Source organism: Coregonus clupeaformis, chromosome 28 (assembly GCF_020615455.1).
Source record: "Coregonus clupeaformis isolate EN_2021a chromosome 28, ASM2061545v1, whole genome shotgun sequence".
Taxonomy (NCBI): domain Eukaryota; kingdom Metazoa; phylum Chordata; class Actinopteri; order Salmoniformes; family Salmonidae; genus Coregonus; species Coregonus clupeaformis.
The window spans coordinates 24,835,934-24,908,022 of record NC_059219.1 but is presented as its reverse complement, the minus strand read 5'-3'; the positions used below and the strand labels follow the sequence as shown (position 1 = coordinate 24,908,022).

The following is a 72,089-nucleotide window of genomic DNA, read 5'->3' as shown; positions in this document are numbered from 1 at the left end:
TTTAGTCAGCCACCAATTGTGCAAGTTCTCCCACTTAAAAAGATGAGAGAGGCCTGTAATTTTCATCATAGGTACACGTCAACTATGACAGACAAATTGAGAAAAGAAAATCCAGAAAATCACATTGTAGGATTTTTAATGAATTTATTTGCAAATTATGGTGGAAAATAAGTATTTGGTCACCTACAAACAAGCAAGATTTCTGGCTCTCACAGACCTGTATCTTCTTCTTTAAGAGGCTCCTCTGTCCTCCACTCGTTACCTGTATTAATGGCACCTGTTTGAACTTGTTATCAGTATAAAAGACACCTGTCCACAACCTCAAACAGTCACACTCCAAACTCCACTATAGCCAAGACCAAAGAGCTGTCAAAGGACACCAGAAACAAAATTGTAGACCTGCACCAGGCTGGGAAGACTGAATCTGCAATAGGTAAGCAGCTTGGTTTGAAGAAATCAACTGTGGGAGCAATTATTAGGAAATGGAAGACATACAAGACCACTGATAATCTCCCTCGATCTGGGGCTCACGCAAGATCTCACCCCGTGGGGTCAAAATGATCACAAGAACGGTGAGCAAAAATCCCAGAACCACACGGGGGACCTAGTGAATGACCTGCAGAGAGCTGGGACCAAAGTAACAAAGCCTACCATCAGTAACACACTACGCCGCCAGGGACTCAAATCCTGCAGTGCTAGACGTGTCCCCCTGCTTAAGCCAGTACATGTCCAGGCCCGTCCTGAAGTTTGCTAGAGTGCATCCAGAAGAGGATTGGGAGAATGTCATATGGTCAGATGAAACCAAAATATAACTTTTTGGTAAAAACTCAACTCGTCGTGTTTGGAGGACAAAGAATGCTGAGTTGCATCCAAAGAACACCATACCTACTGTGAAGCATGGGAGTGAAAACATCATACTTTGGGGCTGTTTTTCTGCAAAGGGACCAGGACGACTGATCCGTGTAAAGGAAAGAATGAATGGGGCCATGTATCGTGAGATTTTGAGTGAAAATCTCCTTCCATCAGCAAGGGCATTGAAGATGAAACGTGGCTGGGTCTTTCAGCATGACAATGATCCCAAACACACCGCCCGGGCAACGAAGGAGTGGCTTCGTAAGAAGCATTTCAAGGTCCTGGAGTCTCCAGATCTCAACCCCATAGAAAATCTTTGGAGGGGAGTTGAAAGTCCATGTTGCCCAGCGACAGCCCCAAAACATCACTGCTCTAGAGGAGATCTGCATGGAGGAATGGGCCAAAATACCAGCAACAGTGTGTGAAAACCTTGTGAAGACTTACAGAAAACGTTTGACCTGTGTCATTGCCAACAAAGGGTATATAACAAAGTATTGAGAAACTTTTGTTATTGACCAAATACTTATTTTCCACCATAATTTGCAAATAAATTCATTAAAATCCTACAATGTGATTTTCTGGATTTTTTTTCCTAATTTTGTCTGTCATAGTTGACGTGTACCTATGATGAAAATTACAGGCCTCTCTCATCTTTTTTAAGTGGGAGAACTTGCACAATTGGTGGCTGACTAAATACTTTTTTCCCCACTGTAAAACTGTGAAGGACCTCGGCGTTACTCTTGACCCTGATCTCTCTTTTGACGAACATATCAAGACTGTTTCAAGGACAGCTTTTTTCCATCTACGTAACATTGCAAAAATCAGAAATTTTCTGTCCAAAAATGATGCAGAAAAATTAATCCATGCATTTGTTACTTCTAGGTTAGACTACTGCAATGCTCTACTTTCCGGCTACCCGGATAAAGCACTAAATAAACTTCAGTTAGTGCTAAATACGGCTGCTAGAATCCTGACTAGAACCAAGAAATTTGATCATATTACTCCAGTGCTAGCTTCCCTACACTGGCTTCCTGTTAAGGCAAGGGCTGATTTCAAGGTTTTACTGTTAACCTATAAAGCGTTACATGGGCTTGCTCCTACCTATCTTTCCGAGTTGGTCCTGCCGTACATACCAATACGTACGCTACGGTCACAAGACGTAGGCCTCCTAATTGTCCCTAGAATTTCTAAGCAAACAGCGGGAGGCAGGGCTTTCTCCTATAGATCTCCATTTTTATGGAACAGTTTGCCTACCCATGTGAGAGAGCGCAGACTCGGTCTCAACCTTTAAGTCTTTACTGAAGACTTATCTCTTCAGTAGGTCATATGATTGAGTGTAGTCTGGCCCAGGAGTGTGAAGGTGAACGGAAAGGCTCTGGAGCAACGAACAGCCCTTGCTGTCTCTGCCAGGCCGGTTCCCCTCTCTCCACTGGGGTTCTCTGCCTCTAACCCTGTTACAGGGGCTGAGTCACTGGCTTGCTGGTGCTCTTTCATGCCGTCCCTAGGAGGGGTGCGTCACTTGAGTGGGTTGAGTTACTGACGTGATCTTCCTGTCTGGGTTGGCGCCCCCCTTGGTTTGTGCTGTGGTGGAGACCTCTGTGGGCTATACTCGGCCTTGTCTCAGGATTGTAAGTTGGTGGTTGAGGATATCCCTCTGGTGGTGCGGGGGCTGTGCTTTGGCAGAGTGGGTGGGGTTATATCCTTCCTGTTTGGCCCTGTCCGGGGTTTCTTCGGATGGGGCCACAGTGTCTCCGGACCGCTCCTGTCTCAGCCTCCAGTATTTATGCTGCAGTAGTTTATGTGTCGGGGGGCTGGGGTTAGTTGGTTATACCTGGAGTACTTCTCCTGTCTTATCCAGTGTCCTGTGTGAATTTAAGTATGCTCTCTCTAATTCTCTCGTTCTCTCTTTCTCTCTGAGAACCTGAGCCCTAGGACCATACGTCAGGACTACCGGGCATGCTGACACCTTGCTGTCCCCAGTCCGCCTGGCCTTGCTGCTATTCCAGTTTCAACTGTTCTGCCTGCGGTTACGAAACCCCTACCTGTCCCAGACCTGCTGTTTTCAACTCTTAATGATCGGCTATGAAAAGCCAACTGAGATTTATTCCTGATTATTATTTGACCATGCTTGTCACTTATGAACATTTTTGAACATCTTGGCATGGTTCTGTTATAATCTCCACCCGGCACAGCCAGAAGAGGACTGGCCACCCCTCATAGCCTGGTTCCTCTCTAGGTTTCTTCCTAGGTTTTGGCCTTTCTAGGGAGTTTTTCCTAGCCACCGTGCTTCTACACCTGCATTACTAGCTGTTTGGGGTTTTAGGCTGGGTTTCTGTACAGCACTTCGAGATATTAGCTGATGTAAGAAGGGCTATATAAAATAAAATTGATTGATTGATTGAACTCATCCCAAGCCATCTCAATTGGGTTGAGGTCGGGTGATTGTGGAGGCCAGGTCATCTGATGCAGCACTCCATCACATTCCTTCTTGGTCAAATAGCCCTTACACAGCCTGGAGGTGTGTTGGATCATTGTCCTGTTGAAAAACAAATGATAGTCCCACTAAGCGCAAACCAGATGGGATGGCGTATCGCTGCAGAATGCTGTGGTAGCCATGCTGGTTAAGTGTGCCTTGATTTCTAAATAAATCACAGACAGTGTCACCAGCAAAGCACTCCCACACCATCACACCTCCTCCTCCATGCTTCACAGTGGGAACCACACATGCAGAGATCATCCATTCACCTATTCTGCGTCTCACAAAGACACGCCGGTCTAATGTCCATTGCTCGTGTTTCTTGGCCCAAGTAAGTCTCTCCTTGTTATTGGTGTCCTTTAGTAGTGGTTTCTTTGCAGCAATTCGACCATGAAGGCCTGATTCACACAGTCTTCTCTGAACAGTTGATGTTGAGATGTGTCTGTTCCTTGAACTCTGTGAAGCGTTTATTTGGGCTGCAATTTCTGAGGCTAGTAACTCTAATGAACTTATCCTCTGCAGCAGAGGTAACTCTGGGTATTCCTTTCCTGTGGCGGTTCTCATGAGAGCCAGTTTCATCATAGCGCTTGATGGTTTTTGCGACTGCACTTGAAGAAACTTTCAAAGTTCTTGAAATGTTCCGTATTGACTGACCTTCATGTCTTTAAGTAATGATGGTAACGTTTCTCTTTGCTTATTTGAGCTGTTCTTGCCATAGTATAATATGGTATTTTACCAAATAGGGCTATCTTCTGTATACTACCCCTAACTTGTCACAACCCAACTGATTGGCTCAAATGCATTAAGAAGGAAAGAAATTCCACAAATGTACTTTTAACAAGGCACACCTGTTCATTGAAATGCATTCCAGGTGATTACCTCATGAAGCTGGTTGAGAGAATGCCAAGAGTGTGCAAAGCTGTCATCAAGGCAAAGGGTGGCTACTTTGAAGAATCTCAAATATAACATATATTTTCTTTTACACTTTTCTTGGTTACTGTATATAGCCTCCCTACTGTTATTTTATTTTACTGCTGCTCTTTAATTATTTGCTATTTTTTACTTATCTATTTTTTACTTACTTTTTTATTTTCTTAACTGCATTTTTGGTTAAGGGCTTGTAAGTAAGCATTTCACTGTAAGGTCTACACCTGTTGTATTCGGCGCATGTGGCAAATACAATTTGATTTGATTTGTTTACATGATTCCATATATTTCATAGTTTTGATTCTACAATGTAGAAAATAGTAAAAATAAAGAAAAACCCTAGAATGAGTGGGTGTGTCCAAACTTTTGAATGCTTGTACATAATACAGACAGACAGAGTTAGGGCTAGATTCTATCAAATACGCACTAGCCAACACCCGCTGTCAAATCCACAAGCAGCTCCAGGCATTATACCTAAAGCGGACATTGCCATTGGCTGCACAGAGTCACATTAATAGAAATCCCTTGCAGCCTTGTTTACAAGTTCAACTACTGGAATGTGAGATGTAATCTTCACCTCGGCTAGGCTGATAGAAATCATTATTATGTTTAATGATTTTCAATTTGAGTGTCATTATTTCTATATAGCTACACTTTCTCCTTCTGAACTTCTAACGCGAGTGGGACAGTGTGGCTTCGTGACAATGATCACAAGAGCAGCTGCTCACCGATTTGACAGCTCTAACACAGTTACACCTTCGACACTGCCAAAACACCAGCTATGCGGGTGTGGACTATCGCAGGTTAACACTTGATCTGCTTGAATCTAGGACTTAGACACTGATTTAACACAGGCAGACAAAGAACAGACATCCAGACATCTTTGTGATCAAGCAGAGTGAGTTCTTTCCTCAGCTGTAAGGGCCAGGTGTGTGTGACTGTGATTGGGGCTGAGAGGCAGCAGTTCTGGGGCGTAGAACGTAATAACGTGGCTGTGATTAAGAGGCAGAGACTGGGGCACACAGGAAGCTGCCTGCTCGTTCAGATAAACATCCTCTGACACGATAGCCCTGTATACCTTGTTTGTGTGTGTGACTCCCAGAGATGACCCACAGCTGCTTGTTTTGGAGAGTAGCAGCCACACACACACACACACTGTCTCCCCTGCCTCAGGTCACTTAGTGCGCTGACTCATACACACAGTCCCAATGCCAGACCCCGCCTGCCTGGACCTCTCACACAACAGTAAACCACACAAACTCACACACACAGACTCACACACACATGCGGGAAAGGAAACACAAATACACGCTAGTCTGCCTCCCTCACAGCAGCTCTCTAAAGGTTGGCTAGTTTTGAAACGTGACTGTTTGCGCATCAGGTGTTAATGTGTTTGTTTGGTTAGCAGGCGGCATACAGCCATGTGTGTGGAGAGAGTAGAATGTGTTTAAGTGTATGTCTTTTGAGAGTGGGTGGCTGAGGGTGGGTGGAGTTAAGGAATGGAGGAAATGTGTGTAGGCGCGTATTTCTGGGTGAGTGTATTCACATCTGTCCGGGTATGTGTGTCAGTCCAGGAGTGTGTGTCTGGGCCAGGTGTGTTGCAGGGAGGTCAAACCCCGGTCCAGGTAATTTGCCACAGATGAAACCCTACACCATTCCAGGGGACCCGCATAACCAAACGTTTCAAAGCTGCAGGAAATCTATTAGCACCTGGTGGGACTCTCTCCCCCCTCTCTCCTCCCTGTCACCCTCCCCCAATCTCACCTCTCCGCGCCCCACCCCAGTTAATAAAGCCACACAAGACCACCACAGTCCCGCTGTGCCACTAAAAGGGCCTTGCGCCAAGGGCAGGGGTGGATGGGGGTCTATGGTGGGCAGGGGGGAAGGGGGGGCTAGGCTAATTTATTAAGGCTTGTCCCCCTACACACGTGGAGCCATTTAGCTGTGAATGAGGTGCCAGACAGCCTTGCAGCTGCTGCCACACCAACTAAGAGTGTTTTTCAGCCCAGTGATGGTCGCCCAACTTAGCCGAAGCACTGTTGGTAGAAGTTGCCCATAACTGCTGGTCCAGAGTCAGATGTTTGTGTTCACTGTAGTGGTTAGGGTTTGGGAGATCTGATCCTATATCTGCTATTAGAGGTAAAGTCTTGGATCTTCACCCAGACTTTCTGCTGCCCCCAGAGAAAGGGATGCTCACCCTCGTTTAGTCAGCCAGCATGTGTGCAACACCCTGGGTTTTGCAACTCAAGTGACCACCAGCTACAAATGTGTCTGTCTCATGCTTTGACCTTTGACAACTTCCAGACAAACCAAAACAGTGACGCGTGTGAATTACCATGGCAGTTTACTTTAGCTTACTTCAGCTTCAGCGTGCTAAATCAATTAGCCTTTAGCCTTGACGTAGGCCCTAACGCCACAACGCAGGCTGTCTGTATCTATCCATCCTCTGTTTTTCGTCCTTCTAACTACATTACCTAAGTCAACTGGATTTGGAGCAGGCGGTCGCCTGCCTGTGTCCAGTTTTCAAGTTAATTGGATTTATGTGCAGGAATGTTTTTCGAAGCCACACTTGTGAAATACCTCCACATCTGCTCCCCATTAGCTAGTGGACAAAACACACCAGACTAAGGAGAGGAGAGGTGAGCCCCGAACACCTTGATTCGCTGGGTTAAGACTCTGAGATTGTGATTTTATTATGGGGAGGTTAGGGGAAAGACTTGGTTTCTGCTCAGTGAGCAAAGCTGTATCGCTTTCTGTCTGTAAGCTCTCTCTCCTCCTGTCTGTCTAGTGCTCTCTAGCTGTGCCATGTGAACAGTGGTCCCTCCTTCTAAAACTCTCCATCTCCCTGCCACTCTTCCTCTGTGTGTTCCATTGGTTTCAACTCATTGAGCACAAAGCTTTATCGCTCTCGCTCTCTCTCACTCTCACTGTTCTCCCTTTCTAGCTCTCTAACACATTCTCATCAGTCCTTTTGCCCTTTTGCTGTCTCCCTACATTTCTGTACCTCTATCTCTAGAATATATTCTCTCTCCCCTCCCCTACCTGCCTTTCTACCTGTCACTATTTTCCTCAGTCAATACTACTTTCTATTTTAAGTCAACACTACTTCCTATTTTAAGTCAATACTACTTCCTATTTTAAGTCAATACTACTTTCTATTTTAAGTCAACACTACTTTCTATTTTAAGTCAACACTACTTTCTGTTTAACCTTTGGTATCCTCACCGCTAAAGCTGTTTATGTTGTCCAGCTACTTTGCATGCTTCACTGGACCCAGAGAGGGAAAACTAACATGTGGGTCGTCCAACCCCCGTGACCTCTCATCTGTCACTGGCGAGGGGGAACAGGACCCACCTAATTGGGGCAAAGTGTTGGGGGTGGAGGGGGTTGGTGGGGGTGGAGGGGGGTTGTTATTCTAGCATCAGGGGGTCAGAGGTGAAAAAGAGGAGATCACACAGGCCAATTAGCCCCCCTCTGGGGTGTGAGGAGAGGAATGGGGTGAGGGGGGTGGGATGGGGTGGGTGGGATGGGGTAAGGGGAGTGGGATATGGTGGGGGAAGGGGAGGTGTAAAGGGGTGGGACAGGTATGGCTATATTACCCAGGTGGCCTAGAGGGGTGTGTGTGTGTGTTTAAAAATATATATATTTTACCTTTATTTAACCAGGTAAGCCAGTTGAAAACAAGTTCTCATTTACAACTGCGACCTGGCCAAGATAAAGCAAAGCAGTGCGATAAAAACAACAACACAGAGTTACATATGGGGTAAAACAAAACATAAAGTCAAACATACAACAGAAAATATATATACAGTGTGTGCAAATGTAGCAAGTTATGGAGGTAAGGCAATAAATAGGCCACAGTGCAAAATAATTACAATCAGTATTAACACTGGGATGATAGAGGTCCTCTGTAGCTCAGCTGGTAGAGCACGGCACTTGTAACGCCAAGGTAGTGGGTTTGATCCCCGGGACCACCCATACACAAAAAAAATTATGCACGCATGACTGTAAGTCGCTTTGGATAAAAGTGTCTGCTAAATGACATAATATTATTATAGATGTGTAAAAGATGATGTGCAAATAGAGATACTGGGGTGCAATTGAGAAAAATAAATAACAATATGGGGATGAGGTAGTTGAGTGGGCTAATTTCAGAAGGGCTGTATACAGGTGCAGTGATTGGTAAGGTGCTCTGACAACTGATGCTTAAAGTTAGTGAGGGAGATAAGAGTCTCCAGCTTCAGAGATCTTTGCAGTTTGTTCCAGTCATTGGCAGTAGAGAACTGGAAGGAATGGCGGCCAAAGGAGGTGTTGGCTTTGGGGATGACCAGTGAGATATACCTGCTGGAGCGCATACTACGGGTGGGTGTTGCTATGGTGACCAATGAGCTAAGATAAAGCGGAGATTTGCCTAGCAGTGATTTATAGATGGCCTGGAGCCAGTGGGTTTGGCGACGAATATGTAGTGAGGACCAGCCAACAAGAGCGTACAGGTCACAGTGGTGTGTAGTATATGGGGCTTTTGTGACAAAACGGATGGCACTGTGATAGACTACATCCAATTTGCTGAGTAGAGTGTTGGAGGCTATTTTGTAAATGACATCGCCGAAGTCAAGGATCGGTAGGATAGTCAGTTTTACGAGGGCATGTTTGGCAGCATGAGTGAAGGAGGCTTTGTTGCGAAATAGGAAGCCGATTCTAGATTTCACTTTGGATTGGAGATGCTTAATGTGAGTCTGGAAGGAGAGTTTACAGTCTAACGAGACACCTAGGTATTTGTAGTTGTCCACATACTCTAGGTCAGACCCGTCGAGAGTAGTGATTCTAGTCGGGTGGGCGGGTGCCAGCAGCGTTCGCTCTGTGTGTGTGTGTGTGTGTGTGTGTGTGTGTGTGTGTTCATGTCAGGGGAGAATGACTGCTCCCTCATATTGAAGCCACAGAAGTTCAAGGCAGAAAACACTTTCCCCCATTATAATGATTGGAAATAAAAAAACGTTTTGAAGACAATCGTTGTACCAATCATTTCTTCTAATACACCAGATGTATGTCCCTGAACCGATTATTAAAAAGTCACACACACAAGAGGTTATAAGGATAATTTACTGTAGTTGCTTATGGCAGCCTGCAGTTCCCCGGTCGGCCTTCAATTTGAGTTAAACAATAAGAGGGGGCAGCACTGAGCTAGCCTGCAACATCACTTCCTGGAGTAGTTCAAACTGTGCATGTTGTTTCCATGAGACGCCATCTTAACTAACTCCATTTGGCTTACATGCGCTATTGAGTCGTCACATAGGAATTAATGGTGTCACGTGATCGATAGCTTTGTCTGGCTGGTGCTGACAAGGTCTGGCCTTGTGGAGTCCAAGTTCCACCCTCCTTCAATCATCCTAGTGAGGAACACCTCCCATCCCTCCGGCTCTCTCCCCTCCTACTCTCCTCACATCTCCTGTCCACACCTCTCTGCTTAGCTCAGAACTCCTGTCCACTGGGCACTGGGCGTGTTGGGGCATGTCAGAGTGAGGGGGAGATGAATAGAGAGAGAAAGGGAGAGAATGAGATGGAGGGGGAGAGAGAGAAAGGGGAGAGATATGGAGAGAATCTGAGCGAAATGTGAGCAGATGTGGGTAGAATGAGAGAAATATTGACTGAAGTTGTTTCCCAGCCAGACAACCCACTGGGCACAGATGTCAGTTCAACGTCTAGTTGAAAACATTATTATTATTGTTTTTAGGAACTCAGTCGTGGTCTCAACTTAGTATTGAGAGTAAGAATAGTAGAATACACAAAATGCAATTTGCATCAGCAATGTTTCTCTTATGTCAGTCACTGTCAGTCACTCAATTATCCATGTCAGCTAACTATTTTTAGATTGGTAGTTAGCCTAGCCAGCTATCTACACTTGTAGTAATCATGGCCGAATACCGACCGGGCATGCAGGGCACATGCCCATGGGGCCTGACCTCCAGGGGGCCCCCATTGATTTTGTTAGTCATTCTCACTCAGATATCATAATAGCATGGCATAAGTCACTACAAAATGTGTAGAATTGCATGAAATTAGCTGTAAAACTGCAACAACAACAAATGTCTCTGCCCCATGGCAAAATGTGTACAATTGTAGGAAATGTGTAAACAAATGCAGTTTTCTCTCCACCCCATGGCAAAATGGGTAGAATTGCAGAAAATGAACTTTAAAGGTTCAATGCAGCCAGGTTTTTATTGTTATTATCTCAATATCAAATCATTTCTGGGTAACAATTAAGTACCTTACTGTGAATGTTTTCAATTCAAATGGTCAAAAATAAACAAAAATAGCTTCTTAGCAAAGAGCAATTTCTGGGAGTGGTCTGAGTGGGGAGGGGAAAACTGAAAATTAGTTGTTATTGGCAGAGAGGTTTGGAATTGTCTTTCTTATTGGTCTATTAACTAATTTACCGCATGGTGATGTCACCATGGAAGGCCAAAACTCCATCCCTCCAAAACAAACTTTCAGGCAGTCTTTTCAAACAGCTCTTACACTAACAGGGAACTATCATTATGTTCACAATTTCACAGTATTATTCCAACCTCATAGTGTGGGAAATATATATAAAACACAGGAAAATCACATTTTTGACTGCACTGGGCCTTTTAAAACTGCAACATTTTCTCTGTGCCCCATGGCAAAATGTGTAGAATTGCAGAAAATGAACTTTAAAACGTACATTTTTCTCTCCACCGTCAAGAGGAGGGCCACTAAAAAAAAATTCCACGAGGGGAAAAATCTCGCTTTGGGCCCCCAAAAGGCTAGAGTCGGCCCTGTCTCCATTTCTTATTTGACAGGTCCACTCACTATGTTGTATTGCATTTGAATGTTTTGAGCTTTTAGCATCCCTCTCCAGGCCTAGAACACACACGGACTGTCACTGACTATGTCCTGATGTGGAGAGTGCGAGGCTAGGCAGTGGTAGGTGGGCCCATAGCAGGGAGAGCATTGGCTCTGGGGCTGAGGGAGGGGAGTGAAGGACTGACTGATGGGATTTTAATGGGGTGGTCAACAACAGAACCCGACCTCTCGAGCTAGAATGAGATCAAGCACAAGGTCCCGGTCCAGCTCTTCCCGCCAAATGAACCGTAGTGTACCATAGCCAGGAGGCCGCATCTAACCGTGAGGTCATCCCAATTTAGGGAAATAACCGTGAGGTCATCCCAATTTAGGGAAATAACTGTGAGGTCATCCCAATTTAGGGAAATGGAGTGGGGAATGATGCTTTGTTTTCAGTCGTTGATGTGATTCCGAAAACCGGCCCTATTCCAATTTATCTGGAGTAGATACCATACTGAAACATAATGTAGTAATAATAGGCCTAAAGTGTTTAACATTTGTTTTAGGAAAATGTTGCTCTGACAGCAGGCTGAGTGAAAGAAGAGTTTGACTTGCAACCTCACCTGCCCCCACCCATTATGAGCTGTCAAAATGAACTTGAGGCAAAGTGTATGAAATCATAGGGGACAAGGCTGCCAGTGCTTAAAATGTACTAACCTACAGTCATTTGCTCCCAGGCATGTTTTCAGAGCAGGTCTGGAATCTGGATTTCCCCTTTCTCTGACATTGATTGACCTTGCCAGTGTGACACGTGCCCTGAAAGGCATACCTCCACTCCTGGCCTCCCTGGATACCCCTGGCTAAGGTGCGCGCACATACGCATACAGACATGCACGCACACACACACACACACACACACACCTGCTGCCGCTTTTCAGCGCTGCATTAAACAAACGCACACTGTGAGCACACAGGCCCAAAAAAATGGGACCCCAAAAAGGAATTAACCTGCACCTAAGCCCCTTAATCCTTCTCTCTCTCTCTCTCTCTCTCTCTCTCTCTCTCTCTCTCTCTCTCTCTCTCTCTTACTCTCTCCTCTCTCTCTCGCTCCTTCTCTCTCCTCTCCTCTCTCTCTCTCTCTCTCTCTCTCTCTCTCTCTCTCTCTCTCTCTCTCTCTCTCTCTCTATAGCTCTTTCTTACCGGCTGCCCCGTTAACGGTTGAAGTGTGAATTTGTTGTCAAGTAACGATCGCCCCCCCCCTCCCCCCTGAGTTTTGTGTCCAAAACTCAGGAACACTTATTGGTTAAACAAAAAGCCCGGCTCGCTGGTACCTAAAATGGGATGGATGACCCCTCCCACTCGCTCGCCACACCAAGAGCAAAACACAGTGACACCATAGGGCCGTGATCCTGTCACTGTCCCCCAAAAGCGCTCCGGATGGGATGTCGCCCTGAAAGCCGAAAGGCAGCCTGAAACTACTGTCTATCAGATCTTTATACGTCGTTATGATGTGGGTCTGGGACTGAAATAACTGCCATGGCATTTTATTATTGTCCCAGAAATCTGATGCCAAGCCATTGCTTAGGGACAGCGTTCCAAGTTAAAGGCGGCCTGCCTCCAACATTCCTTACGTTCTCAACTTCTCAAGCCTTACTATGTTCAGCTTTTTTTCATATTTTTGGGGCATTTCTGATGATTATCTTAGCACATGCTGCGATTTAGAATGTAAGCAAATAATCTAAATGTTTATTTTTCCCCACACATATTTTGTCTAAAATATTGCTTGCGCTTGGACATATTTTTGTCTCGTGCCATTTGACTTGCTGCAATATTTTCCAGTAGGCCTATATATATTTTTCTCGTTTTGGAATTATCACTCATCTATACCATTTATGAGCCTACCCTATAAGCACAAGACGTTGAAAAGACCTGGAAAATAGGCTACATCGTTTTGGTTGAAAATACTTTGAACATGTTTTGCTCACTGGGTACATGCATATAACAAACTATAGCCATCTACTTTATGGAACTTGCATTCTACAAATTCTCCATTTCATCTTGGGGAAAATAACTTAATCCATGTATTAAAGTCAAACAGACAAGACCAGGAAATAAAAGAGCACTGTCTTTGTTCTGGATCGCAGGAGTATTACCTAGGCTAATCCCCATGCGTTTTGGTTCAAGGTGGTCTTTGCGCATTTTGGCAGCACTTGCAGGTCCTTAGGGGCCCTAATCAATGCACTGCATAAAGTTCCTACATGCATCTGCAAATCAACCCATTTGCGTCTGCAGCTTCAGCCAAAACTCCGAAAAGGGTGGAGGGAGAGAGAAAAGGGAGGGTCAAGCCTACTTCTCAAACATTTTTTCATATCTTATCACCAACCCAGTCCCTCCGAAGCATTGGACCCGTACGCGTTCTGTCCAGCTGTATTCAAAAGTGCCGTATGAAACCAAAATCCATAAACTTCTACATATTAGCTCTCAGTCTATTACAAGGGAAATTACATGTATCCGGTTTGGCGTCACCCCCAGCTGCTTAAGATAAACAAGTTGACAAATGCACTTTGCGTGTGGCTGTGGAAGCTGACTGAAGAAGGGACGAGAGTGCTGTAAAGGTGCTGGTTAATTGCCGCGCATCTGGGGGAGGGGAACCGGTGTGATAAAGCGGACTGGGGGAGGAGGGGGGTTGAACCAAGTACGGCTTCTTTCCAGTAAAGGGGGGCATCGCTGACTGCACTGTGGGCTCTTCCTGTTAATCCCAGATCTAACCATATAAACAGGTATAACGCGGAGAGGACGTTCAATCAATCCACAACGCAAACCTTGGATTAGGATAATACACTCTACTCCATCAAAAATGAAGACAGATATAATGTGGATTTACAAACTTCTCTTGTGTGTTGTGCTCGCTGTGAATTCAGGTAAGTCTTACTAGGCAATGTAACCTAACGGTAGGCTATGTATAGCCTATAGCCATTCGTGCGTCATTGATATTCGGTTTAGTGGCAGTGTGTATAGGCTATATCATTTTCATTGGCATGAAAGGGAACGAGTTCTCTAAATATATCACACAGATGTGAAGACTTGTACCGGTGCAAGTGAAATGGATTGAAGTTCAGCACTTCCATAGACCATACTTTTAGTTTTGCGCATAAATATTGCCTATATCATGTAGACTAAAATTAATATTTGTATTGGTAGCCTAAACATAAAACATGATTAAATTAGTGGTTGATACATTGATACGCTGCAACATCTGTCATAATCCACAGTGGTGAGCAATGGTCTGGATTATTTAGAGGTATTTGATACTGGTTTATATTGTAATTGAGATGTGGCGAGGTGACCATATCTTTAGTTTGTCCCTATGTGTGCATTAGCTGGCTGGTGCGACAGGGAATGCGCCTTGCGCTTTGGCATGTAGGCTAATGTAACAAGACGATGCTGCTTAGTAGAGAGGATCATTTGTGCAACACAGTGAGAAATTACTTTATGTTTTCACTGTCATACATACCTATGTAGGCCTAATGAATGCGTTATGCGCGGCCATCTGCGTAAAGGTACCTATAGGACACATCAAAGAGCTAGAACCTCTGCGCTGTAGTCATGTTTTTGAAGTGCATCTGCTGGCGATTTAACTGCTTTGTCATTAACATTTTTTATAGGTCATGGTCATTTCTGTAATAGGCCCTTTACTCTCACTGGAAGGATAAATGCATAGCTACTGAAAGAATGTCGTTCAGCTATCCACGCAACTGATATGTTGGTCCAATCAAGGTTAGACTGTAAACACATAAGTAGACCTATAACTAACTGCTCAGGGCAAATTACCAATTAAATTCAGTTTCATTCCTGAGCTCAGTCAAGGAAAGTGTCATTGGTCTGGTTAAGCCCAGTGGTTGCTTTGAGCATGCCCGAATAGTCAGATTGGAATCCCGCGTGTGCGCGCAGAGGTGAGCTGCACCATAGCCACATCTGGACGCAGAGCCGAGTTCCATATATCTCCATCGCAAGTTTTCACTTAAACATATTTAATACTTATGCAAATTCCAGACCGAGACGCACCTTTAACCGGTTCCTTTGCTGTTTAAAGAGGAGATGCGTTTTATTGGATACAGGTCCTCTCCACGTTGGAAAAAGGAACGGTACCCCTCTTCCCACGTTGAAATGTTTAACGTTAATGCCAAGCTAGCGGACTAAAACCTAGTCCGCTAATACTAGCCGATGTTTGTCTTTTGCCATCACTCCAAAAAAAGCCCTCTGACTATATTTACATTTTTCAACGTTGGTCAACTTAAAAAACTAATCTGCCTAAATCGAATATTACGTCAGTGAGATAACGGAATGTCTCTGTCTTAGAGGAAGAGTCTAAGTGAAGTCTAATTGCGCGGCGTGAAGAGGGATCCATGTTAGAATAACAGCGTGATGAGTGCCAGATGTAGTTCTAATGTAGCCCAAACATTGTGTCCTCCCCGAAACCATTTCGACTACGGGGAGTCCCACAGACAACACATGGAGCTGCAGAGGACAGACACAAATACTTGTCTCTGATATGGGTACATTAACATATTTATTAAATGCAAAACTCATAAGCTCTTTTCAATTTAAAATGTTTCACTCTGGCCACCAATTATAAAGGAAAGACTGCACCACTAAACCATATGGTCTTTACACACATTATTTATGGATTTTAAATTATGAGAACTCTGAGAGACCATGTGATAACAAGCTTAATATCTTCAGTCCTATAAACCCCTTCACACCAAAAGTATGTCTAGTTGTAACTTCTCACATGTTCAAATGAGGTCCCTGTAGCGTTCTTAAATGTAACTTAATATCAGCGAGGAGACATTAACAACCCTTAAAAGTATAAGCTGGGGGGGATTTCTACTAAGCTAACATATGGAATTGTTTTAAGAGTGTCATACCATGGATCATTTAGCTATTTGATTTAGAATCTTAGGACCCCTGTAGGTATCAAAAATCTATATTCAAAATATTGAATTTGGCATTTACTACTATAGCCCATAGAAAAGCTTTGAATAACATATTCATAAATGGCAAAACAGACAGTCCAAAAAAGTGTCTGTCCTATATCTAGGAGATATAAGATAGCTCATCAGGGTGCGGACGCCTGGAGTACGTGCGTGCTCGTGCGTGCGCGTGTGCCTGTGTGGGTGTGTGTGAGAGCTACTGAAGAGACATTGAGAAGGTCAATGATCCCAAAGAACTTAGTGGACTCAGCAATGGAGTCATATACATTTGAGGGATGATGGTTCATTGGTTCTTGACTATAAACTGCTGATTTCACTGTTTTAATGTTTAATGATGGGGCAGTTCTGGGCTTCATACAAGTTGATTGAGGGAAGGGGGGTTAGTGTTGTGTGTTGTGGGGTGGGTGGAAGTGTGTGTGTCTGTGAGTAAGTGGAAGTGTGTGTGTGTGTGTGTGTGTGTGTGTGTGTGTGTGTGTGTGTGAGAGAGAGAGAGAGAGAGAGAGAGAGAGAGATTGATAGCCCAGATTCTGTGTGTGCATGTCTGTCTACTCTCTTTCATGGTCTGTCCTGTCTCAGAGTGCAGGAAGCAGTCGTTACAGATGTACCATCTCTGTCCTGTCTCAGAGTGCAGGAAGCAGTCGTTACAGATGTACCATCTCTGTCCTGTCTCAGAGTGCAGGAAGCAGTCGTTACAGATGTACCATCTCTGTCCTGTCTCAGAGTGCAGGAAGCAGTCGTTACAGATGTACCATCTCTGTCCTGTCTCAGAGTGCAGGAAGCAGTCGTTACAGATGTACCATCTCTGTCCTGTCTCAGAGTGCAGGAAGCAGTCGTTACAGATGTACCATCTCTGTCCTGTCTCAGAGTGCAGGAAGCAGTCGTTACAGATGTACCATCTCTGTCCTTTTTCAGAGTGCAGGAAGCAGTCGTTACAGAAGTACCATCTATGTCCTGTCTCAGAGTGCACGAAGCAGTCGTTACAGATGTACCATCTCTGTCATGTCTCAGAATGCAGGAAGCAGTCGTTACAGAAGTACCAGAAGAGTGAGGACACCAGGCTGCTGTGTCCAGACTGCCCCCAGCCCTCCATGGTCAAGAACAGCCGCTCGCTGGAGCACTGTGCTCGCAAGTGCAGCAAGAACAAGAAAATCTTCACCTGCAGGTGCATCTCACACAAGCAGAGAAGATGGTCATAGCGACAGATGCATGCAAAATGCACAACTGTTTCACACTCTCTCTCTCTCTCTCTCTCTCTCTCTCTCTCTCTCTCTCTCTCTCTCTCTCTCTCTCTCTCTCTCTCTCTCTCTCTCTCTCTCTCTCTCTCTCTCTCTCTCTCTCTCTCTCTCTCTCTCTCTCTCTCTCTCTCTCTCTCTCTCTCTCTCTCTCTCTCTCTCTCTCTCTCTCTCTCTCTCTCTCTCACTGTTTCTCCATCTTTCTCTCTCTCCAGTGAGCTACATGTTCCCTGTTTCCCCCTCCTCCCTTCATACAGCCTTCATATTCCTTATCACCCAGTGCTCATCTCTCAACTACTTCCCGTCTGTTCGTACAGGGCATTCTACTTTGACCATCAAAACAGGAAATGCCACTTGCTTCCCTTTGACCGCTTCATGGACGGTGCTCACAGGGAACACAGGGTGAACTTTGACCTTTACGAGAAGAAAGGTAAATATAACTGTTGACTTTAGCTCAAACATTACATTTTAGCCTTACACTCTCGCTTTTCCCCCTCCAAAGCTTCGTAAAATGTTGTCTTGGAAAAAACGGTGGATAACCGTTAATGTTGATTTAGCGAGATCTGCCTCAAACATTACATTATACACTCTCTATTTTCTCCGAAACGTCCTAGAATGTCAGTGGAAAGTTTATAGAAGTTTATAGCAAAGCAGATAGGTTGTTTGTTTAGAGCGATGGTTCTGGTGGTATGATGGATTCTCCAAGCTTGACTCTCTAAGGTTTAAAAGTTCTCGATGTCTGTTGACACAACAACCGCCTTCCCGCTCTAGTTCTGTAACTCCAGTGGCCAGAGATGTGCACAGAAACATGCGGTGAACCAACCAGAGCATAAACAACATGGCCGCTGTTTACAGTTTGGACCCAAGGGATCGTTTAAGCTGTGGAGTCTCGCACTTGAGAATTGACAAAACGCCCCAAAGTGACATTTAATTAACTTTAGGGAGCTACAGTGCATTCGGAAAGTATTCAGAACCCTTGACTTATTCCACATTTTGAAATATCACATTTACATAAGTATTCAGACCCTTTACTCAGTACTTTTGCAGCAATTACAGCCTCTAGTCTTCTTGTGTATGACGATACAAGCTTGGCACACCTGTATTTGGGGAGTTTCTCCCATTCTTCTCTTCATATCCTCTCAAGCTCTGTCAGGTTGGATGAGGAGCGTTGCTGCACAGCTATTTTCAGGTCTCCCACAGATGTTTGATCGGGTTCAAGTCTGGGCTCTGGCTTGGCCACTCAAGGACATTCAGAGACTTGTCCCGAAGCCACTCCTGAGTTGTCTTGGCTGTGTGCTTAGGGTCGTTGTCCTGTTGGAAGGTGAACCTTCACCCCAGTCTGAGGTCCTGAGTACTCTGGAGCAGGTTTTCATCAAGGATCTCTCTGTACTTTGCTCCGTTCATCTTTCCCTCAATCCTGACTAGTCTCCCAGTCCCTGCTGCTGAAAAAAACATCCCCACAGCATGATACTGCCATCACCATGCTTCACCGTAGGGATGGTGCCAGGTTTCCTCCAGACGTGACGCTTGGCATGCAGGGCAAAGAGTTCAATCTTGGTTTCATCAGACCAGAGAATCTTGTTTCTCATGGTCTGAGAGTCCTTTAGGTGCCTTTTGGCTAACTCCAAGCAGGCTTTCATGTGCCTTTTACTGAGGTGTGGCTTCCACCTGACCACTCTACCATGAAGGCCTGATTAGTGTATGTGCTGCAGAGATGGTTGTCCTTCTGGAAGGTTCTCCCATCTCCATAGAGGAACTCTGGAGCTCTGTCAGAGTGACCATCAGGTTCTTGGTCACCTCCCTGACCAAGGCCCTTCTCCCCCGATTGCTCAGTTTGGCCGGGCGGCCAGCTCTAGGAAGAGTCTTGGTGGTTCCAAACTTCTTCAATTTAAGAATAATGGAGGCCATTGTGTTCTTGGGGACCTTCAATGCTGCAGAAATGTTTTGGTACCCTTCCCCAGATCTGTGCCTCGACACAATCCTGTCTCAGAGCTCTTCAGACAATTCCTTCAACCTCTGACATGCATTGTCAACTGTGGGACCTTATATAGACAGGTATGTGCCTTTCCAAATCATGTCCAATCAGTTGAATTGACCACAAGTGGACTCCAGTCAAGTTGTAGAAACATCTCAAGAATGATCAATGGAAACAGGATGCACCTGAGCTCAATTTCGAGTCTCATAACAAAGGGTCTGAATACCTATGTAAATAAGGTATTTATGTTTTTTATGTTTCATAAATGTGCAAACATTTCTAAAAACCTGTTTCCGCTTTGTCATTATAGGGTATTGTGTATAGATTGATGAGGAAACAAATCATTTAATACATTTTAGAATAAGGCTGTAACGTAACAAAATGTGGAAAAAGTCAAGGGGTCTGAATACTTTCTGAATGCACTGTATATCTTCCACGTGAATAATGACAGTGTTTCGCTAACTCTGACATGAATGTTTGTGTCTCTCTCTTTCTCTCTCGTCTTGGCGTTTGTAGATTATGTGAGGGAGTGTATCATCGGGTCCGGGGTGAACTACAAAGGAAGGAGGGCGGTAACCAAGGCCAAGATTCCCTGTCAGTCATGGACTGAATCTTTCCCTCACGAACACACGTAATTCTCTTTATTTTACTTCATTTTTTAATGTTATTTTTCTGTGGGGTATGCAGATTTTTCATTCTGTGGTTTTTCTACAGCTCTGTTACAGTATGTTGGGCATTATAGGCTAACATGAGATTAGTGGGTGATATACTCTGATGCTGAGTTGAGCTACTTCTGTACAATGTAGCTAAAACTCTTTGAGACCGAATGTGTCCTCCTCTTCTCACGTCAGTGAATGCAAGAGCCAAACACTTAAACATAACTTAAACACTATAGTGCTATGACACACAGCCACACACACACACACACACAGCCACACCTAACACACACCCACACACACACATCCAACCCCCCCCGAACCTATCCCTTCTTAACTTGGTCTAGTATTACAATGACTAAATTGTCAGAGAGGGAGGGAGGGCTGGCAGAAAGGAACGAGGCAAGGTCATCAGGTACAGTAGGTACAGCAGGATGAGCTCTCAGCGAGACCAGTGAACATCTAAAGATGGTTTGGAGCCAGGTTCTTGTTAGCACTGCTCGTTAGCCACAAGACATTTTAACAGCAATGAGTGGGGACGGAGAGGAAGGAGAGAGAGAGGGGGGAGAGATGAGGAAGATGAAATTAAAGAAGAGTGGCGAGAGAACGAGGGAGAGAGTGAAAGAAAGAGAGAAAGCAAGGCAGGGAAAGAGGGGGAGATAGAGAAACAGAAGGAGAGAGATGGATAGAGAGAGAAAAGGAAATAAACATAAGGAAGGAGAGAGAGAGAGAGAGAGAAGAGAGAGAGAGAGAGAGAGAGAGAGAGAGTGTAGAGATGTATAGACTGAGGTCATGTTCTATGTGCTCTCCAGCTGAGCTCACTAAGCCACAGACATGAGAAAAATACGAGCCTCTGACCTAGATGAAAATACAGGGCCCACTCTCACCTCCCCCAGGACACCTTGACTCTCCCCCCTCCTCTCCTCCCCATTGATCAGCCGGGATCTACCCCCACACCTCACTCTCTCTCTCTCTCTCTCTCTCTCTCTCTCTCTCTCTCTCTCTCTCTCTCTCTCTCTCTCTCTCTCTCTCTCTCTCTCTCTCTCTCTGTCTCTCTCTCTCTCTCTCTCTCTCGCTCTCTCTCTCTCTCTTTCTCTCTCTCTCTCTCTGTCTCTCTCTCTCTCTCTCTCTCTCTCTCTCTCTCTCTCTCTCTCTCTCTCTCTCTCTCTCTCTCTCTATCTTTCTCTCTCTCTCTCTCTCTCTCTCTCTCTCTCTCTCTCTCTCTCTCTCTCTCTCTCTCTCTCTCTCTCTCTCTCTCTCTCTCTCTCTCTCTCTCTCTCTATCTATCTCTCTCTCTGACACACACACACACTCACTATTGCATTCCCCCTTTTTCCACTGTAGACCTCTAAATATTATTGCGTTTGATATACTGCCTAGTTCAGCCTCCTTTTCTGACGAGTTTCAGAATGCATCGTAGCACCCTCCAGTTCCCCTCTCCTTAAGGGGTGAGAGTCGCAGTGGGCTAGCGTGAGACTGTCCCGGTGTGTGAGGATTACACATAATGAAGCATGCATCATTTGCGTTTCGTGTAACTATTATTTTAATGCTGTAATTTTTCAGGTGGTTTCCTTCCAGGAATAGGACTTACATCTGCTGTCTGATGTTAGGACTTGGATTATAATGCCACTAGAAGAGTATTTTGAAGTTGGTATAGCAGCTTGTTTGGTAAAGGTTGTATAGTCAGTTGTAGGGAAGTGTATTTTGGGGTTGCTCTAGTGCAGGGGTTCTCAACTCTGACCCTACGAGGTCCGGAGCCTGCTGGTTTTCTGTTCTACCTGATCATTAATTGCACCCACCTTGTGTCCCAGGTCTAAATAAGTCCCTGGTGTCCCAGGTCTAAATCAGTCCCTGGTGTCCCAGGTCTAAATCAGTCCCTGATTAGAAGGGAACAATGAAAGAAACGCTTTGGAACTGGCTTCGAGGTCCAGAGTTGAGTTTGAGGGCTCTAGTGTTTTTATCTGGTTCCATGTTTCCTGATGTATTTTGAAGATGTTTGAGTATTTATCCCCAATGCAGGTTGCTGTAACGTCTAGGTCAATGTTGATAATCTGGTAGGGTTCTTCATTGGTCCAAGTTACAATGATCTTCTGTGTAACATTTTGAGCTTGTTGTATCATTTCCCCCTGGATCATAATACTGTCACTTCAGGATGCAGTTTTCCATTTTCCATTTTACTGGGGCTAAATCTAAAGACAAGCTGGTGTGTTTATTCTCATCCAGAGAGAGAGATGGGGGGACACACAGAGAGAGAGAGACACACAGAGAGAGAGAGAGAGAGAGAGAGAGAGAGAGAGAGAGAGAGAGAGAGACAGAGAGACAGAGAGACACAGAGAGAGAGACACAGTGATGTATGTGGAGAGAAAGAGAGAGATGTCCAGAGAGAGAGAGTGAGACATATGTGCATAGTGTCTGCCTGCAGCACCATAGGGACCCCTCCTTGGCAGGGAGATGAATAGCTGGCTAACATTTGTTAGCCCAACATCATTACTTTCTTTCCTCCTCTATACTGTACATACAGGCAGGCAGGCAGGCAGGCAGGCAGGCAGGCAGGCAGGCAGGCAGACAGACAGACAGACAGTTCATCTTCTTACTGGCTCCTCTCTCTCCTCATGGGGAGCTGTGGGTGCCTTTAAAAAGCCTTAAAGTGAAATCCTGTCTTTTTTTAAATTACTTTCTGATAGACTTTTATGACATTAAAGGAACGTGTCGATATGTTAGTGAGTTGGACTCAACTCATGGCGTGTGTTCTTTGATTCCAGTGTGTGTTTGGCTGTTGGAAGGCAGGCAGTTGGTAAGGTCCAAAAGTCGAAGTTGGGCCCTGTCCAAAATCAGCTCCTAGCTCCTTGGTACGACATGTGGATGCAACTTAATGGTATAGGTGCAATCAATATGGTCAGATCTACACTAGTGTCTAGGGGGCTTCTGGGCTTGTGGTTGTCTCTGGACTGGGCCTTGGACTATCATGGTGGATGGAAGGGTTTTGGTTCACAGCAGACTGGACTCCCACTATTTGGCTGAAGTCTCTCTCATGGTCTAAGTTAGATCTCTGCAATTCCTCTGGCAATGGGATGAGTGATGTTGTGCATTAGTGGAGTTCTATGGAGGCCGGAGGGCACAGGGGGGAGTGCCAAGCCGGCTCTCCCCCAAGAAAGCGCCCTGCCGTTGGGGTTGAGCACTGAGCTGAGCTGCTGATAGTTAGGCCCCTCTGGTTCTATTTCTCTTTATTTTATTATTTTCCATCTCTCTTTCCATATCTCCAGCACTGCTCTTTTTATTTGTCCATCATCTGTTTCACTCTCTTTCTCTCCCTCCATCATCTCTCTTTTGCTCTGATTCTCTCTCTCTCTCTCTCTCTCTCTCTCTCTCTCTCTCTCTCTCTCTCTCTCTCTCGCTCTCTCGCTCTCTCGCTCTCTCACTCTCTCGCTCTCTCTCTCTCTCTATCTCTCTCTCTCCCTCCATCATCTCTCTTTTGCTTTGATTCTCTCTCTCTCTCTCTCTCTCTCTCTCTCTCTCTCTCTCTCTCTCTCTCTCTCTCTCTCTCTCTCTCTCTCTCTCTCTCTCTCTCTCTCTCTCTCTCTCTCTCTCTCTCTCTCTCTCTCTCTCTCTCTCTCTCTCTCTCTCTCAGTGGGTGGGAAGGTAGGGGCTGTGGTATGGCTGAATACAGAGGTGTTGGAAAAGCCAGCTTTTCATCATCCAGGCTTTTCAGAAGATTAATATTACAGTGTCCATTTATCTGGTCTCCATTGTTACAGGCTATATGATTCACATGGTGCTTTTACTCCCAAAAGGTGTGTGCATGCGTGCGTGCGCACGTGTGTGTGTGTGAGTGTGTGCGTGTGTGTGCATGTCCGTGTGTGTCTCCCCTGACCCTTCCGCTGAACTAATGTACAAAGCAGAAGAAATAGATTATGTTTCAATTTGTGAGGTTGGCGAAAAACAAGAAACGCTTGAGCTGCTCTTTCTGATTCGTAGCATAGTTGTGTGGTGAAATCCCTGTTGTGAGGCGCTGTACATGTGTAGCAGTAACTGGCTGATTTACAGGTCAGACTGGAAGCATTTACTGGTGGGTTGGCCTGAGGGCATGGAATGAATGGAATAAGGAATATGGGAATACAGTGAGACGTGAAGGGATGGTATACTAGAAGATAATGTTTTCCATTTCCCATACATTTTTATTACACTTTGTCTATATTGCCATGGTCCAAGATAATGTAGCGATGTAGCTAAGTTAGCATGTTGTGACTCTACCAAGTGTCTTTGTTTTTGGCTCAGTTTTTAGCGCGCTAGTCTTCGGAGCTAAGGGCCCCCAATTCACGTCAATATCTAAGAGAAACCTACAGAAATACCATCTTAAACAAAAGGATGTTCTACGACTTTATGAGTCCTAAAACTGCAACTCCTATCATGCCTGTCACACACATTTGATCATTCCCACTTTATGCTTAGTCATGTTTTTCTCCACACTCTTTCCCTCAGCTTCCAGCCGGCGAGACTGGGCAAGAAGGACCTGAATGGGAACTTCTGCCGTAACCCCAAGAACGAGAGCAGTGGGCCCTGGTGTTTCACTACAGATCCAGAGGTCAGGCACCAGGAGTGTGGCCTGCCCCAGTGCTCCCAAGGTAACACCTCAACCAGCAGAGTCCAATTACACATTGGGGCCAGTTTCCCTGACACAGGCTAAGCCTAGTCCTGGATTTAAGAGCACTTTCAATGGAGATTATTTTTAGTCTAGGACTAGGCTTAATCTGTGCTTGGAAAACCGGCCCTTGGGTTTGCCCAACATAGACATCTTTGAAACTTATGAGGTGGCCCACATTGATACGTCATTTACTGGAGTGAAGCTGATTTGTTGGCGAAAAGTAGCCATGTTTTCTTTCCAAAGTCTGCTTGCTAATAGTGTACGACTATAGCCTGATAACAATCCTCTGTTATCCCAATAACAACATACAAAAACATATCTTGTGCTCTTGTAGCCAAACAAAAATTTTGTTTTTGACGCACCAGGGAATCCCATTTCACTATCGTGTCAAGAAATGTTTAGTATGCTAGTATCTTACTTCTCATTGAATAGGGTCCAAAGATTGAGAGATAAGCATGTTGCTAACATTATTAAAGTTATCAACTTTGCAATAAGATATAAGTCAAACTGTTGTTTAGTCATCTTTAATCGTGTTTCCCTGTTTAATATAGTGTTGAAGATATGTTCTATGCCATTGTGGGAAGGTTGTGCTAACGTTGTTTTTGCGTTTGCAGTGGAGTGTATGAGGTGTAACGGGGAGGACTACAAAGGACCGATGGATCATACAGAGACTGGGAAGGAGTGTCAGAGATGGGATTCAGCCAAGCCCCACAGACACCCCTACCAACCTAAAAAGTGAGTCAGGTAACCCATAGCCTTATGTGTTTAGTTAATTTATAACACTGTAAGTTATGGCTAACGTCACTTACTTTGAAGGGAATTATTGCTTTTTATTACTTCGAAGTAAATTGTTTGTGATTTTTGGATTAGCCCACTGCTGTTAGTTAGTCAACCTTATTGTATGCAGTGAATGTGGTGTAGGTCTGTGGATGAAAGCCTGTGCTAAGTGAATGTGGTGTAGGTCTGTGGATGAAAGCCTGTGCTAAGTGACTACAATGTTAAAAGGAAATGAGTGATTCTCCCCCATTGACGTGCATACTCAGACCAACCGCACTGCACTCCCTCATCACACACACACACCCTACACAAACACTCCCTATCCTAATACACAGGAGATGAAGAGACATTTCACCACTAATTTAGGTCCAAGTTTTAATCCCCATGTAGCATAACTCTCTCTCTCTCTCTCTCTCCCTCCCTCCTTCCTTCCTTCCTCTCGCTCTCTCTGTCTCCGTCTCTGTCTCTGTCTCTGTCTCTGTCTCTGTCTCTGTCTCTGTCTCTGTCTCTGTCTCTGTCTCTCTCTCTCTCTCTCTCTCTCTCTCTCTCTCTCTCTCTCTCTCTTTCTCTCTCTTTCTCTCTCTCTCTCTCTCTCACTGTCTCTCTCCCCTCACTTTCTCATCTTTGTTCCTGTCTTTCTTCACAGGTACCCTGATAAAGGGCTGAATGACAACTACTGCCGGAACCCGGACAACCGTCTGCACCCGTGGTGTTACACAATGGACCCACACACACCCTGGGAGTACTGCAACATCAGTGTGTGTGGTGAGTGTGCTCTCCTACTGTGTTCTTCTCTATCCCAAACAGGGAACACTGTCTGATGATACTGGTACGACATACCAACGCTGAGAACGTTACATCATCAGTCTGGTTTTGTGGTCTCAGTGTAGTGTACCATTGTGCTGTGTTGTGTTGTGTTCTGTTGGGTTGGGTTGTGTTGTGTTCTGTTGAGTTGTGTTCTGTTGGGTTGGGTTGTGTTGTGTTCTGTTGGGTTGGGTTGTGTTCTGTTGAGTTGTGTTGGGTTGTGTTGGGTTGGGTTGGGTTGGGTTCTGTTGGGTTGTGTTGTGTTGTGTTGGTTTGTGTTGGGTTGGGTTCTGTGGTGTTGTCTTGTGTTCTGTTGAGTTGTGTTGTGTTGTGTTGGGTTGTGTTGGGTTGGGTTCTGTTGGGTTGTGCTATGTTCTGTGGTGTTATCTTGTGTTCTGTTGGGTTGTGTTTTGTTCTGTTGGGTTGTGTTGGGTTGTGTTCTGTTCTGTTGGGTTGTGTTGTGTTCTGTTGGGTTGTGTTGTGTTGGGTTCTGTTGGGTTGTGTTGTGTTCTTTTGGGTTGTGTTCTGTTGGGTTGTGTTGTGTTCTGTGGTGTTGTCTTGTGTTCTGTTGGGTTGTGTTGTGTTCTGTTGGGTTGTGTTGTGTTGGGTTGGGTTCTGTTGGGTTCTGTTGGGTTGTGTTGTGTTGGGTTGGGTTGTGTGGTGTGGTGTTCTGTTGTGTTGTGTTGGGTTGGATTGTGTTGTGTTGGGTTATGTTCTGTTGGGTTGTGTTGTGTTGGGTTGTGTTCTGTTCTGTTTTGTTTGGTTGTGTCGAGGTCGAGGTGGAGCATGAAGCACTGACATAGTAAAGAAGTATAGCGGATGGTTCCCCTTTGTCCTGCACACACACACACACACACACACACCTCGTCCGGATCCTCATTAATGCGACGTCACAGCTCCCTCTATGAGAGATGTGCACCCTGTCTCTCCCAATACTTTACCATTCTCTCAAACACATTCCCCATTCCCTTTGAATAAACTATATATGCCCATACTACTTCACTAAACAAACCATCATCTCCCCATTAGTCCTTCATAGCAGCGGAATAGAAATCTAATTGGAGACTCCCACCGAATTCAACAGAACTCTTCAATATTTCTATGTATTTATCTGTATGGGGATTCTACTGTGATCAGAGGGGAAGAGAAGGGACAATACTGAGTCTGTAGCGGGCCTTTCTAACTTTATTTAACCAGGAAAGAGCCTTGAGGTTAGAAACTGTGATTGATGTGGTGGTTTTAGGGAGTGCCCAAGTGTTTTTTGGTAGAGGGGCCACAATGGTGGTTTGGGGGTATAACGAGATAAGTATAGGAGCCCTCCAAAGGAGACAGGGAGAGGCTTTGTTTGGGATATTTAGTGTTTCATGTGGTTCTATGCTGAAAGCTATTTACCTCAGAGTGAAGACAAGTAGGCTGTGTTTGTCGACTCAGGGGAGGGAGAATTTGATGGTTTAAAGCGCTTAATTTAGACCACTCAAAGACAACAAAGCACTATGAAACGATTTATTATGGGTCAAATCCTAACTTCCACATCAATGCATGACTAAGGATGAGTTTACACAAGCAACCCAATTCTGATATTTTTCCACTAATTGGTAATTTCACCAATCAGATCAGCTCCTTTTGCCAATAATTAGACTAACTAGAAATTTGACTTTAAAATGGAAATTAGGATTCGCCCTTAGGACATATATTAACAGTAGGGGAGTAGCCAAAATGGCTCAATGGCTACTGACACAGATACTTCCAACAGATTGGGAGGCGTTGGGAGTAATGTTCATCATCGTTATCAACAGGACACATAGGCGCCATAGTTGTAACACCAGGGATGTTGAAACCATAACAGATTGTCAGAAGTCTTGTAGAAAGCCTGGTCCAATGAAACCCTGGCACCACAACTGAGGACTTGAGAAGATGGGGGGATGAGAGGTCGTGTTAGTGTGTTGGGGGGGTGTTAGTGTGTGTGCCTGCATACGTGCATGTGCGTGATATGACGTCCTTGGGGTGTGTGTGTGTGTGTGTGTGGGGGGGGGGTAGAAACCACTTTTAGACAGTTTAATATTCTTCATCCAAAGGGATGTTCAACACTGACCTTGAGCCAACGGCCCCGCCCAGCTGAGGACCATGATTTACAACCAGGGAGTAGAAAATAATTTGTCCAGATGGATTCTGCACTGCCTAACCTGTAGATAAACCAGGTGACCCGACGTTAGATGCCGGCGTGCATTACATCAAGCAAAAAGAACATCCTCCTTCTTTTCTTTCTCCCTCTCCAAACATTCCCTTCCTCCTCTTTTGGTCTGTCCGCGGCTCGTTTATCAAACGGTATAGAAACACAAATCCCACAAATCCGGAGGGGTTGCAGAAATTCCGACAAATCCGTCCCTGTACACTGTAACATGAAAAAGCGGAATTCGGAGATGTTTGGGATAGTTTTTCTGGAGGCCGGAGGGCCGGGAAGCCTTGTTAAGCGGGCTGGATGCAGGGTTGTTTGACTTGGTGGTGAGCACCATATCCATCAGGCCTTCGTTATAGTAACCCACCCTTACGGTCACACATGTAAGAGGCCAAGCTACCCAAGCTATAGGGATCTAGCTAGGCTCAACCCACACATGCATGTTCCTCCTGCCAAAAACTGATATGGTCCACTGTACACCATGAATGAGGCCAGTACAGTATAGGATAGAGGGGATTCGCAGATGCTAGATAGAAGATATGATAAAAATAGAAGAGTTGGCTAAAGCCCATTCCCAATAGTCTCATACTGTAAGTCTGAGGTCTGTTGTAGTGTTCGTTTCGGTATGTCTCGTGGTGGGAAACCAATGTTTTGGATAAATAGAGAGATTATTGACCATACAGTACTACATATATAGGATGTTAATTTGATCACTCTTATGTTGCTGAGAATTTTCCTGCACTGCAGAAAATGCAGAGGTTCGTGATTTACAGAAGTTCACTGAAAACTCGCACACGCGGTATATTAACAGTATTGCACTTTTCATGTAGCTTACTTTTATCCAGCTAATAGCCTAACCACCGATCAAGCGACATTATGGACTAAACAGGATGATTTTGCTTCAACAATGCTGGTCAAATTAAGATGATACATCTGTACTGACTGTTTAGGATAATTTGTCTCTAGGCTAAACATGACCCATTCTCTGAGATGCATCTTTCTTTTCCCCTCTCCCTCTTTTCTCCCTCCCTCCCTCCCTCCCTCCCTCCCTCCCTCCCTCCCTCCCTCCCTCCCTCCCTCCCTCCCTCCCTCCCTCCCTCCCTCCCTTCCTCCCTCCCTTCCTTCCTTCCTTCCTTCCTTCCTTCCTTCCTTCCTTCCTTCCTTCCTTCCCTCTCTCTCTCTCTCTCTCTCTCTCTCTCTCTCTCTCTCTCTCTCGACCCTTCTCTGTCTCTCTCTCTCTCTCTCTCTCTCTCTCTCTCTCTCTCTCTCTCTCTCTCTCTCTCTCTCTCTCTCTCTCTCTCTCTCTCTCTCTCTCTCTCTCTCTCTCTCCCTCCTACCTTCTCTGTCTCTCTCTCTCTCTGTCTCTGTCTCTCTCTCTCTCTCTCTCTCTCTCTCTCTCTCTCTCTCTCTCTCTCCCTCCTACCTTCTCTGTCTCTCTCTCTCTCTGTCTCTGTCTCTCTCTCTCTCTCTCTCTCTCTCTCTCTCTCTCTCTCTCTCTCTCTCTCTCGCTCTCTCTCTGTCTCTGTCTCTCTCTCTCTCTCTCTCTCTCTCTCTCTCTCTCTCTCTCTCCCTCTCTCTCTGTCTCTCTGTCTCTCTCTCTCTCTCTCTCTCTCTCTCTCTCTCTCTCTCTCTCTCTCTCTCTCTCTCTCTCTCTCTCTCTCTCTCTCTCTCTCTCTCTCTCTCTCTCTCTCTCTCTCTCTCCCTCTCCCTCCTACCTTCTCTGTCTTGTTTCTCCCCTCTCATCCCCTTTTCGTTCTACATTCTTCTTTCTCTCTATCCATCTCCCCTCATCTTATATATTGCTAATCTCTTATCCTAAATCCTCTGTTTCTCTCTCTTACTTTCTGTCTCTCTCTCTCTCTTGTCCCTGTACCCACCCCCCTCTCTCTGTTTTTATCCCTCTCTCTCTTCTTCTTCTCCCCCTCTCCGTCTCAGAACCAGGTAATGACTCTGATAAGGACGCTACATCGTCGTGTTTCAGGGAGCAGGGACAGAGTTACCGCGGTAATGTGAGCGTCACGCCGTCGGGCATCACATGTCAACGCTGGGACTCCCAGTTCCCCCATAACCACTCCTACAGCCCGCAGAACTACAAGTGCAAGTGAGTGATGACGTCATTCAATACCCACATGGGCTTTCTTTTGTTTCTGTCACTGGTATGAGAAATATAGGGAACGGACACATACAGTCATATTATTATGTATGTCCACTTGGTAAGCAGCTATTTAACCAGTGTGTACGTATCTCTCTCTTGCTTCCATCACAGAGATCTGAGAGAAAACTACTGTCGGAACCCAGATGGTGCAGAGATCCCATGGTGCTTCACTACAGATCCTAACCAGAGACTAGCCTTCTGCACCAATATACCCCGGTGTGAGACAGAGAGCATCGACACAGAAGGTGAGACACAGTTTCCTTTTCCAGTTGACATGCTCTTCCAACCCGGCACCCAACAACTTTTATGTAAGGACTATTGTGTTGATTCTACTGAGACACAACACCGCACAGCACACTGGCCCCCATACACTAGATGAGAATCACAATCACCTTTATTTGCCTAGTACATTTGCCCGGAATTAGATTTTGTGTTATGGTACTCCCACAGTAAACAGAGTAAATAGACAGAATAATTTACATGAAGAATAATATGAATTTACAAAAATCCACATGCAGTATGTACACTTGAAACAGCAAAAAAAGTATAATTGTGCATGGTACAGATGTTTAAACAATATACTGTATGCAATATGAATAACGACATATGTGGTGTAATCGGGTGTATGGCTGTTACGTACTGTATTTGCAATTGACCTCAAAACTCCAGCGGCAATATATTGTGAATGCACTGTGATCGCTGACTAAATCAGACTACTGGCATTCTTTTGGGCATGTCTGGTGTGGGTTTGGGTTTGGGTGCAAATTCCTTTTCATCAAATTACAAAAATAAACAAAAAATTGTCAGCCAGCAATTCAACCTTTTCTGGAATTCTCTCTCTCTCTCATATGTTTCTATGCTTTCCATTTCATAAGACCACACATTTCTGGATGAGAGAGAGTGTTTTGGTCACTACAGATACCTCTCTGGTTCCAGTTAACAACAGCCGAAATGGGGGAGAAATCTTCTTTGCTTTTTTATTGCATTTGGGAACCACCAATTATAAAGTGGCCCAACATGTTAAATTGATCCAAACCACAAATCGAGCCCAGTTTCAACGTGCCTGTTTTACGACAGCATCAATATCAGAATGTTGTCTCTCAGTGGACCTACACACCAAAAAAAAGTATTGATTCAATGTACAATTGTAAGGCAACCAGCTGCAATAGGATTGTGAGTTTTGCTCAACAGCGTTTTTGTTGAGCAAACTAACAATCCTATTGCAGCTGGTAGCCTTACAATTTTACGTTGAAACAACATCTTTTGTTCTACATTGTGGGTATTGCTGTGTGCGTGCATGCATGTCTGTGAGAGAGAGCGAGAGAGACTGAAGATGGTAATCTCAATAAGCCATATTTAGGGTCGGTTTAAGACTATTCAGGGTTTTATTTTCTCCTTCTCTCTATCTCTCTCTGTCCCAGATTGTTATGAGGACAATGGAGGGAATTACACAGGCAATTTATCCAAGACCAGATCAGGAATTCCCTGCGGACTGTGGGCAAATCATAGCAACAGGTACAGTAAACCTCATACGTCACACACACTTACCAGCCACACACAACTGGAACTTACCCCTCAATCCATATTCACAGGAGAAAAAGTAAAACTATGGGTACAAGCAATTTATGGGAAAGTTTCTTTGACATTTAAAAAAAAATGTTCTGGCTTTTTCGATTAACTGTTTATTGATGAGGTATTTCCCGTCGCTTAGTGAAAATCCCCTTGTGAATGAACAAAGCTAAGCCGTGAAAACAAACAACAAGAGGAAATCAGGGGCCCACCCCGGGTCAGTCCTAGGCCTGCTATTATTTGTCTAGCTGACAGCGAGGAAGCCTTATGGTGCTTCCAGAACTTCCAGAACAAGTCACCCTGGAGGGGCGCCTAGTCTCTCCACGTCCGTGTTCCCTCATGCTAAAGTACCGTACCTAACGTTGGGCCTGGCTGCTAGAATTACTAAATTTAAAGGAATTTTAAAAGCCAAAATGGCAGCGACAGATGGACATGTGCCAGAGCTGACCCGTGACCCCAGGAAGTGCTTTCTCGGCCCAGCAGATCAAAGCCAATCAGCTTCCCTCATGTGGCCCGCAGCCAGCGAGTCTGCGCCTCGCACAAGGTCAAGGGGTCAGTGCAGAAAAACGGCGGAAAGGTTACGGCTTGTTTAACATTGGCAGGGGAAGTTAAATTATCTTCACACTGGCTGACAAATCGGTTGCCCCCTCTCCTCACATTTTGTTTTTTTGAGGGTACCAGTCAATCCTGACCCAAGCCCTCCAACAAATTGGATCATATCTAAAGATATTCCAATTCTTTTGAATGTATGAAACTGATGGATTGGAATTGCTGTTTCAACAAGACTACTGAATGCATCTGTTAAGGCTCGGTTTAGTCTATGTGCAGTGAAGTATACGACCAGATCTTGAGTCCACATTTACAGTGTTCGAACTGTATCTTTGAGTTGAGTCTGTAGCTTCTTCCTTGTCTGAACCGTGGTGAATACTGGGAGTGCATACTTTCATATTCCCCAGAGCACTCTTCACAAAACTCTGCTTTGCTTCCTTGTAAGGCCTCTGCATAGCTGGAACTCTAGGGATTCACTGCCCCTATAGTAACAGCTTAGTCAAAGTTTCCAACCTGAACACAGTTATGGTGTCAGACTTTTCTGTGTGTATGTATGTGTGTGCGCGCGTGTTGGCCTCTTTACTGTATGTGTGTGTGTGTGTGTGTATGTGTGTGTGTGTGTGTGTATCTACAGTATGTGTCTCTGTGTGTATGTGCTTATGCATGTGTCCTCATATATGTTGTGTTTTCCAGTGGAGAATCCAGTGTGGGTCTGGAGAGGAACTTGTGCAGGAATCCAGACAAGGATAAGCACGGCCCCTGGTGTCACACTACAGACCCCTCCATCCCATGGGATTACTGCAAGCTCAAACGCTGTAAGAATACCAAAATAAAACTGTCTTCATCCAATCTCTGTCTCATCCCCTATACACCCTACATCTACCCTACATCTACCCTACATCTACTCTACATCTACCCTACATCTACCCTAAATCTACCCTAAATCTACCCTAAATCTACCCTAAATATACCCTACATCTACCCTACATCTACCCTACATCTACCCTACATCTACCCTAAATATACCCTAAATCTACCCTACATCTGCCCTACATCTACCCTAAATCTACCCTACATCTACCCTACATCTACCCTACATCTACCCTAAATCTATACTACATCTACCCTAAATCTACCCTAAATCTACCCTACATCTACCCTAAATCTACCCTACATCTACCCTACATCTACCCTAAATCTACCCTACATCTACCCTAAATCTACCCTACATCTACCCTACATCTACCCTACATCTACCCTACATCTACATCTACCCTACATCTACCCTAAATCTACCCTAAATCTACCCTGCATCTACCCTACATCTACCCTAAATCTACCCTACATCTACCCTACATCTACCCTACATCTACCCTACATCTACCCTACATCTCAAGTAATCGATAACGGAAATGGTTGAGTCAGCCATAATCTTGTGGTGAGAAATCTCGTATGAGACCTGAAGACTTGTGTTAGCTCCCTGAGCTAGTGCCTAGGCTTTAGCTCAGACAGTTAACATAGTCTTGTCGTGCACAGAAGACCTGAGTTCCGACCCAGTAGGTCTCATCAGCGGCCCAATCATCAGATGATGCCTCATCTTCAATTACATTTAGTCCCCTGTAGCTCAGTTGGTAGAGCATGGTGCTTGCAACGCCAGGGTTGTGGGTTCGTTTCCCATGGGGGGCCAGTATGAAAATGTATGCACTCACTAACTGTAAGTCGCTCTGGATAAGAGAGTCTGCTAAATGACTAAAATGTAAATGTATAAAAGTACAGTGAAAAGTATTGAGTCTAGCAACACTCATAGCTCTCATAGTGTTGTTCAATCAATCTTATGGGACATCAACGACACAGCAATGAGCTTAGTTCCATGAGTAATACAGTTATCGCTTTGTTTGGGATGTTTCCGTTGACATGATTATTTCACATTTGTAATACTACAATGAATGATGTAGTTTAACGACATATCCAACATCAGCGTTTGCTGAAATTTGCTGCAAAGCTTCACTCACTCACATCACTTGTTACAGTTATGTTATGACTTAGTGCAGTGGTTTCGCTTAGCTGGCACAGAATGTGACACGCTCAAACTCCAAACAGATGTCGAATCTCATACAGACTGCTTTTATTATATGCATACTAATTCAGTTATTCAGAGTTTAGTGATTTGTTTTTGTTGTACCCTATATTGTGGTCCTCTGTAGCTCAATTGGTAGAGCATGGCGCTTGTAACGCCAGGGTAGTGGGTTCGATCCCCGGGACCACCCATACGTAAAAATTTATGCGCACATGACTGTAAGTCGCTGTGGATAAAAGCGTCTGCTAAATGGCATATTATATTATATATTATTATCATATTTGGCGGACTGTTCAAATTGATGGGGAGCTCTTTCAAGTGTCCTCGCGGTTATATCTTTTGAAGTTTTTGGGAGCTCGGCTGGAGGAAATGTATTTGCTGTGGGTTCAATTCAATATGGCCGCCCAACTGCAATGCAGATAGATGCAGAGATAAGTTGAGCTAGGACGAAATGGTTTTGTAGAGGGGAGTTGAGGTTGAGGTTGCATGCTTTGTATGTTAATGTTTAGTGGGTTCATGTGAAATATCATGTCTTTGTGAGGTCCGTGTGTTGAATTGTTGAATTGTTTTGTTTCAGGTGATAAGTCTCCGAACATCTCTGCCCACCCAAGAAGTGAGTGTAGTATTAATTTTGCATTCTCTTGCTTACTATTCACCTTACTATTTCTTTCTCTTTCTTTCTCTCTTTCACTCTCGCGCTCTCTTTCTCTCTATCTCCCTTCCCTTTCCTCTCTCTCTGTATATCTCCCTCTATTCCTAACTTTCTCTTATAGCTGTACAGTTTATTTATTACCTGAGTTCATGCTTGGCTGGATAACTGATCACTCCCACTGCCATTCAATATAATGCAACCTGGACCAAGCATACTCTCTTCTTTAGTAATAATAGCAAGTTCAACTATTTCCCCAGAGTCTAACCCAGATAAGTTGTCTTCTCTCTTACCCCAAGGCATCTCTCTCGTGTCCAAGCCATCCTGCTTCATCCACAAGACCACCCGGATCGTTGGAGGAGCCCAGGTCCACAAGGCTAAAAATGGTAGCTGGGTTGTCAGTATCCAAAAAGGGTAAGAGCCCTCCTCTGCACAGGAACACCACTACTGAATGCGTAACTGACCTGGGTTTGAACCCAGGTCTCTTGTGCTGGACAGTGTTAGACAACTGAGCTAAAAGGCATTTGCTATGGGAGCTAACATAAGTCTTAGGTTAGCCAGCTGAGCAGAAGTCTAGGCATTGAGGTCTCAGGCCAAGTGACTCATCACATAAGCATGGTACTCCTAGTTTGAGTCTTCTGTCGGTTGCAAGGCAAACAAGTGCTCCCGCTATATCATTTTATGCTAAACACTTTTCAGCAAAGTGCCATTTTGTTATTGCTCTGAAGATGAAGTCCTTAAAGTGTATTCGTTTTGGCAGCCCTATGTTTGTGCTAGAACACAGCTGTACACTCTTAGAAAAAAGGGTTCCAAAAGGGTTCTTCGGCTGTCCCCATAGTAGCACCCTTTTTGGTTCCAGGTAGAACCCTTTTTGGTTCCAGGTACATCCCCTTTTAAAGGGTTCTACCTGGAACCAAAAAGATGGCACCTTTTTTTCTAAGAGTGTACTGAACTTGGTTGTATAAAAGTCTTAACATTACCATGTGTTTTATGTGGTGTCTGCATCCTTCTATTCAAAGAGAAATAGAGGAAAGACGTGAACATACAAATATCGATGGAAGTTTAAGACTTACGTAACATAGGCAGGTTAAACTTATAATAATAATATAATATGCCATTTAGCAGACGCTTTTATCCAAAGCGACTTACAGTCGTGCGTGCATACATTTTTTTTGTGTATGGGTGGTCCCGGGGATCGAACCCACTACCTTGGCGTTACAAGCGCCGTGCTCTAGAGACAAACTTGGACTCACAGAGACAAAATGATTGGCTGCTGAGCATATTCATGCTTCCATGTTCAAACTACCCATGTGACCGGAGTCTTCAACATCAATCAATATTTTCATGTGCATGTCTTCACTCCATTGCTTTTTTATTCACTTTTTGCTCTGGAACCCTTTTCCACCTCTCATTAGTTAGACTCATGCTCTATGCCAGTGGTCACCAAACCTTTTTGAGCCGAGATCACTTTCTGAGTCAAAATGCAGGCTGAGATCTACTGCTCAGTTGTTGTTTTAAACATGACTTAAAAAACGAAAGCCTATTCAACAGTCCAAGGAATGCCTTGGAGATCGACCAGTCCAGGGGCGAATTGGCCATCTGGCAATTCTGGCAAATGCCAGATGGGCAGCATCATTTATTGGTCAAAATGGACACACACTAAAATATTTTGTTTATATAAAAATAAAAACTGAAAAAGGTGACTTGGCCATCGGCCCATGGGCATGTTAAGATTTTTTTTATCAAAATGGGCCGGCCCGGTTTTCTAATAGGCTGAGCTGAGGTCACGAAAACTCACATTCAAAGTCAAACGCGGCATCAGCAAAGAGACCAGGGTTTCCCAAACTCGGTCCTGGGGAGCCCCCCTGGGTGCACGTTTTGTTTTTTGCCCTAGCACTACACAACTGATTCAAATAACCAACTCATAAAGCTGTGATTATTTGAACCAGCTGTGCAAAAACCAAAACGTGCCCTAGGATCAAGTTTGGGAAACTATGAGGTAGACAGCCAAGATCACGGATCGTAAAAAACGAAAATGGTGCCTATAAACGTAGCAAGAACACATTCTACATTGTCACCTCACTCATTTGGTCAAACAGTAAAGTGCATTACATTATTCTCATGATTCCTGTAATGAAAGTGTCTGCCCTGTGCCTGTTTTGCTGTGATGAGCGAGCCACTCTCCTCTCCCCAATATGCTCGAGAGAAAAATGTGTTCTGATCATATAACATTTAAAAATGCAATTGCAGGAAAAACACAGCTTTAGAAGCTCTGTCCCTTTGTCCCGGTCGAAGACCACTGCGCCTGAGTGGCGCAGTGGTTTAAGGCACTGCATCGCAGTGCTAACTGTGCCACTAGAGATCCTGGTTCGAATCCAGGCTCTGTCGCAGCCGGCCGCGACCGGGAGACTCATGGGCGGCGCACAATTGGCCCAGCGTTGTCCCGGGTAGGGGAGGGAATGGCCGGCAGGGATGTAGCTCAGTTGATAGAGCATGGTGTTTGCAACGCCAGGGTTGTGGGTTCGATTCCCACGGGGGGCCAGTATAAAAAAATATGTATTCACTAACTGTAAGTCGCTCTGGATAAGAGCGTCTGCTAAATGACTAAAATGTAAAATGTATGTAAAATGAAGAGAGGAGGGTCTCAGCTTTCTGGAGTTATCATTTTTATTTTTCAGCTTAATAGCAACGATTCTACAACCAAGATATGATATGGCTTTAAGATATGGAGTGGCATGCGTGAAATGCACACTGGCCATTCTGAGGGCATGGGCCTATAGCTCTCATAGGTAGACAATTGCAAAGTTTTATTAGGACATTACCTTTACTGTTGGATGAATACATAGCTACGAGCAGTGGGTATTATATTTAGAGTTAGCAATCTAGTTAATGTCCTTTGAGTTTCCACTTCCTCAGGTGTTGAACCCCAACTTAATTAGCATATGATATTAGTTAGGGTACATAAATACACTCTTAGAAAAAAAGGGTTCCAAAAGGGTTCTTCAGCTGTCCCCATAGGAGCATCCTTTTTGGTTCCAGGTAAAACCCGTTTTTAGTTCCAGGTAGAACCCTTTTGGGTTCCATGTAGCACCCTCTGTGGAAAGGGTTCTACATGGAACCCAAAAAGGTTCTACCTGTTACCAAAAGGGGTTTACCTGGAACCAAAAAGGGTTCTTCAAAGGGTTCTCCTATGGGGACAGCCGAAGAACCCTTTTAGGTTCTAGAAAGCACCTTTTTTTCTAAGAGTGTATGTATGTAATTCATCTCTATTGAAACAATTTAATCAGGAAACTCTGGAGTCCTATTTCGACAGTAAAATATAGCAACTATAGTCTAATTGTCAACCCAAAATTCATGTCAGTCACTGGATTAGGTTATACATCAAAATATCATGAGTCATGCATTTCTGCTTGGGACATGTTAAATGAAACAACTTAATTTTTGAAAACCGCAGTAGTCTATTTATTACACTTGTTAATAAAGCACTGTAAATGACTTCATAAAATGATTACTGATCAAATCATGGGCTGACACAAGGGGAAAATGTTAGTTTGGTGCTCTTTAGTAATTAACACTTATGGTAGGTTTTGATTCAGGGGAACACATATGACAGGCACTAATTTCCAAAATAGCCTAAGTCGTTAGCTTTTCTTTTATAACGTATGAGGCTTAAGCAGACAGGCAGACAGACAGACAGAGAACAAGAAGAAGCACACAGTGACAGCAGAGAAGATGCTGAGACAGATAGACAGCACAACAGGGAGGGTAACCAAATGGTTGGAGCAGAGGCACAGTTATAGTGGTGTGTTGTATCTCCAGACAGAGGAACAGTTATAGTGGTGAGCTGTATCTCCAGACAGAGGAACAGTTATAGTGGTGAGCTGTATCTCCAGACAGAGGAACAGTTATAGTGGTGAGCTGTATCTCCAGACAGAGGAACAGTTATAGTGGTGAGCTGTATCTCCAGACAGAGGAACAGTTATAGTGGTGTGTTGTATTTCCAGACAGAGGAACAGTTATAGTGGTGTGTTGTATCTCCAGACAGAGGAACAGTTATAGTGGTGAGCTGTATCTCCAGACAGAGGAACAGTTATAGTGGTGTGTTGTATCTCCAGACAGAGGAACAGTTATAGTGGTGTGTTGTATCTCCAGACAGAGGAACAGTTATAGTGGTGAGCTGTATCTCCAGACAGAGGAACAGTTATAGTGGTGAGCTGTATCTCCAGACAGAGGAACAGTTATAGTGGTGTGTTGTATCTCCAGTGGTGTTTTTACATATGTGTCAGCACTACTGCCTGTGTCTAAGTAGGGTGTGTAGGGTCAGGGTGTAGGGTGTATGTGTGGGGATGTGGTGTGTGTGCAAGGCTGGGCTGAGTTGGTGGTGTGCGCAGTGATGTGGGCTGGTGTGGATAAAATGCCAGAGCTGAATTCTTGTCCCAGTCCGGCCCTGGACCAGTCGATCGCAATCGACCGTTTGGTGATCTCTGCTCTGTGTGTATGCCAACTTTTCTATTATTGAAGCAGGATAACGATCGATCTACTCCTTACAAGTTTCATCCCGAATGGCACCCATTCTTTGGGCCCTGGTCAAAAGCAGTGCACTAAATTCTGAATATGGTGTCATTTGAGACACATCCACACTCATTATGAAACAATGTCCAGACGTTGAGGTAGACCGCAAGGTTTGACTGTATGACTTGACATGGATAGAAGAAGGCAACAGGTATCCTAGTGGTTAGAATGTTGGGCTGGTAACCGAAAGGTTGCTGGTTCAAATAGCTGAGCTGTCAATGTGAAAAGTATGTTGATGTGTCATTGAGCAAGGCACCTAACCCACATTTTCTCTAGGGTGCTTTACTACTATGGCTGACCCTGTAAAACAAAATATTTCACTGCACCTGTGTGACAATAAAACAACTTTATTTTTTATTAAGAGTAGGCTACAGTACAAACAGCATCCATAGAGTATAGGACTAAGCTCATCATGGTGTCCTGTGTTTCCTACCCAGGAACACTCACTGGTGCGGTGGCTCGCTGATCCGAGAGGAATGGGTGCTGACGGATCAACAGTGCTTCTCCTCCTGGTAATCTCTCCATCCATCTTTATCTCACATTATTCTTTCCCTCGTTCAAAGCAGAGGTGAGAGACAGTAGGAGGCATAGGGAGAAGAAGAGGTGTAAAGAGGAGAGCAAGGGTTGAATGGAAACAGAGTTCAAACAAAGACCCGGTCAGCCTCCCGAGTGGCGCAGCGGTCTAAGTCACTGCATCGCAGTGTTGCGGCTTCACTACAGCCTGGGGTTCAATCCCAGGCTGTGTCATTACAGGCCGTGACTGGAGTCCCATAGGGCGGTGCACAATTGGCCCAACGTCGTCCGGGTTAGGGGAGGGTTTGGCCGGGGGGGCTTTACTTGGCTCATCGCACTCTAGCGACTCCTTGTGGCGGGCCGGGCACCTACAGGCTGACTTCGGTCGTCAGTTGAACGGTGTTTCCTCCGACACATTGGTGCAGCTGGCTTCTGGGTTAAGCGAGCGGGTGTTAAGAAGAGCGGCTTGGCGGGTCATGTTTCGGAGGACGCATGACTCGACCTTCGCCTCTCCCGAGCCCGTTGGGGAGTTGCAGAGATGAGACAAGATCATAATATCATGAAATTGGGGAGAAAAAAAAGAAAAAAAAGTCCTGGGGAGTCTATATAATACGCTCTCTCTGCTTCTCTATCAATTTCTTATTCTTCCTCTTCCTCCTACTCTGTCTCCGTCTTTTCCTCTCCCTACTACTCTCTCCATCCCTCTTTTCGGTCTCTATCTCCCTCTATCTGACTATCTCTATATCTCCCTCAATCTGACTATCTCTCTATCTCTCTCTATCTGTCTATCTCTCTATCTCCCTCTATCTGACTATCTCTCTTTCTCTCTATCTCCCTCTATCTGAATATCTCCCTCTATCTGTCTATCTCTCTATCTCCATCTTTCTCCCTCTATCTGACTATCTCTCTATCTCCCTCTATCTGTCTATCTCTCTATCTCCCTCTTTCTCCCTCTATCTCCCTCTATCTGACTATCTCTCTATATCTCTATCTCTCCAACTCCCTCTATCTGTCTATTTCTCTATCTCCCTCTTTCTCCATCTTTCTTCCTTTATCTGACTATCTCTCTATCTCCCTCTTTCTCCCTCTATCTGACTATATCTCTATCTCTCTATCTCCCTCTATCTGACTATCTCTCTATCTCCCTTTCTCTTTCTCCCTCTATCTGACTATCTCCCTCCCTCCCTCCCTCCCTCCCTCCCTCCCTCCCTCCCTCCCTCCCTCCCTCTTCCCATCTCCCTCCTTCTCTCTCTCCCCCTTCCTCTCCCTCTCTCCCGCTTCCCATCTTCTCTTTCCCCCATTCTCATTCTAAGTGAAGATGCAGCCTGCCCATATCCTGTTTATGATAGGGCTAGTGACAGCCCCTCTGCCCCAGCAGAGCTGAGATATGGCCCAGGATGTTCCAGCCTCTACAGATCTGTTTAGCTTCTGGGCCCGTACCATGTCACTGTGTCCAGATCTGCAATAGCAGTTTGAATGAAAAGCTCCTTGACCCATGTAGTGTGTTAATGTATGTATGGGCTTTAGATTATGGTTTTGCTTTTGACCCAGTTTTTCAATAGATGTTTGTTCGTTTTTGGCGCTATCTCAATCATAGTACACCAGAAATATGAGGTTGGGCCAGGAGTTTTTTTTGTCAGTCAGTCAGGAAAATGTTGAGCCCTAGTAATAGGCTATAACAAAGAATTGCCAAGAAATAATAATAATAAAATAACATGTAATTTGTAGAGTGCTTTTCAAGGACCCAAAGACGCTTTACAAAGTAACAGTGTCTGTGGTAAATAATATTATGGTCAGGAAAACTCCTGTACCTTGTGATGACACACTGTAATAAGAGGGTCATTTAGAAGAAGCTTTTATCAGTGAACTTACAATTACTTCAGAGTTGTTTGAGAGACATTTTGGCAACAAATCAAGCCAGGCCTCATCCACAGATAATAAAAAATGCTTAAGCGCAGAAGTTCAACTTTAAGATGAGTCTGTCAATCAGATAAGACCTGGACTGTTTCCTCCCCATCTAGACTGTGTAAAACTCCTAATGCATTCTTATCGTTCATGCTTGGTATTCTAGTAGTGAGTGGTTTAGCTGTACTCCTCATGCCGACATTACAGAACCTTGCTTCCATCAAGACTGTGGTCATTGGCATCAGCATTAGTCCAGTAGCTTGTTGCTGACTATGCGATGTGCTGTATGTGGGTCATTTAACACAGTAAGTTGAGGAGCCAGATTTAGTGAGTGTGTAAAGTATATGCTGAGGTTTTCTGTAGTCTATTGTCGGTTTAGTGATGCTGGTAGCTGTGGTCAAGTATGTGGCCAATGATAAGTGTTATGTTAAGTGTTGTTCATACAGAGAATATAATAGAATACTGCAATACTGTATTTTACTGTATTGTATTATATTATTATTATGTGTGGTCAACCCTATATGTAATGTTTCTGACAGTAGTCTCTGTGGTCCTCAGTGTTCCAGACCTGAGTGAGTACAGTGTACAGGTGGGCCTCCTTCACCTCAACTCATCCTCAGACCACCCCAGGCTCCGCATCGCACACGTGGTCTGTGGCCCAGAGGGATCCAACCTGGCCCTGCTCAAACTGGCCAAGTAAGAACAACATTCATTCATTCAGTGAGTCAGTCAGTCAGCCATTTTACTTACCTGGTAAAATAAGGGGAAAATAAATACAAAAGTGTCATTAATTCATCAATTCATCAATTCATCCATTCATTCGTTTGTTCATTCATTCTCAATCATGCATTGTAGGCACAGCAACCATTTATTATTCATTCATTCATTCATTCACGTGTGTGTATCCTCACTGTGTTTATGTGTCCACCCCTAGGCCTGCCCCTCTGTCTGAGCATGCCTTCACCATCCAGCTCCCAGTAGCAGGCTGTGGGATCACAGACGGAACCAACTGTCTCATGTACGGCTGGGGAGAGACCAAAGGTACTGCCCTACATGACTATCCCTATGTTATGTCTTATCCCTGTGTGGTGTCTTATGTATTATATATATATATACACTCAGTGGCCAGTTTATTAGGTACACCGCCCCGTCCACGAAAAATGGTTTGCTCCTGCAGACAGTGAGTCACGTGGCTTTGGCTTGCTATATAAAGCAGGCAGACAGGCATCGAGGCATTCAGTTACTGTTCGATTGAGCATTAGAATGGGCAAAATGAGTGACCTAAGCAACTTTGAGTATGGTATGATTGTCGGTGCCAGGTGCGCCATTTTCAGTGTCTCAGAAACGGCCGGCCTCCTGGGCTTTTCACACATGACAGTGTCTAGGGTTTAGCGAGAATGATGCGGCAAACACAATAATCCAGTCAGCGGCAGTCCTGTGGGCGAAAACAGCTTGTTGATGAGAGATCGAATGAGAATGGCAAGAATCATGCAAGCTAACAGGCGGGCCACAAACAGACAAATAACAGTGCAGTAGAACAGTGGTGTGCAGAACGGCATCTCGGAATGCACAACTCGTCGGTCCTTTTCACGGATGGGCTTATTGCAGCAGACAACTCCATTCCTATCAGCTAAAAACAAGAAGAAGCGTCTCCAGTGGGCACACGATCACCAAAACTGGACAATTGAGTAGTGGAAAAACATTGCCTGGTCCGACAAATCCAGGTTCCTGTTGCATCATGCTGATGGCAGAGTCAGGTTTTGGCATAAGCAGCATGAGTCCATGGCCCCATCCTGCCTGGTGTCAACGATACAGGCTGGTGGGGGTAGTGTAATGGTGTGGAGAACGTATTCCTGGCACACGTTAGGTCCCTTGATACCAATTGAGCAACGGGGGGGGGTATTGGATCAAGAGATCCATGATATTGTAGGAAAAGAGACCTTAGGATATCATGTCTTGAATGTGTGAATAAAGTCCCCCACAATGACACCATATAGACAAACATGTTGTCTAGGGCTATAGGTTTGGAATATGGTGAAATGGTGTTTGAACAGTAGACTGACTGTTTCCTGCTTTATTTCCGGCTACTTCCTGTCCAGGGACAGGATATGAGGGGGCACTGAAAGCTGTGAGTCTGCCCATGGTCAGTAACAACAGGTGTTCTGAGCTCCACGACAAAAACATGCCCGTCTCTGACAGCAAAGTGTGTGCCGGGGGCATTAAAGACCAGGGAGTGTGTGAGGTGAGCTTCATATACATTACTCTACATCATCTGAAACATGCGTTGACTCGACATCGCATGACTCAATTATTACTTCAAGCTATTCGTAAATCTATCATAATGCCTTTTGATTGGCTGCATAAGCACCACGCTAACCTGCTCTTGGTTCGTCCCTCACAGAGAGACTACGGTGGCCCTTTGGTGTGCCAGGAGCGGGAGAGCAAAGTAATTGTGGGCGTGAGCATCCACGGCCGAGGCTGTGCCCTGGCCCGGCGGCCCGCCATCTTCGTCAATGTGGCCTACTACTCGGGGTGGATCCACAAAGTCTTCATACACTACTCCAGGTTGGAGGAAAAACTACTGGAAGAAGCACCGACCAAACCACTCCATTCAGGACTGCACCACAAGCCTGCAAGAGGAGGGGTGGAGCATTCAGGACTGTACCACTAGCCTGCAAGAGGAGGGGTGGAGCATTCAGGACTGTACTACAGCACTGTAAGAGGAGGGGTGGAATATTTAGGACTGTACCACAAGCCAGGAGGATGGGGAATGATCTCTCCAACAGAGGATGCCTAACTAACAAGACCGTTGGGAGATGTAAGAATGTGGAAACTGACTTTATGGGAAGCAGCCATTTTGGGGCTTCGTGGCTGGACGTTGCCTCAGTTTTTGGAGGGAAAAAACACTATGAATGAAGGAGAGATATTTTGGGACGTTCAGAGGCTGGAAATACAAGGACATGTTCAGATAGGCTGAAAAGGATATGAAGGATTCTTATAATATGCAAATGATTTAATGCAGGACCAGGTTGTTATGCCTTGATCACACCGATAGCGTCATTGCGCAAAATAGTATGCAGCATCATCTGGATTGTGTGCAACAAAAGGTCAACATTCACCTTCTGCTACCATTTCTGTCAATCCGTCTACGCTTACAGTTTGACACATACGTTCGATAAATCCAACATATGCACCACACAGAATGCACTGCAACTGCCTCTGCAACGCAATGCTGCAAGGCAAACACAGCGTTCCATTGGAAATTAATGTACTTCTGGACACCAAAACGCATTGACGCTGTCGGTGTGATTGAGACGTTAGCTTTAATAACATTTCTAAACAATAGTTTCTGGCACATGTACAGTTCATTTTTGTGAGTGAAATATATGGATACTCTTAAGCCATAAAGTGGGATGAATTGATTCGTTCTCTCACTGCACCCACAAGACAATAGGAATGGTATGGATGACTCAGTATTGTCTCCTGGAAAATACTTGAATTTGGTCAGAACCAAAACCAGAGCCATGCGAGGAGGGATCCAGACAGGACTTGGTACGATACGTGGCTACTGGGTCACGTTGAGGGCAAATGATGGAATGGCTAAAAGTTCAGTCATTTAGAAGTTACCACTTGGTGAATGGTGAGAGAGGTTGTTTCTAGACACCATTCACCAAGTGGTTGTTTTTGGAAAGACTGTTCAGTAACTGTTGCCTAACTAATGCTAATACTAACAGTTACTTAGCCAAACGTTAGCAGTTAGCCTACATGGCTAACATGTCTCCAGTTTTGGAGGGAACTCTACACTAGCCCCTGGTGGGCTGCATGTGTGTTATTTGGTCAGAGTTCAGAACATTTAGAAGTTTCTTATTGAGTGTATTTCTGGCACTCTGTGTTATTTAATAGGTCTTATAGATCTGGGCCTTTCCTTGGCTCGCTCACACCAGACGTCAGTGGAGTTGCTTCCTCTCTACTCTCTGTGTTTTATATTTAAACGGATTAGAACGTAGTGTGCAGTCTATTTATTTATTTGTATACATCTGGCCCTTGTGAGAAGGCGCCAGCCATTGACGTCGACAAAGCGACACGTCTCGCTAATAGAGGAAGTAAAGGTTATAGCGGCTTTTTATTTGATACATGTTCTAAACTCAGTGTGTCAATCATTATTATTGGAGGTACACTGAATGGCAATACGGATTACATGAAAAGTATGGCTTGTGTTCCAAAACATACCACTTTGTCAGTCATTTTTCTTTGAACAATACTGACATGCAGTAAGTGTAATGACATTGGAGAATGTAATAATAGTTTTCTTTCAGTGCTGAAAATCAGTCATGAAATCCTTTTTATAATCACAGAAAGCAGATGTGTATGTATGACAACTAATGATCACTTCAAACTAAACATTTATATTCTTCCTGGGCCCCTAAGAAGACTTATAATTTCATCCAATTTCTACATCCTAAAATATTCAGTGTGTAGTTTAACCTATGTCACAGTATTTGGCCTGTTCAGTGCCTTTTTTTAGGTGGACAGGAATCAATAGTGAACTATAGAATTGGCGCAGAGAGCTGTGAGTGTATTTTACTGTTATGTAAATAGGATGTAAAGTAGTGTGTGTAAAATACTATTTTCCACTTCCAATGTCTTATTTACGTAGTTTTTTACTCATATATGGTCACTCTGTTTATAAACTTGTATACTGTAAACTCTATAACAGCTGCTATTTTTAAAAGGTCGGGTTGGGTCTTCATATTATAAACTATATGATTTGATTATATTCACATTTTAATAATACATTTACAGTGTAAATTAGAGCTTGTTTCACTCTTTTCATACTGTGTGTGTGTGTGTGTGTGTGTGTGTGTGTGTGTCGTGTGCGTGTGTGTGTGTGTGTGTGTGTGTGTGTGCGTGCGCGTGCGCGCGTGTGTGCGTGTGCGTGTGTGTGTGTGCGTGCGTGCCAAGCACTCTCTCCTAAAGTAAACCTTCAGACAAAGATTCTTGCAGTAATACAGTTTTCTGCAACGCATACGCTCTCAACACAATTCAAGATACTCGGTACAGTAGCTTTAGTAATTCATGTTATTCAAATGGGATTTTCAACACATTGTCAGACTAAATGAACCCAGTTAAGTTTACTCTGGGTCAAGTTCTTACACTGGGTATTATTTTCCCACTTCCCATGTCAATCATATCAATAAGACCTCAGTCTATTGGTTTTGGATGGCCACTGTCCACCATGGCCAGGTTCCTGACCAGAGGATGAGTAGAAACGTTTGGTTAACGCTTACATAATGTTTGGGCAACGCTAGAGATGTTCAGTTGACGCTTACACTGCGTTCGGGCAACACTAGACATTGTGGCATGCTTTCTCCGTCATGTGGAGTTCTCATTTGCTACATGACTCCTCGGTGCTGAGGAGAAATGGCCGACCTGTCAGCGCTGACCTCAGCCTCATTCGCGGTGGCTTGTCACGAACCAGCCCCAATGCTTTGTGCCTCATCGCAGTGGGAACAGGATGTGAAATAACTCACTTCCCCGCTTTTGCCGGACTAACAGCCCAACAGTCATTAGGTCATGTTTGGTGCTTCTTGAATTGAAGTCGATTTAAAATATTTGTCTGTTGGGGAAATTCACAGTGGTGTAAAGTACTTTAAAGAACTACTTCAGTAGTTTTTTGCGGTATCTGTACTTTACTTTACTATTTATATTTTTGGCAACTTTTTATTTTATGTCACTACATTTCTAAAGAAAATAATGTACTTTTTACTCCATACATTTTCCCTGACACCCAAAAGTACTCGCTACATTTTGTATGCTTAGCAGGACAGGTAAATTGTCAAATTCACACACTTATCAAGAGAACATCCCTGGTCATTCTGCCTCTGATCTGGCGGACTCACTAAACACACATGCTTTGTTCGTAAATTATGTCTGAGTATTGGAGTGTGCCCCTGGCTATCCGTAAAAAAATATAACACAAGAAAATGGTGCCATCTGGTTTGCTTAATATAAGGAATTTTAAATAATTTATACTTTTACTTTAACTTTTGATATTTAAGTATATTTTAGAAATTACATTTACTTTTGATACTTAAGCATATTTAAAACTAAATACTTTTAGACTTTTACTCAAGTAGTATTTTACTGGGTGACTTTCACTTTTACTTGAGTCATTTTCTATTAAGGTATATTTACTTTTACTCAAGTATGTCAATTGGGTACTTTTTCCACCACTGGAAAAAACCCAATGGAAAAATCTTAGTGGGAAAGCATTCGAAAAAGGAATTTGTGAACCTTGTGCTGAACTATTCCGAAAAGCAAGAGCAACATTGTAAAGACAATGTCATCCTCTTCTAATAACCTTAATCAAACAATCAAACATGATGATTTATAGCATTTAAAAGCTTGTTGCAGTGACCTCAGAAATATATAAGTAGTGCTATGGAGGTTATGCTCAGACCCTGTGTTGTGTTTGTGTGTTGATCCTGCTCAGTTACCGTGCTGAAGTATGCGTGCTCCCTTCCAAAGCCAACAAGAGAAGGCCATCTTAAAAACTGAACCTGGATCGCTCTCTGAGCTAATGGCTCTATCTCAACTTGTCTTTCTGCCGTTCTTCAGGCCTTTCCTCGCCTACTCAACCGCAATTATATTTCAGAGAGGGTATGGGTAATTGAGGAAAGATTAATTTAAAAAGAGCCACAGGAAAACGTCACGGAACTACAAAAGTCTCTTGGCTTTGAGTGTTTGGGAAACTCATCCTCTGGACCATTTAATTTTGGTTCACGGTTCCAGTTGAGGGGATGCAGTACAGCAGAGGTGCCCAACCTTCCTCCTGTAGAACTACCCTCCTTCAGACTCTCGCTCCAATGCTAATTTAACCCACCAGACTCTACCAATTAGCTGCTCACTAGGACCTTGATTAGCATAATCACTGTTAACAACTAAGTCAAAGCAACAGACATTCATACCATTATCTGGGCCCCAGGGTATACCATAGTCTTGTCCCCCAGGGATACCTTAGTCTGGGCCCCATGGGTACCTTAGTCTGGGTCACATGGTATACCTTAGTCTGAGCCCCATGGTATACCGTAGTCTGGGCCCCAGAGTATACCGTAGTCTTGGCCCCCAGGGATACTGTAGTCTGGGCCCCAGGGTATACCTTAGTCTGGGCCCCCAGGGATACCTTAGTCTGGGCCCCCAGAGATACCTTAGTCTGGGCCCCCAGAGATACCTTAGTCTGGGCCCCAGGGATACCATAGTCTGGGCCCCCAGGGATATGTTAGTCTGGGCCCCAGGTATACCTTAGTCTGGGCCCCCAGAGATACCTTAATCTGGGCCCCAGGGATACCTTAGTCTGGGCCCCAGGGATACCTTAGTCTGGGCCCCCAGAGATACCTTAGTCTGGGCCCCCAGGGATATGTTAGCCTGGGCCCCAGGGGTACCTTAGTCTGGGCCCCCAGGGATACCTTCTTCTGGGCCCCCAGGGATACCTTAGTCTGGCCCCCCAGGGATACCTTAGTCTGGGCCCCCAGGGATACCTTAGTCTGGGCCCCCAGGAATACCTTAGTCTGGGCCCCCAGGGTTACCTTAGTCTGGGCCCCCAGGGATACCTTAGTCTGGGCCCCCAGGGGTACCATAGTCTTGGCCCCCAGGGGTACCTTAGTCTCGGCCCCCAGGAATACCTTAGTGTGGGCCCCAGGGATACCTTAGTCTGGGCCCCCAGGGATACCTTAGTCTGGGCCCCCAGGGATACCTTAGTCTGGGCCCCCAGGGATACCTTAGTCTGGGCCCCCAGGGATACCATAGTCTGGGCCCCCAGGGGTACCTTAGTCTGGGCCCCCAGGAATACCTTAGTGTGGGACCCAGGGATACCTTAGTCTGGGCCCCCAGGGATACCTTAGTCTGGCCCGAGGGATACTTTAGTCTGGGCCCCCAGGGATACCTTAGTCTGGGCCCCAGGGCCACAGTGTCTCCTGACCCCCCCTGTCTCAGCCTCCAGTATCTATGCTGCAATAGTCTATGTGCCGGTGGGCTAGGGTCAGTCTGTTATATCTGGTGTTATTCTCCTGTCTTATCCGGTGTCCTGTGTGAATTTAAGTATCCTCCCTCTATTTCTCTCTCTCTCCCTCTCTCCCTCCCCTCCCAGAGGACCTGAGCCCTAGGACCATGCCTCAGGACTACCTGGCTTTATGACTCCTTGCTGTCCCCAGTCCACCTGGTCGTGCTGCTGCTCCAGTTTCCACTCTTCTGCCTGCGGCTATGGAACCCTGACCTGTTCATCGTACGTGCTACCTTGTCCCAGACCTGCTGTTTTCAACTCTCTCTCTCTATTGCACCTGCTATTTCAACCTCTAAATGCCCGGCTATGAAAAGCCAAGTGACATTTACTCCTGATGTACTGACCTGTTGCAACCTCTACAACCACTGTGATTATTATTTGACCCTGCTGGTCATCTATGAACGTTTGAACATCTTGGAGAAAAATCTGGCCTTAATGGCCATGTCCTGTTATAATCTCCACCCGGCACAGCCAGAAGGGGACTGGCCACCCATCAGAGCCTGGTTCCTCTCTAGGTTTCTTCCTAGGTTTCTGCCTTTCTAGGGAGTTTTTCCTAGCCACCGTGCTTCTACATCTGTATTGCTTGCTGTTTGGGGTTTTAGGCTGGGTTTCTGTATAGCACTTTGTGACATCTGCTGATGTAAAAAGGGCTTTATAAATAAAATGTGATTGATTGATTGACTCTTTCTGGTGGAGATGCTGAGCACTGACAGAAAATAGATACCCCACTGCACTGTCACCAATCCTCTTTCTCTCAGAGAGATTGTGTGTGTTTGAGATGGATTGCATTGCAGTCAGGCTATGCAGAATCACTGATCTACAAAGCACCTTGCATCCAAAATAACTTTGCATTATGTGATCAAGATTAGTTATTCTGTGCTCGCTCAAACTGAACCCCTCAAACAAGCTGATTAACTTGTCTGGCAGTGAGAGAAATAATGTATCCATAGGACTCTGTCGCCCTCTCCTGCCTAAAGATGGTAGTCACTCAAATCTTCAGAGATCATGACATGATACAATTCAGGGGGTATTACATTTTAGTCATTTAGCAGACGCTCTTATCCAGAGCGACTTACAGTTAGTGAATACATATTTATTTTATACTGGCCCCCCGTGGGAATCGAACCCACAACCCTAGCGTTGCAAACGCCATGCTCTATCAACTGAGCTACATCCCTGCCGGCCATTCCCTCCCCTACCCTGGACGAATTGTGCGCCGCCCATGAGTCTCCCGGTCGCGGCCGCGACAGAGCCTGGATTCGAACCAGGATCTCTAGTGGCCTTAGACCACTGCGCCACTCAGGAGTACATTCACCTTATGAGTAGTAGCTGGACCATATCTCTGGGTATGTCAACATAGGACTAATAAAAACTAATACAAATACTTTTTTTATTACTGAAAATACTTTTAAAAACAGAAAAACTCATCAATTTCACTGAGATATGTTGCAATAACCTGTAAAAAAAAAAAGAAAAAAAAAGTAAACATGCACATTGAGTCACGATTGGAATGTCTTTGTGCTGATTCTGTTGCATACCCTGCCCAGTAGTAATCAGCAGAGCCATAGAGCTGTGTGTGTGTGTATAAATGTTTGCCTCTGACATTCACTGATGCGAGAAAAGGGGAGACACATTATGTCCCATAAGCGATGGACCACCAGTCCTCTCCCTGTGATGAGCCAATAGAAACCTTTCATCTGTTTGGTGATGAGCCAATTGGAAATCTGTCCCCTCATTCCAATGATAGTTCAGTGAATGTCCCATCCTCTCAGTCTGATGAGCCAATGGGAAGACTGTCCTCACGTCTGTGTAATGATGAGCCAATGGGAACGTGAATCTCTCTGCATGGTGAGCTAATGGAGTCCTCTCGTCCTGGGGATGGACCAATGGGAACGTGGTGCTGCCTGAGTATTGAGAGGATGAGGATGGAAGAGGAATGGAGATACCTCTGTAGCCCAACACTTCTGTTCCTCCTGTACCTGTAGGTGAGGTAGTACATTCATTCACTCTTCACATTGTGTTTTATAGGTACATCTCTGAAATGGTTAAAGCAGGGTTGGCCAATTCTCCTGGAGATCTAGTGAATGTGCAGGATTTTGCTTCGGCCCTGCTCTAACACACCTGATTTAGCTAAGTTCTCTTTGAGAAACTGAGCAGTTGATTTATGGAGTTGAGTGTGTTAGGGCAGGGCTGGAGCAAAAACCTGCATGGTAAGTGGCTCTCCAGGAGAAGGGCTTTGCCCCCTGTTATAAAAAAAAAACATAATAAAAGCTTAATCACCTCTCTCTATTGTAGTAGCTGGACCATATCTCTGGGAGATTTCTGAGCATGAAGTGTCAAACTGTACTCCCAAACCCTCCCTCTGCCTCCAGTGTGTCTAAACACAGTTGTAATGACACCACAAACAAGATAAACATAGCATTTTGTTAGTCAGCTGGTAACTTGCTACAAGGTTAATAATACTTAATTACACATGAATAGTATCAATTGCAGCGGTATATACTCAATTTTCATAACAATATGGTGTTAAAACTCCTGAAATGCAGTATTTTCAGGGGGCTTAGCTTGTTTATGTACCTGTTGAGTCATTGAGTTGGTTGTTCTCATCGAATTCACTGAAGGGAAATCTTTGTTCTTTTGGTTCATCAGAATTGAAGCTTTAAAAATAAAAGTTAACTGTTATTCTTTCTTTCTCTCTCTCTCTCTCTCTCTCTCTCTCTCTCTCTCTCTCTCTCTCTCTCTCTCTCTCTCTCTCTCTCTCTCTCTCTCTCTCTCTCTCTCTCTCTCAAGATGCTATAGACCACCAAGTGCTAACAGTCAGTATCTGGATAACATGTGTGAAATGATTGTCAATGTATGTGATATCAACAGAGAGGTATATTTTCTGGGTTATTTAAATATTGACTGGCTTTCATCAAGCTGCCCACTCATGAAAAAGCTTCAAATTGTAACCAGTGCCTGCAACCTGGTTCAGATTATCAGTCAACCTACCAGGATAGTTACAAACAGCACAGGAATGAAATCATCAACATGTATTGATCACATCTTTTCTAATGCTGCAGAAATTTGCTTTAAAGCAGTATTCAAATCCATCGGATGTAGAGATCACAATATAGTAGCCATATCTAGGAAAACCAAAGTTCCGCTGGGCCTAATATAGTGTATAAGAGGTTTTGTAGTGATTCCTATGTTGTTGATGTAAATAATATTTGTTGGTCTGTTGTGTGTAATGAGGAGCAACCAGACGCTGCACTTGACACATTTATGAAATGTGTTATTCCAGTTACTAATAAGCATGCACCCATTAAGAAAATGACTATAAAAACTGTTAAATTTATGAGGAATTGAAAAAATGTATGAATGAGGCAAATGGAATGGAAAATACGTCTGGCTGCACAACTGATTGGCAAACATACTACAAAATTGAGAAATCATGTGACTAAACAGAATAAAAAGAAGAAGAAACTACACTATGAAACAAAGATAAATGATATAAAGAATGATAGCAAAAAGCTTTGGAGCACCTTAAATTACATTTTGGGCAAAAAGGCGAACTCAGCTCCATCACTCATTGCATCAGATGGCTCATTCATCACAAAACCCACTGATATTGTCAATTACTTTAATGATTTTTTCATTGGCAAGATTAGCAAACTTAGGCATGACATGCCAGCAACAAACGCTGATACTACACATCCAAGTATAACTGATCAAATTATGAAAGACAAGCACTGTAATTTTGAATTCCGTAAAGTGGGTGTGGAAGAGGTGAAAAAAATATTGTTGTCTATCAACAATGACAAGCCACCGGGGTCTAACAACTTGGATGGAAAATTACTGAGGATAATAGCGGATGATATTGCCACTCCTATTTTCCATATCTTCAATCTAAGCCTACTAGAAAGTGTATGCCCTCAGCAAACGTAATTCCGCTACCCAAGAATAGTAAAGCCCTCTTTACTGGCTCAAATAGCCTGTTACCAACCCTTAGCAAACTTTTTTTAAAATTGTGTTTGACCAGATACAATGCTATTTTACTGTAAACAAATTATCAACAGACTTTCAGCATGCTTATAGGGAAGGACATTTGACAAGCACTTACACAAATTACTGATGATTGGCTGAGAGAAATTGATGATAAAAAGATTGTGGGACCTGTTTTGTTAGACTTCAGTGAGGCTTTTGACGTTATCGATCATAGTCTGCTGATGGAAAAACGTGTGTTATGGCTTTACACCCCCTGCTATATTGTGGATAAAGAGTTACCTGTCTAACAGAACACAGAGGGTGTTCTTTAATGAAAGTGTCTCCAACATAATCCAGGTAGAATCAGGAATTCCCCAGGGCAGCCGTTTAGGCCCCTTCCTTTTTTCAATCTTTACTAATGACATGCCACTGGCTTTGAGTAAAGCCTATGTATGCAGATGACTCAACACTACTAACGTCAGCTACTACAGCGAGTGAAATCACTGCAACACTCAACAAAGAGATGTAGTTAGTTTCAGAATGGGTGGCAAGGAATAAGTTAGTCCTAAGTATTTCAAAAACTAAAAGCATTGTCTTTGGGACAAATCATTCACTAAACCCTAAACCTCAACTAAATATTGTAATTTAGAATGTGGAAATTGAGCAAGTTGAGGTGACTAAACTGCTTGGAGTAACCCTGGATAGGAAACTGTCATGGTCAAAACATGTTGATGCAACAGTAGCTAAGAAGTCTATCCATAATAAAGCGTTGCTCTGCCTTTTTAACAACACTATCAACAAGGCAGGTCCTACAGGCCCTAGTTTTGTCGCACTTGGACTACTGTTCAGTCATGTGGTCATGTGCCACAAAGAGGGACCTCGGAAAATTCAAATTGGCTCAGAACACGGCTGGCCCTTAAATGTACACGGAGAGCTAACATTAATAATAACATGGTTAAAAGTGGAGGTGAGATTGACTTCATCACCACTTGTTTTTGTAAGAAGTGTATGACATGCTGAATGCACCGAGGTGTCTGTTTAAACTACTAGCGCACAGCTCGGACACCCATGCATACCCCACAAGACATGCCACCAGAGGTCTCTTCACAATCCCCAAGTCCAGAACAGACTATGGGAGGCGCACAGTACTACATAGAGCCATGGCTACATGGAACTCTATTCCATATCAGGTAACTGATGCAAGCTGTAGAATCAGATTTTTTTTAAACAATAAAAATACACCTTATGGAACAGTGGGGACTGTGAAGAGACACACACACAGGCATAGACACACATACACATGATAAGACGCGTAATCTACACACACATACACATGGATTTTGTATTGTAGATATGTGGTAGTAGAGTAGTGGCTTGAGGGAACACACTTAATGTGTTGTGAAAAGTGTTATTAAATGTAATGTAATATTTTAAATTGTATATAACTGCCTTAATGTTGCTGGACCCCAGGAAGAGTAACTGTTGCCTTGGCAGCAGCTAATGGGGATCCTTAATAAATACAAATAAACACACTCACTATGTGCTCCGTGGACACTGCTCTTATGCTTGCCTTCCCGACTCCATTTTGCCCTTCTGTTTGAGAACCACACCTTCAAAGGGGAATGGCAATTATAACAGATGTAGCTCAGTATTACAGGTACTTTTACATGAAATTACATAGGTTGTATGCATAATTTGTGCTGTGTTACCTTGATGGTGTCCTCTGGAAGTTGGATCTCAGATGCCAGTTTTTCCCTGGTGAACATGTCTGCGTAGTGGCTCCGTGTGAATTCTGTTCAGTTTGGGAGGGAAAAATTGGATGAAAGAGCACTCAAAGGTAATAGGAATAAGTCAAATCAAACTAAGCCGTTGTAGCCTAATCTTTCGTGCATCCACTCCACATTTATAACTACATAGCCTAAATGGACCTAAACAGTTGGCGAAGTAAAGGTAGGACATTGTTCTGTCTAAAGTAGACTACTGTATAGGCCTACCTTGCTCTAATACTCTGCACTGCTCCAGGGTGAAGGTGGTGCGGTTGCGATGTTGGGGCCCTGGAGGCTCCTTCACCTCAACTGTCTCCATCTCCTCCCTCTCCTTCACTACTAACTGCGTTGGGGTCTCCACTGGAAGACCTGGAATGCATACAAGTAGGCTATATGGCTATGTTTTTCGAATTGCGCACAGTGTATGTGGCCTAAATGTGTGTATTTCTCCCAGTTCAAGATTTAGGATGTGTAGCCTACCTGGGTATCTGGGGTGGTGCGTAGAAATATCCACACTCAACATCGCAGAGTCGAGTTGTATCTTCCTGAGAATTCGGTTTACAGAGGACACCTTTTGACAAGGATTAAATAATGCTTAAATTAATAGAAAAATATAGATATTTCCCTCCCAGTTGCACACACGTTGTATCATTCTGGTGTAGCTTGTGATTTCACTTACACTGGGAACTTTGGCCGACTTACAGATTCTTTCGGCCGCGAGCTTTTTTCTGATTTCCCAGGCGAATATTGTTGGGTTTTCCGTCTTGCATTCGATTATTTTCGAGATGACTTCGGGGGTGAGGAGTCGAGGTCTACTTCCTCCGGTCTCCTTCGGGTCCAGGAGGCCAGTTTTGTGGTACCTGCCCAGGATCTTGCTGACGCAGCCATTTGACACCTGCCAGAGCGGAGTGCACATTTGGGTTTTCATGAATTGACGCACGATTCATATCCACCATCTAAGCACAATAACAGAAGTACTACTAGATAATTGAAAGCACACCATTTTACAACTATTTAATGGATTAAATTAAATGTATAATCAAACAAAATGAGGCTTTTCATGTATCGAATAGTATGGAATAGCGCGCAAATCCGAGCTCCTATAAGCCTGCTGATGCGCACCTGCAGAATTCTGGAGATCTCGCATGGGCGTACACCTTCCGATGCCAGTTCGATCATCTTCCTCCTTTTATAAGCTGGAAGCGGCCTGCCGTTCAGAAACATCCCACCAAGCTGATTTACACACCCGCTTCCTTAGAATAAAACAGAATAAAATAGCTCTTATAAGACTTAAACCTGTTTTACCGCTTTATGCATCAACATTTTTCTTTGAATATTGTTGGAAAAAATGTCTCCACTCAATTCAATGGAATTAATAATATTCTAACACATTACAATTAGTCCTTCCTTTGAATATAGGCCTACCTTCGTTTGACAGGTCCACATTCGTTCCGCACATGTCAACTGGTTCGTCAGAGCCTTATCAAATGAAACAATAAGATCATTCCTGTATAATTTACAGTGCTGATTTTCCTTTGATTTGATAAACAAGAGAATAAACTGTTATATGAGGAACTTGTAAAGTGCGTAAAACACCTCACCTGTAAAATGTGAATATTCCGAGTCTGAGGGGATGCCAATTCACACCTGTCCGTTGCACAGGTCGCCACTGACAGGATTCACGTGCGACTTCACAAATATATAGCCTATCAGCCTTTTCTAGATGACGTAGCGGTCTGATAGGAGAAATGTCAATATTGCATGTATGCCTACTTTTCCTGACTCTCAAGTAACCTAGTCTATTCAGACTCGATTGTCTGGAAATCAACCTGCGAACCACAATATTTGACCACACAAATTATAGGATAGAAATATGGATGACCCTTTCTTATAAAGTGCCAATGTGACATTTGTTTTCAATGTTGTGGTCACAATTATTTCCCAAGATATTTGTAAAAATAAAAAATAAAAAAAATAAAAAGTATATTATTATGGTGTTAACTAGACCTAGTAAAACAGCTTTTGTAATTGTGAACTTGAAGCAGAAGAATGCGAGACCATATCATAAACTGTAAGGTCAACAGGAGCAATTGTATCTCACATGCAGTGTATTTACAGTGGACTATAGGTTTACATCTAAATGGGTTTCAAGGTTAGTCCGTTAGGCTATTCAATTCCGTATTAATTATTTGGTTAGGTACATAATATAAGGGAATAGGAAGTTCGCATCCACTGCTCTCTCTAGACAATTATGCGCATAAGCACATGGTATTCTTATATATACAGTACTGGATCCTGAAGATGGACCATATGCTACGTCAAGATTCGACTTTTGTATGCTACGTCAACAAAACAAATTCTGTTGGGCAACTGAAGATACTCATTTTGGTCTTTCAAAGTCGAATTTCACACAGTGTGACACCAAAGGGAAGTTAATTCCATTTACTGTATTCCATCTCCAAGCGACACGTCTCGGGTCACGTGACTTGGGCATCCTTTCCGAGGTAAGTGTTTTAGATTAGTCCGATCGAGTCTCCTTTTTTTAAAGCTAACATTTGAAAATCTGTCCCGATGTCGACTGCCATATGGTAAAGTGCTTTTGATAAATAATAAATCCATCATCCAGACTCTTTTATTACATTTTCTTTCAAGCATGAACAAATAGTCGGATAGGGCGAATGTGGGGGGACCAATTGGGACCTTCATTTAGAAAAAAAGGACGAGGAAAACCCTCGCAGATGTCTCTTGACCAGCCAGCAGATAAAATGTGTTGTAAACGTTTCAAAGGAAATATTTGACGAGCAAATATTAGCAAATGTGAAACCACACAAGGCTCGTCTTTTGGTCCTGTTTAATGACTAATTGGGCATCATTAGCTAGGTCCACACAGATCGAAGTGCCACCGAAATAAAGGGTGGATTTTAAAATGCCATATGGTCCAAATTATATATTAACCCACAAGTTAGCGCACGGTTATATTTTCTGTACAGGACGCATTGTATATAGCTGATAAACAGCTCTGGACACCATGGTCTCCTTGCCAACAGACAGAGAAGACAAATAACATACTTATTTATTACTGCACAGAATTCATGCCCCGATTGATTTTGAGTACTTTATTGCATATTTTGTGTGTACAACCCAAGGTTAATGAAACAGTCTCGCTGCGGGCACGGAAATGGTTAAACATTCTTGGTGCGTAAATGTTCGCTGGGCTCACCAAAGGCGTCGGCTAACCATTTCGGCCATGGGAAGAATTAAAAACATAGATCGACCATATCTCAATGACAAACAACATTGTATTTGGTTCCATCGACGTGTATTTGTGCTTTCTTGTGTCCCTAGGTGTAGAGAAACATTAACATTTTACCCGCGTAAAAGGGTACCATAAACCTATCCAAAGCGCACCGAGCTCCCTCATGCGTCACAACGTGGGGTCATATAGCCTTCATTCTAGCGCATTTCTGCACACTGAAATATGACAAGAATCAATTTACCCTCACTTGGAAGGACTGCTCAAATTGAATGTGTAATTCGATAAACATCAGCACAAAAGCACATGTATTGGTTTCCATGGTAGCCAACATCGGACAGCGTTGAGCCCCAAATAATGCTTATTTAAGATGTAGCCTATCGATTTGTGTGAACAAAACTGTGCGTCTGAGACGACATCATTGTATAGTTCAAATGCTAGTATGACTGAATCATGTGATCTGATTTGTGTGTGCTTCATTTGCTATAGAACATATTGACCCTATATATTCTATATGTTGCTGATGTATTATGAAGTTATTGTAATTCTTTGTTTGTAATATTATACTTGTTTTACTGAGAGGGCAGGCAACAGGAGTTTGATTGTGGATGGTTCTGTGAAATGAGAAAAAAACAAACCAAAAAAAAACTATTGGAACTTGTAAATGTGGCCCTTGTCAAAGTCACTAAAAAACTATTTTAAATTCACGAGTTTAAGGACCAGACATCGAAATGGGTTTAGAATATTTAATTGAGGAAATGGAATGGATGTGAGAATGGACCGGATGAAGCCAAGGGCTGCAGGTGAAGGATCCAGGGGATGGACTCTGTAGAGTTTGGCGTGGTCTCAGTTAGATGTCATCGTCAGGCCGTGGTAGATAGGCTGCTGTGGTGATGCCAATCCCCCCCAGGACATCTTTGGAAGAACATAAGAGATACTAGATAGAAGGTGGAGAAGGTGAGGGACGCAAAACTTGATAAGGCTAGCAAGGCAATGTGGTGCAAAAGAGATGCAGAATGAAGAGGAGGAATGTTAGTTCGGTCAGGTTTAAAGGGAAACTTTTTCAACTTCACATTCATCATTTCCAGCACCACACCATCATCAACATATGTGAAAATTGTGCATTTCTATGTTTTGTAGTTAATTAGATATAGGATGATAAGTGTTTCCAATGACATCATCGGTGTGCATTGTGTGATTTTGACCAATTGTGAGTACGCATTGCCTACTAATTGTCTACTAATTGGTTGATGATGTCATTGGAAACACTTATCTTTCTCTATATTTCTTACTACAAAACATAAAAAACCGCTATTTTCACATATGCTGATGATAGGGTGGTGCTGGAGATGATGATATGAAGTTAAAAACTGGTGAAATGTCCCTTTAAGTAGAGTGTTCAGGTGTGGAGGCTGATTAGCTATGAGTTGCAGCTGATGCTTGTTGAGTTGCTAGGGAGCTGCGTTCAAGGCTAGTTAAAGTGGTTGCATTCAAGTCTGGTCCTCTAATAATAATAATAAATAATATGCCATTTAGCAGACGCTTTTATCCAAAGCGACTTACAGTCATGCGTGCATACATTTTTGTGTATGGGTGGTCCCGAGGATCGAACCCACTACCTTGACGTTACAAGTGCCGTGCTCTACCAGCTGAGCTACAGAGGACCACTCTATCCTGAATTCTTGTTGATTCTTAACACCATTAAGTGTATGAGCGTGGTTTGAATCTGGATTGCTACCATGCGACCCAAGTTGTTATAATAGCAGAAGCACACTCTGCATGCCACACATAAGCTTGAAAAGACGTTCCACATAATATTAATATCATCATCACGTCAGGCACAAAGGCACTTCAACCATCATATTCATACAATCAATTATAGCTTACACTAAACTACTGTGTCATAAAAAAAAATGTGTAACCAACATTGCATTGCATTCACATCATCGACAGACGCAAGCTGTTAACAATTAAAGTCATTACCCCCATTGGAGAACACATTATACAACTGCTGGGCAATGTATGTCAGCTTTAACCCAAATAAGCCAAAAGCCAAATTCTTCATTTATTACAGTACAATAATATCAATATTGACTGAGAAAGAGAAAGTGAGTGAATGAGCACACCATTTGGTTGTAACAGGAAGCAAACTTGTTAGTCATATCCTGTTTGCTTGACATGTTTTCCACATTACAGTTGCTGATTTGAATCCCCGAGCTATGTGAAAAATCTGTTGTGAAAAGGAGAGACGGTATTTTTATTTTTATTTTTTTATTTCACCTTTATTTAACCAGGTAAGCCAGTTGAGAACAAGTTCTCATTTACAACCGCGACCTGCCCAAGATAAGGCAAAGCAGTGCGATAAAAACAACAACACAGAGTTACATATGGAATAAACAAAACGTACAGTCAATAACACAATAGAAAATCTATATACAGTGTGTGCAAATGTAGTAAGTTATAGAGGTAAGGCAATAAATAGGCCATAGTGCAAAATAATTACAATTTAGCATTAACACTGGAATGACAGATGTGCAGAAGATGATGTGCAAATAGAGATACTGGGGTGCAAATGAGCAAAATAAATAACAATATGGGGATGAGGTAGTTGGGTGGGCTAATTACAGATGGGCTGTGTACAGGTGCAGTGATTGGTAAGCTGCTCTGATAACTGATGCTTAAAGTTAGTGAGGGAGATAAGAGTCTCCAGCTTCAGAGATTTTTGCAGTTCGTTCCAGTCATTGGCAGCAAAGAACTGGAAGGAATGGCGCCCAAAGGAGGTGTTGGCTTTGGGGATGACCAGTGAGATATACCTGCTGGAGCGCATACTACGGGTGGGTGACCAATGAGCTAAGATAAGGCAGGGATTTGCCTAGCAGTGATTTATAGATGACCTGGAGCCAGTGGGTTTGGCGACGAATATGTAGTGAGGGCCAGCCAACGAGAGCGTACAGGTCACAATGGTGGGTAGTATATGGGGCTTTGGTGACAAAACGGATGGCACTGTGATAGACTACATCCAATTTGCTGAGTAGAGTGTTGCAAGCTATTTTGTAAATGACATCGCCGAAGTCAAGGATCGGTAGGATAGTCAGTTTTACGAGGGCATGTTTGGCAGCATGAGTGAAGGAGGCTTTGTTGCGAAATAGGAAGCCGATTCTAGATTTCACTTTGGATTGGAGATGCTTAATGTGAGTCTGGAAGGAGAGTTTACTGTCTAACCAGACACCTAGGTATTTGTAGTTGTCCATATATTCTAAGTCAGACCCGCCGAGAGTAGTGATTCTAGTCGGGCAGGCGGGTGCAAGCAGCGTTCGATTGAAGAGCATGCATTTAGTTTTACTAGTGTTTAAGAGCAGTTGGAGGCTACGGAAGGAGTGCTGTATGGCATTGAAGCTCGTTTGGAGGTTTGTTAACACAGTGTCCAATGAAGGGCCAGATGTTTACAAAATGGTGTCGTCTGCGTAGAGGTGGATCTGAGAGTCACCAGCAGTTTCAGATCAGCTGGAGAAAATAAACATATTTAATCGGAGCCAGCGTGAGTCATGCTTTTTCATTAGCTAAACTAAATGAAGAGATAAACTTGTATTAGTCCTTATGAGATGGAAATGTGTCTTCTGCTTTTTTTATCCAACCTCTCCAATATACACACACAGACACATTAGGTTGGAGAGGCACCTGAGATATTGATGCCAGCAACCTTCAGGTTGCCGGCTCCCTCCCGCCAGATTTCCCCCTCTGTCAGCACTGGGATGGAGTACCATTCACATTGTCATACATAAATGAAACCATTCACATTGTCATACATAAATGAAAACAAGGATTTCAGTCAAGATTCTTGGATATAGGCCAGGGATACTCTCAGCAGTGGAGGCTGCTGAGCCGTCCTCCCCTCAGCAGCCTCCACTGACTCTCAAGTGATATAAGAGAGTGTACAATCACGCTACATGGGAGAAATAGAATGCAATGAATTAACCTGGATAAAGTGTGGCTTTGTTATATACTGTAATACATTCTATTGCTAACACTGTACAAGGCAACCTTCCAATGCACCAATCATGGACAGCCCAGGCCAGTGTCTCTAGCCCTGTCTATACCTGCCGTTAACATGCGTCCTTCGTAATGATCTTGTCCTGATCTTGACCTGATCTTGTCAGGTGATGTTAAGACTAATGGGAGTGGCTTGTTTGAATAATTAATACAAAGCATCATGGGTATATCATTTCAAATGGGTGTTATTTAGCTACAACATAGAGAATGATAGAGGCCTCTTGTGGAGCCGAGACCCAGGAGCAGAGAAGAAACCAGACGAGGAATCAGTGGTTAAGGATAAACATAATACTTTACTGAGAAACGGCAACCGAAGGATCACAGTAACATGGGAAAAACAACAAATACTATGTCTTGAAAACTCACTCAGGAGACAAACGCACACAGCAAAAAATTCAAGCTTCTGCAAAGGACAACAGAAAACACACCTCTCTTAACAGGGAAATCATCATGAGTAATAGTACCTGAGTGTCGTTAATGTCTCTAGGACGGTCTCTGCCGCCCTCTGGTGACAGGTGAAACCATGACACACTAGCCATCACTAGTCATGAGTGTTATATAAAGCTATTATGTATTGAAATATAAGTAATGCCATGCAAGACCTATTGACATTGGGCAATTTCTACAATAACATTTTAATATTACTAATATAAGAAATTGTTAGCTTTGATTGTCTGGTCATAAATCTGCACATTGTTGTTTTGAGCAATTTATGTACTCAAGCAATGATATCAATTTGAAAGGTAATTTCCGAATGAGCCGAGATATGCAGCGTTTACAGTGAATGCAGTCTCTGCTAATGCGAAAACATTGCCTTTAAATTTCAATCGTGCTATAGCGCTGAACTTTGGCGATTGAATCGAGTCCCAAGTTTAATAAAACTGTTCGGGTCCATATTTGCGAATGTTAGAAAAAGTTTAAACCTATGGCTGGATTCAATCTGTATCGCAGAAGTATCGCGGAAGAGCCACGTTATAGTGCAATTCAAATTTAAAACCAATGTTCCTGCATTCGCGGAGACTGCATTCACGGTAAACGCTGCATATGTCAGCTCAATCGGAAATTACCTTTACATTTCTACGCAGATCTTCCGCAAATTTTTCACGATACGGATTGAATCCAGCTCTTAAACGTTTTTTCCGTCTCAAAATCTGCATCAGCCAATTACTGTCGTCGACGTAATTGCACGTGATATAATGCTACGTTAGCTTTTCCCATCAGAAAACCTAGCACACTTAGCCCTATGCTAACCTGACCAGCTGGCAATGATTATTTCCTGTAACAAATTCTGCATCAAAAGTCTTAGACTTTATATCCATCAACCAATGGCATTTCTTAAAGAGCGACTGCCCCTAAAAACCAACTAATCCCTTTGAAAACGGCCTATGTGGCATCGATATGAGTTAGAAACATTTATTCCAGTGTCAAAATTGATTACAATGTGTAAATAGAATAATTTTGGTCATAAAGTTGGTCTTGTCTAAAACGGAGTTTGGAACCTCAGTGCGTCACAACAAGTAAATTAAGGTTGGGTTTGAATTTCTTCTGCCAAGCTTCACGTGTAAATCACCCCTCCGCCCACTTCGATTCCCTTAATTGAATGGGGCTCCATTGTTTCATAGCCCCTAACCCACGCTTTCAAAGGAACACGGCCGTTTGAGACTAAAAATCCCTGTACGGACTGACCATGCAATGCATGTTTCCAGCTAGGTTGAAGATAGGTATACCCTATCATGCGGACTAGGTGTTTGGAGGTCGTTGGTCCCCAGTGGTGGTGAGTATACCACTAGCTAGACCATTGACTGATGGTTATGCATATTTTGATAATCATTATCAATATCATAGCTGACATTACCTAGCTAGCTATCAGCAACGTTGATAACCCAATTGTGAAACATAATTAATGTAAAATCACATTTTTTGTTGCTTATTTTCTACTTCTTAGATGCATACTTACATTTTAGCAGACAATCTTATTCAGAGCGACTTACAGGAGCAATTAGGATTAAGTGCCTTGCTCAAGGGCACATCGACATATTTTTCACCTAGACGGTTTGGGGATTTGAACCAGCGACCTTTCAGTTACTGGCCCAATGCTCTTAACCGCTAGGCTTCCTGCCGCCCCATATAATGTCCAGGGCATAACCTAGCCTTGTGGAACCAGCCTGATCGCTGTGCTCACCATTCTATTTCACTTCACATTTTATGATATTAAATAGAAAGGTGAACGCAGAGATCAAGTTGGTTCCACAAGGTGTGTTTGTGTGTGACCGACCAGTATCTTTGATGAGGGGCCAGGAGCGGGTCTATGCTGCTATTCCCATCAATAGGGCTCTGGCAAAGATCTCACCTCCAGCTTCACCTCTTGCCTGCTCGCCAACGATCGTCGATATGGAGAACAGAATTAGGTAGGTATAGTTCAAACTTCAACATATACAGAACAAAAATATAAACGCAACATGCAACAATTTCAAAGATTTTACTGAGTTACAGTTCATAAGGAAATCATTCAATTGAAATGAATTCATAAAGCCCTAATCTGTGAATTTCACAAGACTGGGAATACAGACATGCATCTGTTGGTCAAAAAAAGGTGATGGCGATGGATGAATGGCATGACAATGGGCCTCAGGCCGTCACGGTATCTCTGTGCATTCAAATTGCCATCGATAAAATTTTATTGTGTTCGTTGTCCGTAGCTTATGTCTGCCCATACCGTAACAGTGGGGTCGTGTGGGCACTCTGTTCACAACATTGACATCAGCAAACCGCTCGCCCACACAACGCCATACACACTGTCTGCCATCAACCCAGTACAGTTGAAACCGGGATTCATCCATGAAGAGCACACTTCTCCAGCGTGCCAGTGGCCATCGAAGGTGAGCATTTGCCCACTGAAGTCAGTTACAACGCCAAACTGTAGTCAGGTCAAGACCCTGGTGAGGACAACGAGCATGCAGATGAGCTTCCCTGAGACAGTGTCTGACAGTTTGTGCAGCAATTCTTCATTTTTGCAAACCCACAGCTTCATCAGCTGTCTGGGTGGCTGGTCTCAGACGATACCGCAGGTGAAGCCGGATGTGTAGGTCCTGGGCTGACGTGGTTACACGTAGTCTGCGGTTGTGAGGCTGGTTCGACCTACTGCCAAATTCTCTAAAACGACGTTGGAGGCAGGTTATGGTAGAGAAATTAACATTCAATTCTCTGGCAACAGCTCTGGTGAAACATTCCTCCAGTTAGCAGGCCAATTGCACACTCCCTCAAAACTTGAGACTGTGTGGCATTGTGTTGTGTGACAAAACGGAACATTTTAGTGGCCTTTTATTGTCCCCAGCACAAGGTGCACCTGTGTAATGATCATGTTGTTTATTCAGCTTCTTGATATGCCACACCAGTCAGGTGGATGGATTATCTTGGCAAAGGAGAAATGGTCACTAGCAGGGATGTAAACAAATTTGTGCACAAAATTTGAGATAAATACGCTTTTTGTGTGTATTGAAAATGTCTGGGATCAATGAAACATGGGACCAACACATGTTGCATTTATATTTTTGTTCAGTGTAGTATATGTTTGTGTGTCAGATATCACCTATCCTAACTGCCATTGGTAATAGAACAATGACTGAGATGCAGAGAGACCTGGCACTCAACACATCCACAAATGTCCAGTAATAGCAACACCCTTTTCAGTCCATGGTCACTGATGAACTCTGCCTCAACTCTGCCTATTTCTGCAGATGGACTGGAGATGCATTTGCCAGACGGCAGCCTCAGTCGTTTGATCGGGAGACCATAATTGGGTAGGTTATTTCTGGCCTGTTCAAACTTCAACATAGTACCTGTTTGTGTGTCAGATATCACCTATCCCTAACTGCCATTGGTAATAGAACAGTGACTGTGTGTATGTGTTCACAGGAACATGTAGGAGCCAGCACATGGAGACTTGCAAGATGATGTGATGAAGTCCAGACTGACAGACGGGCTTGATACTGATGTCCCTCAATGGAGAGAGACCTGGTACTCGGCATGAACATTTTACTAAACAACTTTTACATGTATTGTCTTTTTTAATTATTGTATTGAACGGTATCGGTCAATATGGGGAGGGAGAAACCCTGTGTATTCTGCACCAGGATCAGGGAACTCCTGTTGTATACGGGACACCACACAGGAAGGTATGACCACTCTGGTAAATCCATTAACACCATACAACATGCTGATAAACAGAGTATCTGTATCAGCTGGAAATGACAATGAAAAAACTGGAGGAGGTTGGTACCCCAGGACCCCAAATGTGGTAGTCCAGCCCTGTACTTGACTGCAATTTGACAAAAAAAGATTATTGCTCTTATCCACAATAATCTCATCATGTAGTAGGCTGTATCTGCTAGAGCAGAGTCGGCACATTTGCTATATAACGCAATTTTTGTTGTGATAAAACCATCAGTAGAGTTGAAAAATTGGGAAACCCATTAAAATATATATATATATATATATATATATATATATATATATATATATATATATATTTAGATACTTGGGAATTTAACCGCAAAATGTATTTTACATGAACAGCCTTTTATCTGCAACCAGTCAATTTAATGGAAACACGTCTCTGGTGGGAAAATGTGCAGACTGTTTTATACAGATTTGAGAATATTTGCATGAAAATCTGTCATCAATTGGATTAAAACCTAGCTATTGTAGACTATAACCTACCCGCACTGTATCTGCGAGCTGTTGGCTAGAGTGCATGTGCCAAGACCAGAGTAGGCACATTTGCTATTTAACTTAAGTGACATTTTAAGTACATTTTGTCATCACACACTGATTTTTATCCGCAACAAGTTCATTTGGTGAAAACACACCAATTTTGTTTGTGCAGATTTGAGAATATTCACATGAAAATCTGTCACAGTTGGATGGAAACCAGTGGTGGTAGGTGCCGTTTAAGGTGAGGGAGGACGATAATTGTTTCTCATGAGCATGTCCTTATTTCAATTACAGCATATTGGATGACTGTCATTCATATTCCATTCACCCAGTTCAATGTAACAGCAATAGGCTTAGGCTACTACATGATACTTGAATTTTCCCTTCAGTGCCTTGCAGAAGTATTCACCCCCCTTGGTGTTTTTTCCTATTTTGTTGCATTACAACCTGTAATTTAAATTGATTTTTATTTGGATTTCATGTAATGGACATACACAAAATAGTCAAAATTGGTGAAGTGAAATGAAAAAAGGAACTTGTTTAAAAAAATTCAAAAAAATATAAAACGGAAAAGTGGTGCGTGCATATGTATTCACCCCCTTTGCTATGAAGCCCCTAAATAAGATCTGGTGCAACCAATTACCTTCAGAAGTCACATAATTAGTTAAATAAAGTCAACCTGTGTGCAACCTAAGTGTCACATGATCTGTCACATGATCTCAGTATATATACACCTGTTCTGAAAGGCCCCAGAGTCTGCAACACCACTAAGCAAGGGCACCACCAAGTAAGCGGCACCATGAAGACCAAGGAGCTCTCCAAACAGGTCAGGGACAAAGTTGTGGAGAAACTTTGAACATCCCACGGAGCATCTTTAAATCCATTATTAAAAAATGGAAAGAATATGGCACCACAACAAACCTGCCAAGAGAGGGCCGCCCACCAAAACTCACGGACCAGGCAAGGAGGGCATTAATCAGAGGCAACAAAGAGACCAAAGATAACCCTGAAGGAGCTGCAAAGCTCCACAGCTGAGATTGGAGTATCTGTCCATAGGACCACTTTAAGCCGTACACTCTACAAAGCTGGGCTTTACGGAAGAGTGGCCAGAAAAAAAGCCATTTAGTCATTTTAGTCAGATGAGACTAAAATTGAGCTTTTTGGCCATCAAGGAAAATGCTATGTCTGCCACAAACCCAACACTTCTCATCACCCCGAGAACACCATGTTTTTCATCGGCAGGGACTGGGAAGCTGGTCAGAATTGAAGGAATGACGGATGGCGCTAAATACAGGGGAATTCTTGATGGAAACCTGTTTCAGTCTTCCAGAGATTTGAGACTGGGATGGAGGTTCACCTTCCAGCAGGACAATGACCCTAAGCATACTGCTAAAGCAACACTTGAGTGGTTTAAGTGGAAAGGCAGGTAGCTTAGTGGTTAAGAGCATTGTGCCAGTAACCGAAAGGTCGCTGGTTCTAATCCCCGAGCTGACTAGGTGAAACATCTGTCGATTGCTCCTGTAAGTTGCTTTGGATAAGAGTGTCTGCTAAATAATTGAAATGTCTAGGAATGGCCTAGTCAAGCCCAGACCTAAATCCAATTGAGAATCTGTGGTATGACTTAAAGATTGCTATACACCAGCGGAACCCATACAACTTGAAGGAGCTGGAGCAGTTTTGCTTTGAAGAATGGACAAAAATCCCAGTGGTTAGATGTGCCAAGCTTATAGAGATATACCCTAAGAGACTTGCAGCTGTAATTGCTGCAAAAGGTGGCTCTACAAAGTATTGACTTTGGGAGGTGAATTGTTACGCACGCTCAAGTTTTCTGTTTTTTTGTCTTATTTCTTGTTTGTTTCACAATAAACAATATTTTGCATCTTCAAAGTGGTAGGCATGTTGTGTAAATCAAATGATAAAACCCCCCCAAAATCACAAATTTGATGTGACAGACAGTGACACATGGATAGACAGTGACACATGCAATACTGCCTTCAAATCAAATCAAATTGTATTTGTCACATGCGCCGAATACAACAGGTGTAGACCTTACAGTGAAATGCTTACTTACAAGCCCTTAACCAACAATGCAAATAGTCTGGGTAGCCATTTGATTAGCTCTTCAGGAGTCTTATGGCTTGGGGTAGAAGCTGTTAAGAAGCCTTTTGGACCTAGACTTGGCTCTCCGGTACCGCTTGCCGTGCGGTAGCAGAAAGAACAGTCTATGACTAGGATGGCTGGAGTCTCTGGCAATTTTTAGGGCTTTCCTTTTACTCCACCTGCTATAGAGGTCCTAGATGGCAGGAAGCTTGGCCCCGTGATGTACTGGGCCATACGCACTACCCTCTGTAGTGCCTTGCGGTCGGAGGTCGAGCAGTTTCAACAGGTGGTGACGCAACCAGTCAGGATGCTTTCGATGGTGCAGCTGTATAACTTTTTGAGGATCTGAGCTTTTGGTTGCACACTCTTGCCTGCATCTAGCTAATCTAGGGTGTAATCATTAGTCCAACAGTTGCAAACAAAAGTTTATATTGGACAAATTCAAGTATGTTTATCCCTGTTTCGTTCCGTTTTCTTCCGTTTAAGAAAATGTTTTAAACAGAATCAATACACCCCTGATCACACATTCACTTTCATAGCAGGCACGTTGTATTCCTTCTCGCATCTATGCGCTCTCCTCCACATCAGCTGTATGTGACCAGGCAAAAGAAACGTTCCAAGCCAAAACATATCATAACCGCTACACACAGCCTACATCGTTGTCACCAAATTAGCTAAAATAACATCATAGTCAACATAGCTAATATAACTAACGCGTTAGTAAACCCACTACAATCATGCAGTAACGTTACAGTGTACAGCCAGTAAGCAGTTTAGCACTTACACCGGCAGGCCCCAGTGGCAATACATTTGTAAAACCAAAAGCTTACTTTGACTTGGAAGAGTTCCAGTGTTGTGTTGGATAGTCATAGCCAATTAGCTAACATAGCATCCCACTAACTGCATTGGCTAGCTAAGTAACTGAAACTGAAAGTGGAAAAAAATGACGCAATCTCTCTCTTGCTTCTCCTTCATTTTGGAAGAAATTAATTTGTTCAAAACTGTTCAACTATTGTCTTTCTCTCTCTTTGAGTCAACTGCTCACCATATTTTATACACTGCAGTGATAGCTAGCTGTAGCATATGCTTTTAGTATTAGATTCATTCTCTGATCCTTTGATTGGGTGGACAACTTGTCAGTTCATGCTGCAAGAGCTCTGATAGGTTGGAGGACGTCCTCCGGAAGTTGTCATAATTACTGTGTAAGTCTATGGAAGGGGGTGAGAACGATGAGCCTCCTAGGTATTTTACTGAAATCAATGTAACCAGAGGAGGAAGGAAGCTAGCTGTCCTCTGGCTACACCATGGTGCTACCCTACAGAGTGTTGTTGAGGCTACTCTAGACCTTCATTGCAAAACAGTGTGTTTTAATAAATTATTTGGTGACGTGAATATATTTTGTATAGTTTTATCTAAAAAGGATAACTTATTAAATGTTTTACATATTTTATTTTTATGTAATTCACTGAGGAGGATGGTCCTCCCCTTCCTCCTCTGAGGAGCATCCACTGATGGAAACCTAGCTATTGATATCAAATAATTTCACGGTTTGTATAAACATTATTTCAAATGGTCAAACATAGTTTTCTTTCTGACCTGATTTCTTTCCACACATCACAAGACTTATTATTATTGCTAAATACAGCATAATTTCAACACTTGTTCCCCAATCCCCCCGTCCCCCAAACACATGTAAATATTGGACTATATATATTGTGCATTAAACTTTGCAGCATTCGATCTTCAACGAGGTCCGGAGGGCCGCACTGAACATTTGTTATATTTCCTTGCGTAAAAATGTGCAAAACATTTTCCTCTATCCATCGTTTTGGGAATTTTCAATGCTCCCTGAGTATTTAGTGATTATAAGTCGCTGAA

General features: G+C 43.7%; 2 protein-coding genes across 3 annotated transcripts; one reads left to right on the top strand and one right to left on the bottom strand.

Moving 5' to 3' along the window:
• The first annotated feature begins 13,790 nt into the window (after positions 1–13,790).
• Positions 13,791–45,545, top strand: LOC121543415 (hepatocyte growth factor-like). 2 transcript variants are annotated; one of them, XM_041853264.1, is made up of 18 exons: positions 13,791–13,980; positions 17,062–17,215; positions 17,603–17,715; positions 19,777–19,891; positions 24,396–24,538; positions 25,173–25,293; positions 25,982–26,100; positions 30,251–30,416; positions 30,582–30,715; positions 31,892–31,985; positions 33,282–33,403; positions 35,243–35,278; positions 35,614–35,728; positions 40,324–40,398; positions 42,863–43,000; positions 43,239–43,345; positions 44,404–44,546; positions 44,706–45,545. In XM_041853264.1, exons 1-18 carry the CDS (start codon positions 13,917–13,919, stop codon positions 44,973–44,975), a joined length of 2,229 nt encoding a protein of 742 aa, XP_041709198.1. In that variant the 5' UTR covers positions 13,791–13,916; the 3' UTR covers positions 44,976–45,545. The 2 variants fall into 2 exon arrangements, with proteins under 2 accessions (XP_041709198.1, XP_041709197.1); XM_041853263.1 differs by having other exon boundaries at positions 16,966–17,215.
• Positions 45,546–51,867: 6,322 nt separating this feature from the next.
• On the bottom strand, positions 51,868–57,554 carry LOC121543919 (paired box protein Pax-4-like). Its single transcript, XM_041854055.1, has 10 exons — positions 57,521–57,554; positions 57,218–57,348; positions 56,775–56,990; positions 56,576–56,666; positions 56,324–56,464; positions 56,039–56,121; positions 55,867–55,939; positions 52,941–53,020; positions 52,644–52,740; positions 51,868–52,342 (listed from the first exon to the last, which is right to left on the bottom strand). Exons 1-10 carry the CDS (start codon positions 57,552–57,554, stop codon positions 51,969–51,971), a joined length of 1,320 nt encoding a protein of 439 aa, XP_041709989.1. The 3' UTR covers positions 51,868–51,968.
• Positions 57,555–72,089: the final 14,535 nt, after the last annotated feature.

Excerpts from the sequence above, each read along its gene's own strand:
- LOC121543919 (XM_041854055.1), bottom strand. The coding sequence starts at position 57,554 with ATGTGCGGAACGAATGTGGACCTGTCAAACGAAG. Across the intron at positions 55,940-56,038 it reads TTCCAGAGGACACCATCAAG|GTGTGGTTCTCAAACAGAAG; the intron begins GTAACACAGCAC and ends TCCCCTTTGAAG. Across the intron at positions 53,021-55,866 it reads CAGTGTCCACGGAGCACATA|CTTCAATTCTGATGAACCAA; the intron begins GTGAGTGTGTTT and ends TTATTTTTAAAG.
- LOC121543415 (XM_041853263.1), top strand. The coding sequence starts at position 13,917 with ATGAAGACAGATATAATGTGGATTTACAAACTTCTCTTGTGTGTTGTG. Across the intron at positions 30,417-30,581 it reads CCGCAGAACTACAAGTGCAA|AGATCTGAGAGAAAACTACT; the intron begins GTGAGTGATGAC and ends CTTCCATCACAG. Across the intron at positions 43,346-44,403 it reads CGGCTGGGGAGAGACCAAAG|GGACAGGATATGAGGGGGCA; the intron begins GTACTGCCCTAC and ends CTTCCTGTCCAG.